Source organism: Alternaria atra (genome assembly GCF_907166805.1).
Source record: "Alternaria atra isolate CS162 genome assembly, contig: 11, whole genome shotgun sequence".
NCBI lineage: Eukaryota > Fungi > Ascomycota > Dothideomycetes > Pleosporales > Pleosporaceae > Alternaria > Alternaria atra.
The window spans coordinates 61,790-131,219 of NW_025091308.1; the positions used below are offsets into that span (position 1 = coordinate 61,790).

The following is a 69,430-nucleotide window of genomic DNA, read 5'->3' on the forward strand; positions in this document are numbered from 1 at the left end:
GGTTAAACAGGCGTAGCTAGACTGTGATCGAAGCTTCTTGCACACAACCCTAGGTTCGTTAGAAGACAACAGAAGTAGTCTCCATCCAGCTTAGAATAGTTTCAAGCCAAGGGGTGTGTTAGATAAAGTAAGCGATAATTGCATTATAGACGGTATCATCACCCATGTATTACCTAGGTATTACTAATATATTAGGTTTATGTTTAAAAAGGAGAGAGAACAAAACTAACGAAAAGAACAATGATCAAGACATAATCCATCATCGCAATCATAAACTTCTCCTAAGCTTATTTTTAGCATTTAATCTGACACTTGCAATAGCTTATGCCTAGTTGTTGTTTGAAGGCCTTTTATGCCTTTGTACAACACTAATCCCGTGCGGCGGATTAACCTACTCGCACGTAACAGAAGAGGCAGTTAAGAAGCTTTTAACGCGCGTCGCGTTAACAGAGTCTTAAAGTAAGGCTCTGTTAATTGGGATCGAATACAAATGCAGGCTACGCTTAGGGAGCTATCGCACAGGTATACTAGAGTTGTATTTGATAGAGAAGAGAACTACAGGTAAGCTAGCGGCTACCGAAGCTGGCTACCTACTAAAGCTGGCCACCCGTCTAGAACTTAGCTACCTACTCGCTCAGATTTCTCTATAACTACGCAACCAAAATAGATCCCTGTGAAGCAGCAATCTAATTAGCTATTAGCGGACAAGTTGTTTCTAGTGTTTTTACTAGTTCACGAGCTACTGCAAAGGCGTACAAGATCCCTTAAAGCACGCTTGCGGCCTAACTACGTGGTACACAGACACGTTAATCTAGCTACGAATACTAGCAGCGATTAACCTTACAACAAGAAGAATTTCTTGTGTCAATAGATCCTTAAAGAGGACGCACGCGCGTTTCCTTCATCCCATGCGCGCGCGAGAAATAGCGAATTAAATCCTAAGGATAAATAGTGACAACAATCCTGTAGGCAAGCGTTAGATATCCTTCTTTCTTAAGCGTAACCTACGCGTCGTATCTATTGTTAGTAGAAAGATAGAGTGGCTCGCGGGCTAAGGGCGCAACGTAGGAACAGATACGCGCGTTTCTTTGAGCTCTTTAAGAGGACTCGCGTACGACCAGGTATAATGCACCTGGCGATATGTAGAATATAGACGAGACTGGCAAGGCTACGGGGTATGCAAACACCAGAGTCCTCGCAGATAGCTGTAAGAGCAAGGCTTATAAGCAGTTGCTAGAGAATCGCGAGGGGCATTAATAATTGAATGCGTTAGCTACAGGCAAGAAACTGCGCTGCGGGTGATATTTAAGGGCAAGAACCTACAGAGTACTTGGTTTCCTGCGATAATACCTAACTAGTTTTACATAACCTCTAAGAACGGCTAGACATTAAATGCGATAGGCCTTGAATGGCTGTAACAGATATTTCTGCCTAAGACGGCTCTATTAGACGATTGTTAGAGGATGCTAATTTAGACGGCTACGGCAGCTACATTGATCTAGAATTCTGTAGACCTGCAAGCAGAATAAAGTTCAGCTTGTCACTCGCTTACTTATCTTATGTATTGCAGCTTACTAGATCTCTTAGTTTTCTTAGTAGTAAAGAGATTCTCTACTCGGGAAACTAGATCTAGGAACTATCGTATCTAGATAACGCAGCGCCTGTTAAAAAAGAACGCTTTATTACAGCCTACTATAACGCTAGAGAGGTTGGTGATTACTAAGAGAGTAGTACGAGCTAGATAGGCTACTGTAGGCATCTGTCCATTGAACATTAAGCGGGTAGTTGCAACTCCTTATAGGTAGCTTAAAGGTCTGTGTGAAGATCGTCCTGAGGATGAATCTAGGTTAGTTCTTGGGGAATGAGGGTGACGATGGACGAGAGGGTTGTGTTTCAGCACGATTGGTAGACTGATATAATAGTGGCGGGGTGTGTGTTAGCAATGTGATTGGTAGATCGATGTAATAAGACGGGGGTTTGAGAATTAAGTAGTAATCCTTAGATTGAACTGAGGTCGAAGCTGAACACAATGAGCTGTAAGAGCTCATTGCCTAGTACTATATACTTAATGAATGTCCTACATGTCCTACATATGTCCTACATGTCCTACGTGTGGTACATTGTAGTACCTGTGGTACATCGTGGGACACACGTGACTTTGTCCTACAGTGGCTTTCTAAGACTGTGGGATCACGCCCTGCGGGGTGGCGTTATCTACTGGCCCTCAAAGTGCTGACCTCTAGGCCGACCTGCCTGGGTGTTTCCTGTTATCCTTTTCTTCATACATAGATTGCAGGTTCCCTTCCTTTAGGTTCGTAACAGTCTGGTTACGCTACTACGTTAGAATTAAGCCTCAACCTGCTAAGAGCTATCATTCACCCCTGTAGACCTCGTGGTCTTTTATAGCTTAGCGAGCTGCACAGGAACGAGAGCGTTAGCCAAGACTCACTAGCTTATTCAAAGCAGGCAGCTATTGTAGTAGCAAATACTTTGTGCAGTACAGCTTAGCAGAGAACAAAAAAGACTATATAGTTAACTTAAGGGCTCTTAAGCCTTAGCAGCCACGAAAGAAAGTTTATGTAAATTCAAATCAACGCTTGGTAGATATAGAAACAATTATATTACGTTGGTGGAAACATATAGACTTCCCCCTTGTTAAATCACGTGAATATCCCAGTTGATTACTAGTAGTAATTGTTACTAAAAAGCAGAGTAAATGTTCACGATTAAATAAGTAGTTAGGTATAGTAGCATGTAGGGCTTCAAGTAGACGTTTTAGAGACTTTTAGAGACCCGTATAGGTAAATATAGTGTAGTAGTGTTTTTAGGAGGTAGCAGAGCGTATTAGTAGGTTGTTTAGGAGGTTGTACAGGTGTAAGATACCTTAGTAGGGGTAGGTAGAGGCGGGGGTAGTAAAGGTTTAGGACGGCGTAAGCTTACAGGGGTTCTTGATAAGATAATCGGTCCTAAAGCAGCGTACTAGGGTAAATCTAGGGCATGTAGGAGTCTCTAGATATGCTAGAGACATAGGAGGAAAGTTAAATCGCTGGGTATATACTGTTTTGCAGTACCTACCCACATTTCTCAGCATCTATCTACATTCTACCTGCTCTTCTCTCCCTATAACAGCGACAAGCAAGGCACTAAAGTTAATCTTAGCAGCAGTAAAGGTGTAGGATCAATTTGAATTATTAGAGACGTAAATTACGCTTATATATAATAGTTAATATGCCCGCCATGTCGCGGCGTTGTACGCTTACTCTAGAAAGCTCGTGAGGAGCAGGAAAGACGTTAGCGTAATAAGAGACGTCGTAAGATCATGGAGAGATCTCCAATATAAGCAGTAAACGTTTAGCGACGCCCTCTACCTTTACAGCCGTATCTGAACCTCTCCCAGCTAGGTGCTAGAGCTTAGCTAGTAGATAAAGACAGCAGAAGCGATACTGTAGCTATTATGAGATCTACGACGACGATAACCGAAGACTCAGCTCTTAGCAGCTTTTCTAGAGGTATCTTTGTTAGAGATCGCTTAAGCCCAGCTATACAGGACGCCCAGAACGCTCCTAGAGTAAATTACATAAGTCGTTAGCGTGTATTTACTGTAGTTGAGGCTCTCAGCCGCTAGGGAGACTTCAGCGCAGCACTCTAAGAAGGTTACTCAGCTACTATTATAAGCTAGGCAGAAGCCTGAATCATGGAGCAGCTACTTACTAGTGTATACAATTACAAGATCTCACCGCATTAATATACTTTCTAGAAGCAACAAAAGCCTTATACTTCCAGGTACAATCTCTTAGCAAAGGAGACAACTATGCGTTTAACTGTTCCTAGAGCTTCTGCACAAGAAGAGAGAGGAGAGAGACCGAGCTAGGATCTCAAAGGCGATATAGGTTGACTTTGACCTGCACGTAGAGCCAGCAGACCGCAGCTTTAGCGTAGGGCGTTAAGGTAATCTCTTTAGTACTGGCCGCAACCTAACTGTTGCCGTTAGCTGCTTTAATTACTAACTACTGCAGCTAAGCTTCTTGCTACAGAAGGGCAGGTTACAGAAGTAATTGGTGATGTAGAGATGGGCATTAGCTGTTCGAATTATCCCTATACTTGCTGGGTTGTTATCTTAAACCCGATGAAAGAGGGCCCTGAAGAGTAGAGAACTATTACCTAGTACCCAAAGGAGTACTTAATATAGAATTAGGAGATTTAAAGAGGTGTTTCTACAGCACAAGACCCAGTTAGAGAACCTTGTGACTCTCCTCCGTTAAGAGAGAGAGCGTCGAAGAAGTAGAAGGAGAGATAATAACAACAACACAGAGATCCTAATATAAAGTAAGTTTAATATTAAGAGAGCTTACGAGACTCTACGGCGCTAAAGCCCAGGCAGACCTTTGCTGCCGCTGCTCTTACCAGCTGAATACGTACCGCTTAGAGGCTCTTATTTCTCTCTCTTCATGTTGCCTAGGCCTTCTTCTAGCAGTAGTACAACTATAAGGAGAAGGAGGATATTAAAGACCGTATCGCTTTAATTAGAAACTAAGCTGTAGAGGAGAAGATCTTAGTTAACGACTCGTGGTTAACTGTAAGGGACTGGAATCGCAGTTCCAGCAACCCTATGTCTCCCTTCAAATAAGGCAGCAATTAGAGGTCTTTGTTAAGGAACTGCTGTAGGAGACGTATATAAACGATGCTAGAGGCTAGATTATAGTGTATTTAAGCTAAGGTGTTAGAGCAGCTTGCCCAGGAAGCTAGTCTCTTTATTTTAGATCAACATAAAGTTTAGGGCTTTTCGCAAAATAAAGGCATAGTTTTACGCATTCTACTTATGCAAATCTTAAGATTTTTTAGTCCTAGATTTGCTTGCGCTGGCACAACATATTCCTTATAAAGAATCCTGACTTTAGAAGCGATTAGATACTATTAAGGGGTCGAAGTAACCTGGCTAAGGCGTTAGTTTGCAAACTCTTATTTGCGTCTTTCTTTTATTTCTGCCTCTAGAATTAGTATATAGCATACGCCAAAACAAGATCCTCATCTTAGAATTATATATTTGTATGTAGTTGTAGATGTATGCTGTCGCAGAGGTAAACTTATAGGAAGCCTAATGCAGGGGTGTTACGGGTTTGGCAGGCAGGGAAGATAGGTGCACGTGATTAGTATATTCACATGATATCGCTAACAGTACAGGGTTAGGCTAAGACAAGGATGTAGCTCAGAGCGTACGACAGGGCGAGTTCCTCACTAGGAATTTTAGAAGGATCGCGCAGCTGTCGCTTAGCAGCTTAGCGCGCTCTAATAGGCTATCTAGGTTAGCGCCAAACACAGGGGCTCCTTGCCGCCTTTCCTTAATCCTTACTGCAGCTCTACTATTATTGCTGTATATATTAAAACTAAGTTAAAGTGTTGTAGATTTAGGGTATAGCGAAAGATAGCGCTGTTAGATATACAGGGCTTAACGTAGTTAGAAGAGGCATAGGCCGTTAGGTGGGTAAATTAGGTGGGCTTAGATAGTTGCGGAGTTTCTCAGGGGTCTTGACGCGGAGTCGCAATGACGAGGTTACAGCTAGCTTAACGCTTAGGCCTACGATAGTTCAGCCTAGCTGCTCTTGGGCAATTCTGTTTTTCTCTACAACTTTACAACTACGCAATTTTTTTTACCTCTAAGAGCAGGAGCTTTCTTTAGCAGGCAATGATTTAATTAGCTCTACCTCTTAAACATAAATATCTGCTGTAGTAAAGGTACAGAATTAAGACTGCAGGGCAGAACTTTTAAACTTTAGGGAGGCAATCATCCGCTTACCCATCCCCTCCTTAGTACCTAAGCAACGCTTATACATGCTATAAAAAGTTAGCATTAACGCAGCAGCGGTATATACCGTACTCTAGAAACCCTTAAAGCTCTTAAACGACTCTATAATGCCGTAGTTCCTCCGTACCCAGTTTCTTAGCACCTGGGGTGACTACTTAATAGGGTTGTAATTAGTAAGTAAGGAGGCAACAGGGCCGTCGAACGCCTGCTGCATCACAGAGAGCGTGTACTGAGGAGACCGGTAGCTTAAAGCGTTGTCCATAATAATAATTGATCGCGGGGAAGAAGCTAGGGGTTGCACAAAGGAGAACTAGTGCTCCATAAACGCTTTTAAAGAGCTGCTTGTTAGCCCTCCCTGCATTTCCCACGGAAGTAATCCACGTCCATTACTAGTATCACCAAAACTCTCCTGTTCGATTGCCAAAGCATAGAGCAATTGCGGCAGTTCCTAAGGGCGCCCAGGCTCTTTCCCTGTCAGCAGTTCGCTTATTTGCTGCACTCTCATCAAGTGCTACAATCTAAATAGGATCCCATCCTCTCGTTGATAGGTAGAAACCTCTCGTAGCAGCTCATTACGGTCCTTAGTGTACTAGCTACTTTCGACTCCATTAGGCCCGGCAGAGGTAATCAAAGACGGTACGTCAAGGATAACAAGGTTGTGTACTCGTCGAATAGGAACTCAACCATCTCGTCCAAATAGGCCGTCGGCTTCTCACGGAGGTACTCTAGCAGGGCCTATCTTATAGCATTAGTACGCTGGTTTGCAGTCGTCGCCCTCCTCACATTCTCCCCGAGCCTTCTCACCATCAATCGAGGCCTCCCTGAAACGGGTTGAATTAGGAGGATAAGGGCTTCCGTATAGGTCAAGACTGAGCTCAATACGCTTCACTGTATTGCGGCCAACACTACAGTTCCTAGCGATCCATTTAAATAGACGTTGATAAGAAAGATCAAGGAGAACAGTCTGCAAAAGGCCTGCTTCAAGCTTTCGACCCATAACAAGAGGTTTACAAGTGAACAAGATGTAATTTACAGCTCAAAATCCCGATCCTTGACCTCTATATACCCCTATACTACTCTAATACTAATCCCAGAACGTCACCTTGACGATCTCTCCCAGATCCGGGGGGGTCCATATGTTTTCGCAGGCACCGATATCCCGTGTGGTTTTGTACTGTAGTAACTCCCGATGGGCTATGCCGACCATTGAACCACGACTCACTGGCTGTGGGCAGAGGCAGAGTAGGATAGTGGCCACCCGACTAACCTGCTCCGCAGCGGCCATGCTCTGCGCTGCTTACTGTACTGCATACAGCACACTACGATGCCGCTCAGCGTAGGGCCGCAAATGGCGTCTGAGGTGCTGTTGTCCGCTCAGCGCAATGCACAAGTAAGTCCTCCCTAGAGCAGGATGATGTCGCACGCGATGACTAATATTACTGCTTTCGCCTTCTAAGTTACATGACGTAGCTACAGTAGTCCACACTCGCGCGCCAGCCTGCCCGCTTTTCCAGCTGCATCCCTTCTAGCTTCCACCGCATTGCTTGCATCTCCTGTTCCTAGTCGCGCAGACGACAGTCATGTCTCGAAAGCGCGGAGTGCTTGAGGTGCTCGATCTCATGTTTCAGCCGCGAGCCACGCTCGATCAGTATGCTGCGCAGATCGTCAGCTTTGCGTGAGATGTCGACAAGACGCTCGCTAGCTTCATTCAGCGTGTCACAAGTGTGAGCGTCGCACAGACCCTCCGCATCTGGCTGGTGTTTCCGCGTATCTATTGAGTGCGTCCGTGCTACAGTGTCGTCCGTCGGGCAGGGCTCCTTGCGCTGTTGGCTCCCTGGTCTCTTGTCTGCTGTCTGCAGCCTGAGTGAGGTATAGCTTGCTGGGTTCTAGGCCGCACAGTTGCTCTCGAGCTGGCAGTAGTGGAGGGCATGAAGAGAGCGTCCATGGTCAAGACCACTATGGACAGCAACGTCGTCAGCACAGAGGCCTCGCCTCCATCCCGCTCTCGATTAGGCCCTCGTCTTCTGTCTTGGTGGTACGAAATCGCTCGCTAGAACCAGCGCTGACAACCACTCAGCGCTAGAAGAAGAGCCGTTTGGGCTGTCTGGACTGCTAAGTATAGGACAGGGTCACGAATGCAGGCCCGTAAGCCAGCAGCTGTTCTTGGCCCTCATACAACCAGGCTCTTCTTCGCTCTCACGTACCGGATTGCAGAAGACTACAACTGCGTGGCAGATATATCAGGCTGATACTACAAGTGTGGCTGAAGGTACTTATATGGCTGGCAGACTCGCTTTCAATACACCGTGCTTTCCATACACCCTCGTTTGTCCTTTCAAATCACAAAGATACCTCGTTATATCCATAGCGTCCCACCATGTTCTCCATTTCCCGGGCTCTCGTCGCGCTTGCAGTACTCGGAGCTGCTCGAGGCCAACCCCACAGCAGCAGCTGCACGTCAACCACTGCTGCCCAGCCCGCTGCCACTGCGGATCCAAACGCGCAGCTCTTTACCGATCTCTTCTCCGCTCCGACGGCCATCAAGCGCTTCCAACGGCTACTCGTTCAGGGCGGCAGTCTCTTGACGGGCGAAGCTTTGCGCAAGCTGATCGTCTTTGACTTCAACGGCGCCCAGCCCGCCAATGGCGCGCTGGGTGGCGCGATCAAGTCGGCCGTCAGTAACACTTGAGATCTCGTTTGCCATGGAAGCTGACTGACCGCTACCCACAGACCATAGAGACATTTCCTTTAGTCACTGATCTCGATATAAGCATGACGCTTGCCTTTCTGGAGCCCTGCGGGATCAACACGCCGCACATCCACCCGAGGGCGACGGAGTTCTTGGTTCTGGTCGAAGGGTCCGACCTCCGATTCGGAAGCTTTCTCGAGAACGGCCTGGTTTCACCGGGGCAGAACCAGGAGGTCGCCGGCACGCTGGACAGGTACCAGGCCACAGCCTTCTCGTCGGGCAGCATCCACTACCAGTTCAACAACGGGTGCCAGAAAGCTGTCTTTGTAGCGGCCTTCAACTCAGCCAACCCAGGTACGAGCTCGGCAGCGCAGGGCTTCTTCAGCCTCAACGCAGAGGTGGTGAACGCCACGCTCGGTCCCGCTGCGTCTGTCGCCGGTGGTAGCCTAGAGGAGCTGCGAGGGCTGATTCCCGAGAGCCTCGCGCAGGACGTGCGCAGCTGCTTGGCCAGGTGCCAGCTGTAGTCTAGCAGGGCTTGTGGCGAGCGATAACAAGTGATATCCGGTTCCGGTGTGCGGCGATGTCCTGCAGTATGCAGCGCATATGGTCAAGGATGCTGGGAGTCTGGTGTTTTCTCTGATCTTCACTGTTTGCAGATCGAAGGGCTTAGCGTTCCGTACAATTCTAATGCAATCCTATACTGCTGAGACACACATCATGTAGTAGCTGCCGGTCTGCTGTCTGTAAGATCTTTACTAATTGAGGAGAGGAAGTCGTGCAACCAGCATTCCTGTCACTGTGCCCGGCTTGACATGCTGCAACTACTTTACGCATAGCATGTAAGAGGTTCGAGATGTGTACTGCATAATTTACATATACCTCAACGGGCCTAAGTTATACGCCTTATGAGCACGCTCGAGAGGCTTACATGCGCTCGCGCAGCCCTCTTGTCTAGCTTGCTGAACTCATCCAGTGAATGACCCATGTGTCTTCCTTGCAAACACCCGTTACAAGTGGTTAGCATACTCTGCAGTGAGTGCTCCAAGTCCCACAGGACAGCGTGAAGTTGGAACTCTGACTGCCAAACGATCTGCCGTTCTAGAACCACATAACACCACACAAAGCTCCTGACGTTTCCCTTGTAGCCTGAAGGAAGCCGAAGGTGCAGGTCGCTACAACACGAGAGGTGTCGCTGCAAGCCTCTCCTGAATCCAAACGAAACCAGATCTAGGCCAATAGCGCAGCTAACGTAGTGCGGATCTATGCATAGCTCGCTACTCAGAATGGGCCGTTTTGAGCTTCGATGAGAGCAGCACACCAGCTAGCGCGTCGATGGTGCTGGTTTGGTCTTCTCATTTATGCTAGAATCAGTTTGGGCGTCTCGATGCTCACCCATCAGCATTTGAGCCCGTTTTAGCCATCCAGCTCACGCTGGGGATGCAAGACACAGAGTACATAAGATAAACCATCTAACACAGGCCAGAGCGTATCCTCGCAGAACAGTCACAGGCGTGATTCAAGTATTCCTAGCAACAACTCTCTTCAGCTGAGGCCTGTCCACCATCAAAACATGCAGACCGAGCCAGGGCAGCAGCCCACTGGGGAAGCGGTCCCGGACTGCGATATCTCTGATCTCGACCTAGAATATGTAAGTAGCCGCTGTATACGCGCCAGTCAGCGGTCCCATCAACTTACAGCAACAAGACACTGGACGTATCAGAGACAGACTCGGAGTCTGGCCTCGAGCATGCGCTCTCCAGGTATCTATCGTATCGCAGCAGGCAGAGCAGCGACTCTGACAGCTCAGAGAATGCCTATGACTCTGATGACTACTCGGATTCGGCTTCTTCTTACAACGAGGGGTCAGACGCATCTGATGCGTCTGATGAGTCTGACAGCAGCAGTGAACTCAGCGGTGCAGAAGAGGCTAGCGACACCTCGGATACCGACGAATATGACGATGGTGTCTTGCTCGATGATTTGCAGCCTCAATGCACGTGCCAATGTGCTGTGCACGCGCCTGGGGTGGGAGGATGGTTCAATGCGTCTGCATTCCCATATTGACGATGAGCCGGAGATGAGAGATTCTGTCGCTCCAAGGCATTGTAAGCATGGCCTTCAAGCGGACGGATGAAGTCAAGGCAGTGACGCTCTCGAGGACAGCAGGCAGGATCTATAGCATACATACCGCAGAACTATGTGAACTCGCAGGGAATACACTTATCTGCATATTCGGCTTCAGGTTTTGCAAGACATTAGAATGTATTTCTGACAGGGGTCCTTGCTGACTCGGTCCGAGAGCTTGCCGGAAAGAGAACAAACCAAGCGAGCAGACCACTCGGGGACGCGTACACACGAAAGCTCGCTGAAAGTCAGCACCGCCTCGCCTGGGTACTGTACACATGCAAGAAGAGTGCTGACATCTAGCAAGCCTTTGCTGGTCTGAGGAGCAAGATGACCAACGTGATGCTGCTTGCTCTTCTAGGCAAAGTCTTCGCTTGCCGTACCAGGGACTCTTGTCGCGTGGGTATCTTCCGCCTTGCAAAACGCGGATGCCAAATACGCAAATCAGTGTAAACACATACATTCTTGTCCACGCTGTGACAACGCGCATATGTCGCAATTGGCTGACCGTCGGCTAGGCTCCGCTGAAACGATGCTGTACGTCGAACGGTCGATATTCCATGGTGCAAAGTCCGCGACAGCTGACCATCTATGACGCACGACGTAATTCGTTGAAGTTTAGTTCGCTGCCAAGTAAACACGCTGACTTTGTAACTAACGTCCGCCCTTGCGTAGCGAGACACCCTGCCGCCGCTTGCTCCACCATCGTCCTCAACTCTCTCTTTTTGGGCTTTCTTCACAACACATGCCTACTATTGAATTGGAATTTTTTGCCCGCTTCACACCTGCTTATGGTGCTTGCTAGGCGGTTGTTTTCATCACTACCTTGAATTTAGTAAAGCAGACAAGTGCTACTTCAGCAATGTCACTGCTTGATCTACCAAATGAGTTGCTCCAAGATATATCGGAATACCTAGAATCCGAGAGAGATATCAACGCCGTTGCACAAGCCAACCGCCACCTTTACCATCTCCTAGATAGCTACCTCTACCGCTACAATGTACAACAATCTGGAAGCTCAGCGCTGTTGTGGGCTGCCCAACATGGCCAAGAGGCGACGGCGCAAAAGTCGTTGAGGGAAAAAGCCAATATAGAGGCCACAAATGATAATGACGAGGCACCACTGTTGCTGGCGGCAAAGAATGAGCATAAGAAGGTAGTAAAGTTGCTGGTTGACAAGGGCGCCGACGTTAACGTGCAGGGTGGACTCTACGGCAACGCACTCCAGGCGGCTTCGTACAGAGGCGACGAGGCGGTGGTGAGGCTGCTGATCGACAAGGGCGCCGACGTCAACGCGCAGGGTGGAGTCTTTGGCAGCGCAATCTACGCGGCTTCAGGTGGAGGCTGCGAGCAGATAGTCAAGATGCTGCTCGACAAGGGCGCCGACATTAACGTGCAGGGTGGACTGTACGGCTACGCACTCTACGCGGCTTCAGGTGGAGGCTGCGAGCAGATAGTCAAGATGCTGCTCGACAAGGGCGCTGACGTCAACGCGCAGGGTGGACACTTCGGCAACGCACTTCAGGTGGCTTCGTCTGGAGGCGACGAGGCGGTGGTGAGGCTGCTGCTCGACAAGGGTGCCGACGTCAACGCGCAGGGTGGATACTACGGCAACGCACCCAGGCAGCAGTTTCGTACAGAGGCGACGAGGCGGTGGTGAGGCTGCTGCTCGACAAGAGCGCCGACGTCAACGCGCAGGGTGGACACTTCGGCAACGCACTCCAGGCGGCAGTATCGTACAGAGGCGACGAGGCGGTGGTGCAGCTGCTGCTCGACAAGGGCGCTGACGTTAACGCGCAGGGTGGACACTTCGGCAACGCACTTCAGGCGGCTTTGTCTGGAGGCGACGAGGCGGTGGTGAGGCTGCTGCTCGACAAGGGCGCCGACATCAACGCGCAGGGTGGAGTCTATGGCAACGTACTCCAGGCGGCTTCGTCTGGAGGCGACGAGGCGGTGGTGAGGCTGCTGCTCGACAAGGGCTCCGATGTTAACGCGCAGGGTGGACACTTCGGCAACGCACTTCAGGCGGCTTCGTCTGGAGGCCACGAGGCGGTGGTCAAGATGCTGCTCGACAAGGGCGCTGACGTCAACGCGCAGGCTGGACACTTCGGCAACGCACTTCAGGCGGCTTCGTCTGGAGGCGACGAGGCGGTGGTGAGGCTGCTGCTCGACAAGGGCTCCGATGTTAACGCGCAGGGTGGAGAATACGGCAACGCACTCCAGGCGGCTTCGTCTGAAGGCCACGAAGCGGTGGTCAAGATGCTGCTCGACAAGGGCGCTGACGTCAACGCGCAGGGTGGACACTACGGCAACGCACTCCAGGCGGCTTCGTCTGGAGGCGACGAGGCGGTGGTGAGGCTGCTGCTCGACAAGGGCGCCGACGTCAACGCACAGGGTGGACACTTCGGCAACGCACTTCAGGCGGCTTCGTACAGAGGCGACGAGGCGGTGGTGAGGCTGCTGCTCGACAAAGGCGCTGACGTCAACGCGCAAGGTGGACACTACGGCAACGCACTCCAGGCAGCAGTATCGTACAGAGGCCACGAGGCGGTGGTGAGGCTGCTGCTCGACAAGGGCGCCGACGTCAACGCGCGAGGTGGAATCTATGGCAACGCACTTTACGCGGCTTCGTCTGGAGGCGACAAGGCGGTGGTGAAGCTGTTAGTGGCATGGGGTGCCGAGTCATCATGAGGGAAATAGATGCACGGCTGGCTGATTGGTGTCATTGAAAGAAGATAGCTACATTCTGAAGCCTATGTCTTGGGCGGTAATAGTAGTCTATTAAACACAACACTGACGGCGATGCTTATGACACTGTAATGAAAGCAACGTGCGGCAAATTTGCCACCACAAGCTAGGTAGATGGCCAACCCGCATCTGCCACACCCTTGCCATGGACATCCGGATTGAATGGCATTGCGAAGAGACAGAATATCCTCCGCCCTAATGATTGCAGTGCTTATGCGGGAAGCCGTTCGTTGTATAACTGTACAACAGCTGTATCCCTAAGATTTGCTGACCCTTTCCACCTTTATGTGTGCGTCAACTGACGGCGATCTCCCAGTAACACCCACTCCCCTTGCTAAAAGCCTAGACTCGGATCTTAGTATTCTGGATCATGCCAGTTAGCCTCTGTCCCTGGCCATGCCCGCTGGGTGAGACCTGCCCGCCCTGTTCTTAGACGCCTCTTGACTCATTGTACTCTCTTCAACGAGCAAAGGCGATATGGGGCTACAGTTTGGTATATGTGTTGCTTGCGATATGCTCGAGAGCACGAGGACGTGGGAGGTCGGACGAGGGATTAACGGCGGGTCTTCGGAGCTGTAGAGCGGTGCGATCGTTATCTCTATAGCATGCAAGCTTTTGCGTTAGCTATGGTCGTGCATTACACTGCATCTTGAAGTTGCACGATGGCCGTATCGAAGCTGATTGCGGTTCCGATGCTGGGTGTGCTAAACGCCGGGGCTTTCAAATCTTGCCAGCCCTGCTTCCAATCTAAGCCGGACTTAGAGCCCTTGGCAAAGATGTTGCACAGCCACACAGCCACAGATCTAGCGTCAGCAGCGATAGGTTACAGCTAGGCTGCTTTAAGCTAGATATGCGGGGCTTCCTTATCTGGCACTTCTAGCAGGCGGACTTGGAATTAGCACAGAAGCACGACAACCTCTCGAGCTCAAGCGCAGTGCTCGGAGTAGGATGATAATACGACAAGCTATATGTTAACGGACTTTCGACGAGATGCAGGAGCTTTTGATGCACCCGCTGCCAGCCAAAGCAAGGCGGTCGCTTAACGCTTGTACTTAATTGTCGTATTGCACGGTAAGCAGAATCTATCTCTAGAAGACACTAGGAGAGAATAGACTGTGTAGCTCAAGGCTACTATTCCGAGAATATCTGTTCTTCTAACTTGTTGTTGCGTTTGTTGTGTTGGGGAGTGTCTGTAGCGTCCCGCCACGCAGGGACGGACGTTATGCAACAAATGCAAGAAGCAATATTCACTAGCCAGTACTCATTGGCTCGACTTTGAGTCATGCAAGGGACTTCGGTGGCAAACAGACTCAAGCGCCGAGTCTCAGGCAGCCCAGTCCCCGTCGTTTGGAGGCGAAGAAAAGAGGAGGCTTCACTCATGGTCGTTTCTCGTATGATGTCAGAAATAGATTGAGAGGGAACGATTCTACATAGAATTACAAAACATGTCTAGAAACGCGCATGGTGGTCACTTGCTAGCTGGCGACCTTCATCTCTGCCCTGTGGCGCCTCGGACTTCTTCGCAGCCCGACGCGCTGCTTCTCCGAGCTTCCCTTGGCCGGGCTTGCTCTGTTAGTCGGAACCTTGCGCACCGCAGACTGCAATTGCTGGATGTGTGCTACGCAACCGGCTACTCCGCACGCCCCGGCGTCTGTAGAAGCATTCGTGCCACTGACTGTAGAACGCCGATTCTCTGTGACATGTGCCGTGATCTCCTTGACGTTGCTCTTGGAGGCCTCCATCAGCTCGCTGACGAGGTCGTTGGACTCGGAGCCTCCGGCAAAGTCTAGACTTTGCGCGTGAGAATGGCCATGACCCAGCGTGTTGTCTGTGTGGGCATGACGGGTCTGAACCGTTTGGTTGTCGTCTCCGCGCAAGTAAGCTCCAGCATCAACAGAGAGCGAGTGTCGGATCTTTTGTACAGCTCCACGTAACGTCGCTAGATCCTTCTGATGCGTCCATAGACTGTAGTCGATATCGTAAAGCCTGGACTGAACAGTGTCGAGCCTATTCGTGGCTTCGTGAACGCGCACTCCAGCCTGTGTGTTGTCTTCGGACCAATCCATCTGGTTGTGTGAGCCGATGGCACAGCTGGAACGACAACTGGCTGACCCCAATTTGCGTGATTTGCGCTGGCGTTGTTGACTCCGACTGGGTTGCACACTAGGACTAGCCGTCTGGAGTATGTGCAGCTAGTAGTTCCGGAAGGCAAAGGGTAGCGAGAAGGGTGAAGAGGCGATTGTTTTTCCTCGGAGGTTTTCATTTGTATCGCTCGGTGGTAGTACCATAAGAGAGGGCGTACTCTCCTCAAAGGCTCATTCGGTCTCTCCCTCGAGAAATCCTTAGGGCGGGGCCGATTTGTACTGCTGTGGAGCCTGGATAGGCTCAAGGCTATTTATGGCCGATTTCAATGGGCTGCGTAGCTTGACTCAACAACACGCCGTATCAGTCAGACAGGCGTGGGATCAGCTTGAATGCTCACACCATGCTACGCCGTGATTGGGCTTGTTTACGTAAGCTAGAAGTCTGGAGCTTGTGGTACAGTGACTTCCAGGTCGGACCTAATATGGATGCTGACACAGTGCTCTCTGTCCGTGTCTGCTGAAGCTGGATGAGTCAGGTAGGAAACGACTCGGAGTCCTGCATTCTGCATCAGCAATATAATCCTTTACAGGCGCAGGCAGACCTTCGGCAAGCAGTGCACGTATCCGGATCACCTCTGGTTTCTTAAAGGACGCTGACTATCGGCAATTGCTCAAATCGCAGCTTTAGTGCTGTTACTAAGACACTGATTTGAAAGTAACAAACGTGAGTGACTAACAAAGTCGGACACTTTTGCGCCGAGCAGGATACCTAACAAAGTTGTTGGCAGTGAGCTCCCAAGTCCTTCAGGTGCACCGTCTGCCCCAATGCTTTCCCGTCCGGCGAAGATGAAGCGTTTTACCCAATTCTTCAGCGACGACGACGACGACGACAGAGGCCCTGAGCCACTACCGCTAGCTAGCAACCAAGAAAGTGATCGGCTTCCACAGCCTGACGACATCACAGCACTCCCAGAGCTGGTTACAAGCCGCACGGTACAGGCAGACCAAGAGACTGTTCGCACTCCGTCGCTTCACGGAAGTTCGGCCGTCGAGGCACAGATGCGACTCGACATTCCAATCAGGACTGGATCGCTGCGGCACAGGTACAAATTAGTGCACAAGCGCGATCTTGGTGGAACGGTCGAGGTCGTCCTTGAGCTGCCGACTGGGAAGGATGTCTACCTGGTCAGAGAACTGTCAGTGGCAAAAGACGAGGTCTCATCGTTCCGAAAGCGTCGGCTGTTTCACGAGAATCTTTGCAGGACGCACGAAGTCTTCGAAGATAGCGGAGTGTTCTACTGTGTGATGGAGCCTGCGGTCGTTACTCTTCGGCATGTTTATCGCTGCCCGGAATACCCGAACGAAGACCTACTGGTTGCTATCACGAAGCAGGTGAGATTGATCCACACGCAACTCTCGTCAGCCGCTGATGTGACTAGATGCTTGCTGGAGTCTCTTACTTGAGCTCAGAGAACCTTTTCCACAGTCTCTTAAACATCGACAACGTCGTCATTAACTCTGATGGTGTGGTCAAGATCAGTAAGCGAGACACCAACACAGGGACATGGGTGCCGCGCTGACGCTAACAGCAAAACTTGAATACTGTGAATTCGATAGAAGCTGCTCACCAAAGAATACGAAGGCTTTCGGACATATCACCATGATGCTCATGTACAAGTCCGCTAATGGCAAAAGAGAAATCACTGTGCAACCGTCGCACAAGTGGTCGGACACAGCAGTGGATTTCCTTGCTTCAACGAGAACGTGGACACCAGACAAGCTTCTGAAGGTAGGATTTCCAGGACTGTGATACTGATACAGGCTGACATGCTCGTAGCACGACTTCTTGCAGCAGAAGTGGAACGTTGAGGAGCTGAAGCTATTCGTGTCGTACGTTCCGACGCGCACGTACATGGGTTCATGCCAAGCTCTAGATATACCTGCTGTAATAGACGAAGAAGCATGAAGAGGGTGCCTGTCCAGCTGTTGTTGAGTCGCAGCCCAGCTCATGTGTTGAGGCCATAGCACACGGCACGATTCGTATGCAGTTCACGATGACTACGACGCTGCCCTGCGACGCCAGATTACCGATTCCAAAGCACCGTTTTCTTCGCTAAAGTTCAGATCACATCCTGGTTTTGGAGTTGTGGGTGTCACTGCTGTCTTGCCTCTCTTGAATGCAGAAAAGTCCATTTTAGCCTATAGACAAGACGATCTCACAGCTCCTCATGCTTCGTGACATACACGCGATTAGCGCCCCCCAAGCTTGTTGCAAATTCATAGCATTCATCATGCCCAATTCCTCTTCCTGTGTTCGTCGAAGGGAAGCATTTGCACTGTGCTTCCAACCCTTGAAGCACTACCATGACTGCCTCATTAGTGTTGCATTTGACGCCCTCGAGCTCCTTGTATTCCCCACCCTCGAAGTTTGTCCAGATAGTGACTTTTGTGGAACTTGAGCTTTCAGTCCGCGCATCTTCCCGCGTGCTCCTGCCAGAGGTGGCCGATATGCTTGGAGATCCAACGACCATCTGGTTCTCGCCGCTGCTCTCGAGTTCGACGCCGCTCGCGCGCTCACCGCCTTGACCGTTGACAGTGTCCAGATCATAAATAGTGCGAGGTCGCTTTCTCGACCAGTCTGAGTCGTCGTGGTCGTCGTCGACATGGACGAGCTGCAAGGCCGATGAAGTTTCGGGGGGCGGAAGTCCTGCAGGAAGACTAGACGAAGCAGAGCGCTTTCTCACCAGACTCTTCTTCATTGCACCCATGCTTGCGGTGCCTGGTGTTGGTACCAGATCGTCTATCACCCCTCGATGTGTGGAAGGACCGTCCTCTTGTGAAGTCTCTGTCAAACCTGCATCAGGGTTAGGGGAGGCGTCAAGATCGTCTCCTCTTGCGCTGCTACCGCTTATCGCTGCAGCGTCTGGCATATCGATGTCATCGTTCTGCTCTCCGGTCCTGCTATCTTCAGTGCCCTCGTTTGGTTCAGGCACAACGGGTGCTCCTCTCTCAATCCCGCAGGACGGGAAGAAAGCATAATGAACTGATCTTCGAACGAAGAGCGAAGTCACTGAGTCCGCGCGGCCATCGATGGGCTGAGAGAGAGTCTTGAGGAACATGTGTTGTTTGTCTCGATCGTATGCGTTCTCATAGCACCGGCCTTGGCGTCTATTGACAGGCTCGCCAGACCCATTGGCGAGCATCTGCGGCTCGTGTCGCAGGGCTGATGGGTTGTGATTCTTTGTACGATATAGCGTTGCCGCATCCGTCAAGAGCCGTTGTACACGTGCATCTTCGCAGTGCCATCCTTGCTTGTCCAGAAGCACCTGCCGGGCTTTCTCTTCGAAAGGGTCCATCTGTCTTAGTCGCTGAATCTCTGACGATTCGAACCCTAGAGTGTGGGCAAGTTGGGCGAAGCTGTGCCAAACAATAGGGTCTGGAGACCTCTCGGGAGGTGTTCTCCTCGTCCGCTCTTTGCGTGGACGGTCGTTGACTAGGCTCCATGATTCTCTTGCGGCGAACAGATAGAGTTGCTGAAAGCCAATCTCAAACTGAGCATCCGCATCTCCGGCTATCTCTTGTGTCGAGTCGTCCGTAATCTGTATGGTAACTTTGCCATGGCTTCGCGTTATTAGAAATGCCGATTCTGCGAGATTGCGCAAAGTCCTCCGGCCCGTTCTTCTACTTTTTGCGGGACTCAGCAATCTGCGGACCGCCATAGCAGGGCCACTTATGTATTTGAAGTCTTGCTGGAGGCTTCCTAGAGTAGGGATCAGGTGCTTGACCTCGCGCAGCCTTGCCCAGATCTCTAGCCGGGTGGCATCGTCAACCGTGGGAAAAATACTTCTTTCGTGCACTAGCCATTCCAGGTACTTCAAGTCATTGAGCGATGCGCCAGGACATCTGGACCGCACACGCGCCACGGTTTCCCTGTCAAGCGCGACCCATAAGCGTCTTTGCCTGCCGCAGATGCGGTCGAACGTAGCGAGTATACGAGAAATGTAGTGCAAGAATTCCTGTTTCATGGAATCAGACATGTTGGCTACAGCCGCAGTATCCCCTACTCACCTCGTCGCTCCGCGTCGCGATGATCTTGTGCCAGACAGTAATGTTGAGGTCTTCCAAGAGCGCAGGAAGCCGTATTAACTTGCGCAGCGCAGCATTGTACTCCTTGTGCGCGAAGATCCGGCCTAGAATGTCCTTTTTGCTGTGCGTCAGGCATGACCACCAGTGCTGCCTGGAGTAGTTGTCTGCAGTCTCGTACTCAACTAGCTTGCGGAATATCAACCCGTCGGAGAACTCTTGATTGCTCGAGTAGCCTTCGACAAACGACCTTCTGGCCTGCGTGCTCAGACCTGCGGGTGTTTTGTGTCAGAGAATTCGCGTGTCGAAGCAACGGGTAGTAGATGGCGTACCTTCTGAGTACAGCGTGACTGTCCACCACCTGTCCTGGCCTTGTAGACAGCCCGAAAGCTTAGCAGCCTCGAGGCGGTGCTTGCCATGGAGGCATATAAGGCGGAAGCCTTTGGGAAACGTCAAGAGGGGCGGCTTGTCCTGGGAGCTGTTCAGAAGTTGGATAGTCGACAGACCGGAAAGGCTGACAGCTTTCGAGAGATCGTCGCTCCCGATAACTGCAGGTATCTGATGATCGTGCTGTAGTCGCTTCACTCCTTCATCACGGTATTTACCCATCAATTTTTCTACAGACTCTCGATTGAGATCACGGGGACTGTGCTCCTCCGGGAAGTAGAGGAACTCAAGTGGCACCTTTGCTCTTCCACGGAAATGGCTCGATTTCTGCCTCTCAATGTCCTCTTCGATTTCGCTGACCCGCGCTTGCTTCATACTTTGGCTGTAAGACATTGCGAAGTCGTTCACTCGCAGGCCATGAAACGTATGCCACCGCTGGATTTGAAGACATATCATCTGCTATCTAAGTCACGTACCAAGGTCTCTTGTCTTACATGTGCGAGGGTGTGAAGAACACATGACTGGCATTCTCGATTGCATGCAATGGCTTACACAACACGCACACCTTATATTACGGCTATTTATAGATGACTGAAACCTCTAGCAAGCCCTGGCCGACTTTACGCAGACTCCACAGTGGATGAGCCATAAATAACTGTGAGGCGGCTGCAAGGTCGTGTCCTGCTAGTGCGGATGCCGTGCGGATAGAGGCGCTGTATCTTGCGACATGGCAAACGTGATCTTTCCACACATGTCAGTATCGAGGGCGACGCAGTTGACATGGTGTGAGTAGGCAGGACTGTGAGTCTCTACTAGCGTTGCTGGAAGGTGTCTCACAAAATATTAATGAACCGCACATGTATGCATCCAGCATTTGATGCACGGGAGCTTGATCTCGTTCCAGTGCTTAAACCACATTTCCACAACTGCTTCAAATGTGTCGACCTTGAATCTCTCGAGATCCCGAATCTGCGAGGAGCGCTTGATTTCACACAACCCCTTCGTTTCGTTTTCTTGTCGCGCGAGCTCTGATAACAGCATCGCCTGCAGCTCGAGCACTCCGCTCATCTCCCTGATGCCACTGTCTACGTAGTCAATCTGAGCCGCTGCTCTGGTGGTCTGTAATGGAGGCGCCATGAGGAAGACCTGGAGTGGAGTAAGTTCCGCCGCCTTGACAGCTGCTGAGCGTGGTAGAGTCTGGCACGATCAGCTTTGCGAAAGTGTTGGCGCGACCTTCGAAACGGCGTGAGCTGGAATCGTTTGTTCAGCGACACGGCGTGTCGGAAGGATGCGAAAAGGCGCGCAAGCGATGAGCGCTTGACCACGCTTTCTTCCGCGCTCCTAAGAGCTTACTGTACTGTGTCAAAACGCCCCACAGTGCAAGTCCGGGCCGTAGTGTTGCTATTGTGAGATTCCCGAGTCGTCCGTCACTGCGTCACGTGGGCTCGTGGCTTTCTTAGCGAATCATCCACCCAACAAAACAGCTCTGACCTACCCCCAAGGATTGTCGAGACCTTGTAGCGCCGCGAAAGAGTGCGCAGTATGCGTGCTGGGCCACTCTGATACGGTACAGTGCCTTCTATGGCAATGTATGTACGATAATGTACGTGGCTGCCCGTTCGGGACGTGTCCTGATTTGGATCGACGCTGGGGCTACAACGAGTCTTCCGGCGCCCTGCTCATCAGAGCTGCGAGTCCACAGGCGCTCTGTGGAGAGTAGTCTGGCCGCCTTTAGCACGCCCACAGTACTGTAGATTGCCACACGGTAGTTCCTCCGGCCACCGTTGCGCATATCTCGTAGGCTGCCTGGCCCAGTAAGTCAAGCATGTCGACCACCTCGCTGGCTACAAGAGCATTAGTACTGACGATCTTACAGTACCCTCCGTTGCGAAGGAATAATGCGCTGTTGGAAGAGACCCCGTCAGTGCCCTGCCACACTCGCCCATATCAGGGTTGTCTGACCCCAAATTTATCACTCACCCACGGTTATTCCAGGAGGTTGTAAACTTGGATTACACACTATCCACCATTACTGTACTGTAACCAAGCACAGCACATCTCGACACTGCCCACCCGGCGCCAGAACTGGACCCTGTTGATTCGGACCAGCTGACATGACAAACCGCATTAGTACGGAGGCTCGACTTGGGCTTCATCTTCTGGAAACATGACTTGCCCACTCTTCACACCATCGTTGCCATCATGGACTTACTTTGAGGCAAGAGTGGACTATATGGGTCGTTGGTCACTCAGTCTACGGAGGTGCAAGGACAGGAACCGACAACCACCCGTGCCTCTCTTCTACATACAGCTATGATATGTACACCGCCAAAATATCCGGTCGGCCACCGAGTCAACATCAACACCTGCACCCTATGCGGTAGGCGTCGCTCCAGTCGTTACCGCTCGAGTCTTGACCCAGAACCGCTGGTGTGCTCCAAATGTGTTAGAGCAAGTGCGTCGCCAAACGTAATCATCGAGCTTCTGGTCCATGGATATGGGAACCCGCATAGAAAACCAGAAGCCTCCCAAGCAATTGACGTATCACCTACGGAAACATCGCCGGGACCAGCCGAGCTACCTGCCGGCGAGCGAGGTCGCTCTTATTCTCGACATCGTGACCACCGTCGTCTTCCACCGATAGGGGAAGAACCGCCTATTGTTGATCGCACCACCAAGCCACGGTTGCACAGAAAGGCCTAATGTGTCCACAGACTCTCGGCCGCGCGGTCTACATCTGACGGCTGTGGACCATGAGGACGGCTTGCGAGGACTTCGTCCAAGGCTTGCGGGTGATGGAAACAGTCTGCATGTTCACTATCTTCTGCTGAAGAAACGCGAGGTAGCACGGTAGGATAGATATGTGTAGGTGCCACGTGTGGATCGCAGCTAGTGTAGTTAGACCAGAAGAAAACAATCATGTCACCGAGTACAGACAACGCTTATAGGGACCCTTTGAATAATTATATCGTTTCTATGATCGGCTAGAGTACCATTGAAACCAAACCCACGCTGTGTTGAGCTATACCCGTTTTGGGATGGAAGAAGCGGAGTAAGTTATATAGTGTGTTAGCACAGGCAAGACGGGCCCGAGAAACACTGGTCGGTTCCTGCACGTAGGCAGGGCTTTTTTATCTGTACTTGCAGGCATTGAGGGCGATGATCTTGGCTTATTCAAGCAAGATTGCTCCCTCATACAATGGTACTATCGGAAGAACACCATTCGATCCGCACATCGAAGGCCCATACACATCGCTATCGTCAGTATTGCTAATGGTCTATCGCAGAACCTGTTCGCAGTCGCCTGCGACGACTGTAATTGCTAAAGCGCTGAACTTCTCTCCTCCTACGCCGCGCAATCGATGGCCAGACTGCGGCGGACATATGACGGCACAAACAACGGCATGTACAGCGGCGGGCACATAGTGGCGGGGGCACGAGCAAGTATAGAAGCAACTCCTCTTAGTTGCTTCTCGGCTTGAACCCCATCGGTCCTAGAAGCGCGCTGTTGCTGCCGCAAGCCACAGGAAGACTAGAATAGCACATTGCGACTCGAAGAAAATGCTATGAGCCACGGAGCGAACTACTATATGCTTCTGGATCTTCTGGCTGTTGTCTCGTCGCGGCGATCCGGGAGCGCAGGCGACACACGAAGCAGATACATCGGTCGTCCGTGGGACGCAATGCTGAAAGGTATCACAACAAGGCACAGTCACTTATGTTTGCATGTAATAACGACGAATCGCTATTTCAGACTGTGGTTCGCTGCAAGGCTTGCGCTATACCACCTCGGCTTACCTATGCCTCTTACACTATGAACACCTTCTTTGAAATCTCAAGTTATCAGGAAGATAATGTACAGGACAAGAGGCATATCCACGTGTTGGCAACTCCAACATACTCCCTCTTCGGTCTCATCCGCGCAGTCATCCACGCTCGGGCAGGAATGGACACGGTCCAGGAACTCATCATCTACGTGTTTACGTGCCTTATACGTAGCGATAAACGTATTGTTGGCCCGCGCTACACCCCCTCTATTGGGGAGATGGTGACATAACACGGGAGCAATGAGGCGTGCGCTACATGACAAAGGAGGCGAGCGAGTTTCAGATGCAAGGAAAACGACAGACGAAGACAGAATTCAGTATCATACTGCTACCAGGGTTGTATACGATGACAACATCAACTAGTTGCATGCATCACACTGCATGAATCCAATTTGCACAATGCCATTGGTACGCGCCCTCAAGCGTCCCCTTCGCCTCTGATCGTGCTAGTTCTTTTCGGGGTTCTTCGTGTTTCCTCCGTAGAGAGTAGCCTCATCATCTTCTTGACCTCCGCTACCGCTTGAGCCAGGGGTGTATGCAGAAGCCTCCCCATAAACATCTTGCCGGTCTGCAACCTTTTCGGGTTTTGTAACCTTTTTCGGCCTTGCTAAGACAGGTCCATATCAGCATAAGAATAAGTAGTATCACGACGTTGTCACTTACCCAGAACTTCCTTGCCCCAAACTGTATAATGATCATGTGGCTGCGGCCGCGATGATGACAGCCCCATAGTTGTGGGATAGTAAAAGCTTTTGGTAGCGGATAATGACTGCAAGTACTCAGATTCGAGGGTAACTTGGGATGAGCTTCTAGCGACATAGAACTTGTATGGTATGGTCAAGGTTTATATACCTCTCGGTCGTGCCGCACACCGACGATCCATCTATTCTGCATCTAGAAGGCAGATGGTGACATAACCGCAGTTGAGATCGAGCTGGTTGGATGGCGTACGAGCAGAGTAACCGACAACTTGAGGCACGCTGAGGGTACTTGCATGCTCTAGTCTTGCTTCCAACTTTGCTGACGGGATGGTACGCCACCTGAACCCGAAGGAGCCACCAACAGCACGGACACAAAACGCGGTACCGCCGTGGCGTCGGCTACCACGGATATCACATCCTCATCCGAGGCTATCACACGTACATCCAATCTGATTCGCTAATACGTATCTACAAAAACGTCATATTATGCTATCGTACTCTCTCACTGCACGTGAGAAGGCTATCCCGATATTACACATTCATGTCCTACATAATATCTCCCTTCATGGAGTGTTAAACCGTTTTCGCCAGCATCCATTGTGCGTTCTACGAACACCAAGTAATTGTGCTGACCCGTGTTCTATCCTCCGCTTTCTGTTTGGCAGCACGTTCGAGCTCTTTCCGAAGGCTTGCCTTCCAGCCTGGCAGCTCATGGCGATTGGATTCCTCAAGCCACGGACATGCTCGTTGCATTCCGTGCTTCTCTGCTCCGTGCTTTCGATGGAAAGTGGTATCACAGAGCTACGATGCCTTGAAATAAAGGCACTAACGCCCGCATGTTCATAGGATCTTGTTGACCGTGGATGGCCCTGTGGCTTAAGAAACACTACGCATCGATAGTTTTCATGCGAAAGGATACTCCAAACACAGCGGTAGTGATAGGACGAGTCAAGGTAACATGGATGGCATTGAGAAATGATTTACAACCCCAAGATCAAGTTAACATATGCCTGAAGTCGTGTAGAGCAATCTCCAAGTGCTCGCTCTTCGCCGTCTTCTAGCCCTACCATGCCATACTCATTGAGCATCTCCGTAGCTGAGAGATACGAAATGGGAAAGGGTGTCTCAGAGCTGTCGCGCTCGCTATCTATAGATAGGGCATTCTCGTAAGGAACAACCCCGATGACAAATTTCAACTGTTTCGAAGTGCGCTCCCGCTGAACAAGTTTGCGAAAATTCGCCCTCGGCAAGACCTTGAGCGTGTCAGACTGGGTAAGAACAAGCACACCCATCCAAACACCTTTGACATCTGCATGCAAACGCTCAACATGCAGGATTGCGTGGATATCATCATATGATTCCGCATCTGTAGCTCCCAATGGATTCGGAGGCGGTGTGGATACGCCATATTGATGCACAGGAGTCGATTGATATGCCTCCATCGATGCCTTGTTGGGAGCAGTATACGCGAATGCAGCGGGACGAAGTTCGAGATCCGGGTCTGCCAGCGCCAAAGCCTCTTCATGCTTTGAGTGTGTCGCTCCGCAGTATGAGATCGAATCGAATGACGTGCACTCTCCACTGGTATGCGTGAGCTTAGTTTCTGTCGATGACAACGAAGAGCTCGACTGCGAAGTGAGAGAATTTCGACCGCTTGACGTCAAGGTCGTGCCGTGTGCGAATGCTGAGTGATTCGGGGCTGTGATGTCACCGGGCGTGGGTTTTCGATCTACAGTCGACTTATCGTGTGGAGCTGGGATAGTGGATGACGTATCCACAGAGTTGTGCTTTTGTAGATGGAACATGCATTTGTCTATCGTGACAAAGGACTCGCTGCACAATGTGCAATTGTACTGTTTGTTTGCTAAGCTACATCAGCTTCTAGTACCACTGGTATCGCGAGAACGAGCTGCATATAAGAGTGACTTACGGCGGCATCGAATGATGAAACTGTCCTGGTTACGATATTGGCGAACATCTCTCGCCAAAACGTCGTCATCGAATGCCGACAGGTGCGTGTTTGGAGGACAAGGCTCCGTGCTCTTCCACATCCATCCGAAGCATGATAGTAGCCAACCGCCATCGCAAGAGGCCGCATCTTCTTCCTCAGGTTCAGAACTTCGCTGAGCTCCAGCATTTAGCCGTTTAGTATTGAGCTTTTCGAAGCAACTCGAAAGAACATGATTGACGTATTCCTGGTCCTACAGCGGTCAGACTTGGAGACAGTGAGGGTGAGCCGCTTACCGGAGACGCAGATGTAGAAGCTTGAGTCATGTTCGAATGGATCAGGCTGTTCGTGCAGCGAGGCAACCGGTGAGAACGGAAGGGCGGTAAGGCAACGGATGGAGGACCTCTCAGCCTTGCAGAAAGGCTGCATGATATATGAGCATCTCAGTCGTCCAACCGACTCCAGGCCATCCTTTGGGCAATGCTTCAGACACTGAGAGGTCTCTGCTGTCCGGGGGTGGCTCCAGTCAGGGCGCTTGCCGACGAACGGCATGGACGAGAGCGTGGGTGTGAGGCAATCCGCGCGGCACATCCCCAATAATCTGGCTGAGCGTTGAACGCCCGCAGTGTGAGCCAAAGAGACCCTATCTGTGCACATCTCATTCTCATCTCATTCTCATCTCATTCTCATCTCACGACAGACTTGGTCATAGCGGGCCTCATCACAGTTTGCGGGGCCTGTGCTGGAAGGGCCTAGGCTTATCGAAAACTACGCTTATCAACGCCACCTAGGACGGTGCCGCGGGTTGATTATGGTAATCAAGCAACTAGCACATGCGGGGAGATTGCTCAGTGAGGCAGTCGATGCAGCAGAAGGAGGGCCAGGCGGCCCGCGCCTCAAGGAACGACGTTGCGAACACTAGTGTCGTGGGGGGAAGAGATCCTGTACATTGGACAAGGTCAAGGTCAAGTGCAAGGTCTAGCTGATGCATGGCGTTCGAGTCTAGGAGCCGATCCGTAATGAAGCGAGTGGCAAGCGCGGAGGTGATGTGCTTAAGCGAGGCGAAACCCCGACAGGCACAATCGCCGAATGACAGACTCACGCTTACGCAAAGACGGTTAGAGTTGTCCCCGCATGATGGAAGACTCCCAAAGTAGTTTGGATTTGAATGTGCGCGACGCACATTCAAATCCAAACTACTTTCGGAATCCCCCTCGTCCTTGGGTCTGCGAACACCACCGTCCCCCTTCCGAGAGGAATGGCATTTCCTGAGTGTTAGGAGGGCTTGATCCAAGCATTGAGTCAGTGCAAGCCATCCGATGTCATCGAAAACAAAGCGAGCCGGTCCTTTCCAGTCGGGGCTGGTGTATGACTGAACAATATTTAGGCCTTGCTTGAATGTTTCTGTAGCTTCTTACGAAGAGGCACTGTACACGAGTGGTGTAGGATTCTTCCAGAAAACGGTAAGGCTCGCGATGCACTTAATGTTATCGAACATCTTCGGGTGCCGATCCGCGCCGCCGATGCAGCCACACAACAGCCACACCAGCCACACCAGCCACATCAGCCGCACGATGCTCTCAGACTACCACACGAAGAGTACTTTGGAAGATGCGTTGCAGAGAAATGAGAACCGAGGCTGACGGGATTAATACATGGCCTCAAGAGGAAGTAAGCACAAAAACAACTAAATGTGGCATTTTCTAACACGTCGCAGTATGAAAACGCTAAATGAGGAGGATTTGCAACTGCCCTAGATACATTCGCAAAAGTTCACTCGAGACTTCCATTGACCAGATACCCTATCACTCAATCTAATTTGTAAGGTCCTTCTGGCAACCATATTTCACTACTCAGGCCAATAAGCTTGCAAAATCCGGCGAACGCTGCCAGGAGACCCTGCGTGACTGGACTTCCGTTCTTCCGTGCGTCAAAGCCCTCTCTAAGTGTGTCACTAACGCTGGCGATCTCCCTGGGAATCCAACCAAACAATTCTTCCTCAAACTTTCCGAGTCGTGTTTTCAAGACGAAATGCCCGTCCTTGCTCTTGCCAAGGACACGCAAAGTTCCCTAACATCTATTAGTAACGAAAGCACAACTATCGGTAAGATCATACTCCATGAATTGTTTTGAAAACATGTACAAGGATGGCGTGGAGGTAGAGGCGGCATCTGGATTGGATCGATTGTGCCATGCGTCAGGGCCTGTGGCGCAAAGCGTGCTTCCGCAAAAGTACACGCAGCTCGATAAGTAGCGATGAGTATCATCGCCGATCACTCTTGCGGCGCACCTTCCATGTCGCTTCACACGGTGCTAAGCATGCGCGAAGCGGGCAGACTGCAATGGCTCGGCTCCCTGTCCCTATTCGCCCATGAGGTGGGCTTGCTAGCCTCCGTGCTTCCCAACGCGCTATGGATTCACAAGGATATCTCACCGATGGCCAGCTGCTTGCTTCGAGTTCCTGCTGTCTGTTACTCTCAGAGGCGTTATGGCCCCCGCCTACCAACAAATTGATGGGCATCAAAGGTCTCGAGAGTTGGACCGTAGTTCGGGTGTTTCGATAAGCTTCATAAGAGTATCACGGACTAGAGTCGAGAAGCCCAGTATATGTTGCAATCTGAACGACAAAGACGCTCACAGACAGTCACCTTGGGAATTCCGCCCAGTGGTCTTCGCATTAAGCCGTATGCATCTGCTAGGGCCTTAATTAAGTAGCTTGCTTGGTCAAAGCCAGTACTCCGGCAAGAGTGGGGTCGCACAGAAGTGAATGCGGCCATGATCAGGTGCTCGGAGAGCACGGCCTTCGGAGTTGGCGTATATGCAGATTGCGCACAGGGTAGGATGCTTGAGCTGTCAGGCCAAGATGAGAAGGGCAGAACAGGGCAACCTTTGGAAGGAGGCAACGAGGGCGATTGCTTTGATCGCCGTGCCAACATGACCTATAAAACGATGCCTTCTCTTCCCCTTTGTTTTACCTCGATCCTACCACTGTCTACATTGTGATTAGCGATGGATATCTCTTACTCATTCCCATCCCTAGTAACAGCCTTTGTCATTTACAAATTTGTCGATCATATCATCGGGAGGTGGTGAGTCTGTTGCACGCTTGATGGTTTTAATCCAGCTAATCGTCCGACTCAGCTTAGAGTACATGTATCCACCCACGCCACCGTCGTCGCCCGTCGAATGGTCGGGAGGTGCTCACAGCCCCCCTTCGTCGTCGGTCTCGTCGAACATCCCTATGTTTCCGCCCGCTCCGCCCCCCCCTCCCGCTCCCGCCCCTTTCGTACCGCCCTTAACTCGATCGCTACGCGCAGAAGATCTCCAGCCCGACCACCTAAAGCTAGACAAAGAGGGACGTGTATTGATCACGCGGGGCCTGTACGCGTTCTTCACAACGGACGATAAGCTTGAGACTCCTGTCGAACAGCAGGATGGACTTTGTCACGTCAAACTCGTGGAGTTTGCAGGCATGGTTAGCCTGCTGGCCCATCGCCAAGACGCCACGGACTTCCACGCGTTAGCAAAGACCCTGTTGGTTCGGCTTCAAGAGCTGGCTCGACCTGAAAAGACCATGACTGCGTCGCGGTACCGACAGGAACAGATCGTCAAGCTATTTGGACGACACGTAGTGTATCACGACACTGGGAAGATTCTCAAACGTTCCGGAGTTCTGCAAGGGATAGTAGGCCCAACTGATTACTATTATATCAAGATGAGAATCTGTGGGTCGGACACGTGGGAGATGCCAGCAAGTCTACAATCGTTGGCTGATGCGACCATTATGGTGTATGAGGACAAGGCGGGTGAGGACAAGGCGGGTGAGGACAAGGCGGGTGAGTGGGTCAATTGCAATGAACATGACGACAAGCCTATCAACGCTGGCCAAGGAGACGATCGTGGTTCATAAGGACAAGGCCGAACTAGCCTCTACCGCTTGATGTTTCTCATATGTTTATTAGTTTTGTACCCTTTTCTATCGTTAGTAATTTGGTCGTCGGGAGCTAGCGGGTCTTACTTCGACAGTCTCACGTTATCGCAGTTTGATGGGTAAAATTCGCAAACACAAATTCAACAGCTCTGTATTCTGTCATTACTGTACCAGACCCATCTAGACCGAGCTTGTATGGAGGTAGTCTAATAAACTCTCTGTGATCGGATCCTTGTAGTCCCACGCGTGCGGCTTGTCTTCATGGGGTATCAGGTCGATTTTCTGCCACCCCTTCTCCGAAAACAGGGCGCAGAGCTCTTCAGACGATGTATACGGTACCTGGATGTCCGCAGTGCCATGGTCGATGCGCACCTTTGCCCGAGGGTCTGGGCACTCCTGTGTCTCTTTGATCATATCGAACATCATGTTGGACCCCCAGATCATCCCCCAACACTTTGCTACAGACAATGCGTATGCACCATACATCCCCCCAGGTGGGTGATCTCCGGCCCTATGGAGCTGGAATGGCATACGACACTTGATGTCGTAGATCTTCTTGCTATCATCAATAGCTTGCTGCTCTGGGATCTCAACACCCATGAAGCGCCCCTGCTCGCGACGGTATTCTTTCACGAGTGGACATCTGAGAATAACCGCTCGAATGCGAAAGTTTGGAGGCCTCGAATTCCAGTTACCGAACTCTAGAAACAGGCCCAGCGCCATCCAACCTCCGAAGCTGATGCCAAAGATGTAAACATGATCCCAAGCAATGGCGAAGTGCGGGTTGATCGATTCGAGGGCGGCCTCCAAGTCCTTGAACAGAAAGGCGCAAAGGCTCCTTATGTTACCGTATATAGTGTCTCCAGAGGCCTCAGGCAAAAGGCAATAGGTAGGCTCGATGCTGATCGTATTGGGTGATGACAAAATCCACTCTAGATCTGCACGACATTCCCAGGGGCCATACCTCGGGTGTCCAGTCACCTGCAGCTTTTAGCTACTATGTATAGAGGATGATGGCGTATCGGGCTTACTCCTCCCCCTCCATGGAAGCGAATGGCAATCCTGATAGATGTAGGACTGCATGTCCTGACCAGATTCTTGGGGATGGCCATGTGTAACTTCAGTGGAGCGTTGACGTCTCGTTCCAGCTCGTGTTCGATGACCTGACGCATTGCTGGTGTGCAGCTATCTGTGTCAGGCTCAACGGTCGCGTAGGTCTCTTGATACAATTCGAATTCCCGTAGCCATTCTGGCGTAGCCGCCCTGTCTCGGAAGACGTTTTGCGCGGCAGACTTTGTCCATTTGGGGTTCAATACTTTATGGAGGGCCTTATAGTCACCGCAGAATTTCATGGCATCCGCCGTTTCTTTGCAAGGTCTTGAGGTCTGCACCGCCATCTCTGCGGTACAGAAGGAGGTCGTGGTGGAGCAAGGTATGCTATCTGCGCAAAGAGAAGCAGCCCCGCAACGGCCACGGAGGAGTACATTGACTCAGCATATGTGGGGTTTCGACGCTGGGCTGTTGATAGAACCAGCCCGGGTTTGGTCGAGGTAACTGGAGTGACAGACCGCATACTGGAGCCTGAGTCCAGACCTTGCGGAGTAACCGTTGTAGCGCGGATAGGGTGTGTGATAGCACTCTGCAGCCTGGCCACCCCCAGCGTCTACGGCTATACTGATCAAAAGGTCTTTCATCTCGCAAGGCTGCTCGCATTTATTGTTCAATGCAACTACAGGTCTCTTCCCAATGCATCACTAAGTCGGGGAAACAGCGCTGTCACATTGCGATAGGCATCAATGCCCGTCTATGGAGTAGCACCATGATGTTGTCGGCGATTCCGGCTCCCTCCAGCTCTCCGCTGATCACTGAAAAACCAGGATGTCTCGGCCGTCGAACAGAGCGATCTACGACTCCGAAACGTCATACGATTCGGGATAGTACGAATGCAGCCGATCTAGCTCAAGAGACTGCAGAGCAGACATGATCGCCGAGATCCTCGCCTTGAGCCACAGCGATGCCATGAAACTGGGCAGACTGTTTGCCTGACTATTTCGATGGCGCGTTCGGCGGGTGCCGAGCTAGGTAGAGGGGGTTTGGCCTCTGAGCCCGATTGGTAGAGGACCCTCGACATGCCGACCGTGCAGGGGACCGCAGCCACAATCACACAGCGTGCAGAAATATGTGCTGAGCTGTATTCCATGCGCAATTCTCGGCGATGAGCATTCAGCAGTCGGACTGACGAATCTACGAACCATCATGCGCAGGCCGTCTACGAATGACGTTGCTCGCTATTCTCTGGCCCCCTCAAGGTATCCAGCTCTCCGGCTCGAGAGAATCTCGCCGCCTTCGCATATCTACCCTAGCTATAGTCTGCAGCATCGAATCATTCGTATGTCAAGGGACCCAGCATGATATGTAGTACCAAAAAATTTCGTTGAATAGAATGATCAGTGGGGGTTGAGCAAATGACGTACTGACTCCTGGGATAGGCTGCTGGGTGCATCTTGGTGGTCATCAATGTATCGCTAAATGGGGTGTGGCCTGGGCGTTCCTGCGTCAGCTCGTACCTAGGATCGTACTCCGTTCTCATCTTTGGATTGCATCCTATTCGGCTGTCGTGCTCTGTTCCTCCATCGTCCCCTGCAGTAAGCCCTCTGTCTCAGAAGTTCTTGGTTACACGCGAGAGCGGTCTTTCCTGTCTCCACCACAGTCATGCTCGGTGCTAACCCTCGTTTCTTCGGCTTGATCTGCAACAAACCATGCTTACCTCGCAGGCTGGTCAGCGTGGTGGTGTACCGGAAAGCCTCCAACGCCCCCCATATCAAAGTCAGATAGATCGAGCAAGTCTACAACACTCCCGCAGCACCGGATTCTCAATCTGTACCACGCCTCCTTTTGCTGTCTGGATAGTTTCATTTTGGAAAGCTCAGGACCCGGCCTGCACTTGCCTTCCATCCTCGCCTGTCCAATCGCTGCATATACCGCCGTTGTACTCCGTTCCCCATCCCGTGGCCACAGCGTCTTTATCCACTATGGCTACCGCGGTTGCATCTCACAACATTGGACTTTGGCAAGACCGACGAGAACCATCAATGCACCTTCCTAACATGCACCTCAACAACGTCATGCCTCCCTACTACACTCCACCGAATTTCGCGAACGCTCCCGTCTCGCGCGAGTACCAGCCCACCTCAAACCACATGGACGTCAACGTGTCTCTCTACTCAACGAACACGCTCACCAGATCCGTCCCGTACCAAGCAGGAGCATTTGTGTGCGCCGCTCCTACTACGGTACCAGTGAGCCTACACGACATGCAGCAAACTCCCTACTGCTTACCGCAAATGCCATGTCTCGTGTCATACACCCAATCTCCTGATATGCAGCCGGCTCACGCTCCGTCCAATATGTTCAGCCCAAACATCAAGTCTGAGGATACACCATCGCCGCAGTCAGACCAGATGTACGCCATTCCGTTATACGTAACTGAATCGAAGCTATTCACCTCAGAGCCTACTGAAGGCAGTGGTAGCAACTTTGCCACCGATGTGGACACTCTCATGAGGGCCATCCAGGCGAAACAGACACACCCGCCTCAAGGGAATGAACAGAAGGCATGTCATTTACCTTCACGATTTCAAGATCAACGTTGCTAACATTGAAGCAGGACGACGCAACAAAGAACGCTCAGAAGCCCAGGAAGCGTTACCAGTGCACTGTACCCAACTGCAACAAGAGCTTCTACCAAAAGACGCATCTTGAGATTCATATCCGCGCCCATACTGGTGACAAGCCATTCCCTTGCAAAGCACCAGGATGTGGCCAGTCGTTCTCGCAGCTCGGTAACCTCAAGACTCACGAGAGGCGCCACACAGGAGAGCGACCATACAGCTGCGACATTTGCGGCAAGACATTCGCCCAACGTGGCAACGTTCGAGCACACAAGACTGTCCACCAAGGGATCAAGCCCTTCAGCTGCGAGCTAGACGCCTGTGGCAAGAAGTTCACTGAACTAGGCAACCTCAAGGTCAGTTTTGCGAATCATGGCTCTCTATCCATCACTAACTCGTCGTAGTCCCACCAAAACAAGTTCCATGCCGCTACGCTCAGGTATCTTACCACGAAGTTCGCGACCGTGACCCCAGGCGATTGTGTCTCCCAAGAGGACAAGAAGCTGTGGGAGTACTTTGCCTCCCTATACAAGAATTCCAACAAGGGTATCAAAGGTCGAGGCAAAGACAGACGCATCTCCGCCATGTCATCATCTGCTTCTTCATTCCCTTCTTCCTATGCCGCCATGCCAATGGCTTCCGTGTCTCGAGGCTATGCCAGCTCTTTCCACCAGCACAGCAGCAATCGCAGCAGTCGCTGCTTATCGATGTCTTCTGACACTATCCCAATACAAGTGAACAGCGCATGCGATTTCAGTGCACCAACGCACAACGGATACCATCAGCCTCAAGGCAATGGCTACGACGGCATGGTCTTCCCTGAGCGAAAGATGTACTGAGCACGGATTAAGGTACATGAGCAGCACTATATAAGACTTCGGTTCAATCAGTGGGAGTTCTTGGACATCGGCGCTGGAATCAAGTGGGCATCAAGGCACGAGTGACGAGCACCCAAGCTAGCGCAGCGAAAGGTGCAGCCTCTTTATTCTCTGTCATATTTCTTGTTCACACTAGCGTTATGGCATAGTTGCGCTGCATCGATACTGTCTTCTCACGCATTCTCGTCTACGTCCCATTACGGTTAGCGTTCAGTGTCCCATGGAGACTTATCAATGTACCCTTGTTTGACATTCATTCGCTCGTCTTTATTCAGTGACACCCTAGAGAGCGTCGAGCCAGTCAATGTTCTGTGAGTGGTTCAGTAGCTTCTTTTCTATTATGTAGAAATATGGATAGGGCGGAACACGTGCTAAACTGGCTCATCCAGTGCACGGGCGCTTCGAACATTGCGAACGATGACCGATGAGGTACCTGGCGCCCATCCACCACTCTCAGCTTCATCTCCTTGCTCTTGCAAAATCCTAAACACCGCTGTCTGGCCGCCAAATCTTGCCACGCGTCTTTTACGTTTTTCGCATTGCTAAGCAGGATGCTGTCGTGGCCCGAACTACGCACATTCGTTGAGGAATGGTGTACGTGCCACCCGTTAGTGTAGTGTACTCTTCGGTTCACGCTTCTATAGTTCGCTTCCAAGATGACATCGCGATGCATTGAGACCGATGTAAGAATTGACAGTGTCAGAGTGAAACGTCGAGACATATAGAAAGGGCAAGCATATTCTCTAGCTAGCATGTAATAGTCAAGCATCCCCTAGCATTCCAACTGCCCATCAGCCCGGATGAAGACTCCGTCATCTAAACTGTCAGCACATAGCCACCTTAGGTGAACGCTGTACTTACTAAGGTCGATCTCGGTGTTTGCAGGCCCGTCCTCTCGCGTTTGGCAGTTGCAGGTAAGCCTCAGATCTTGGAGCTCACACCCAGAACAAGTCAAGAAAGCGGAACCGTTGCTATCGCGGTGAGTAGCCGAATGGGCGGAGGGGAACGTGCTATCTATGACACGTACGAAAATCCCAGTACGCCATCATCATTGTGGAGACACGTGTTCAAATCGATGCTTGGTATGTTGAAACTGGCTCCTACGGAGCAGATAATGGTGAAGGAGCTGCCATCGAGTGCAGGGCCAACGCAGAGGTCACTCAGCTGTAAGGCGACTTCGCCCGTTTGGCGGCGGGATTGGGAACTGGAAGTGCCTGATGCGAGTTCGGAGATCGAGCCTAGAAGAACGAGAGAGTACGACAAGCTTGAGCACCGCATGGTAGCAACACGTAGCTGTTGCAGTGTGGGAGTGATTGTGTGCAAGCTATCTCAAAGTCTTCTCCGCTTCCGAAGCGTGCTACTTATCTGCACGACTGCACGCTAGCGTAAGAACAGAAAATCTGTCGTGTTTTCGCATTTAGAAACAAGCAGCAGGCTACTAAGCTAGGTATCCATCCAGCGCTGAAGTCCCTAAACGGACACGTGAGGCTAAATTTGGCAAGACTAAACGTCCAAGTGCTGCTTGGGTAAGCTACTGGGATGTTGGAGGTCTGACTCAGCTAACACATCGATGCAGACTCCAGTTGCAAAAGGCAGAGCTGAAATAGTAGCTGCCACTGGGGTACAGACGTGACTAGTCAACCCGCTGTCGCTTTTAACTGTGAGCGTCCTTCTGTTACGCTCGTCAACCCACGCTTCCTCCTTCACGAACGCAAAAATGCACGCTCCTATCATTCTTTTCGGAGCTTCTTATCTTCTTTCCCGCAGGCCAAACTTCGTGGGCGCAGTTCCACGCACGCTTTCTCGTCGCCAACTACTTGGTGATCCTGACCATCCCTTTCTTTTCGATCCCTCACCAGATAACGCCCAATCGGCCGACGCACCAAGGTCCATCAGCGAGTGCAGGGACATCAACCTTCAAGGTAGCACGCTCTCCGTAACATGCCTGAAAGAGTCTACCCAAACTGCTACAACGCTCGCCGTCGATCTCGATACATGCATTGCCAATGTGAACGGCCTTCTGACCTACAACGCTGCGTACGGTACCGTATACAGTCAGCATTTCGTTGAACTAAGCTAACGTCATACGTAGTGGCCGTGCGTCGCAAAGCTGTTCGCACTGTTCAGTCTCTGACAGCTTAGTTCTATCCTGTATCTGCGATAGGCCTATCTCAAATTTGGCTACACCAGAGACGTCACTGACTCTCGAACTCATGTCAAATCTGACCGTGGGTAGGGCTAGTACTGGCGTCTATTACACGCTGAATGGGTTCATGGGCTGTATGGATGGATCTAGCACGATGTGAAGATTGCATATGATCGTGGCGAGGCTATCCACGTTGCTGATGTCTGTACTCTACGTTAGACGAGCTTTTAGTTATATGATGACGCCAAAGCTCAACTTTTTCTTCTGACTTGGAAAGCGTGCTGGGAGAGGAGCTGGTTGGTGCATTTGGTTCTTTCGAGGCGTATGCAGATGGAGTGGCTCTGAGGCGCGTGGCTCAGGAATGGATGAATATTGTTCATCACGTCAAAGTAATCCCCTGCTAACTGAGTATACACTCCACTCCTTTTGATTGGGCACAGATCGCCAACGCCATGGTGAAGCACAAGCCGACAGTATCGTTAGGTCACTTGGGAGATCAACGCTGTTCTCTCATCTCGGCCATGACCGGACATCGGGATCTCGAGACGTGGAAGGATATTGCGCCTTCTTCTTCGATATATGCACACGAGTGCCGCGGCAGTCGAACCGCGGTTTGTAGCATCCACGAGGTCGGCAACATAGGCGTAGGAGCTGCTGGAGGCGAGCTGCCTGAGAGGTCATGACAGCGACTACTGTTTGACAGCTCCGGCTATCCTAGCTCCCTTTGGACGGTAAAAGAGATGAAGCAAACGGCGCGAATCACTATGTTTTCTGTACATTCAGTTATGATGATGTATTTCAATGTTAGATTTACCGCTACCACACGCTATACAGAGTGGTGAGCTCAGTCGCTATCGCCGTGCTTTGCATGTCTCACTTAGCATGTTCCGACCCAGTTGCTTCTTTGATCACAAACCTCAGACCCTCCTCTTCAGCCGTGGCCTTGCCGCCCAGATTGAAGGCAATCTCACCGTGTGCCAAAGGCCCCACGGGCAGCCACTGCACTTCCCTCACCGTCGGCTGCTTCTCGTGCACTCCGCAGTAATGCAGTGAAGGTCCCTTGCCGGAACGTTCCGAACTTAGCGCTAGACGTCTAACCAACTGCAGACGACGGTCTGCATCGACATCAACGATCCAAGATATGTGGTGTGGCTCGAAGGCGATCTCCACAGGCTCTTCGAGCCACAGGAGCCGGATGCTGTGGCGGTTAGGCGCGCCTGCGTACTCATCGCAGCGCTTCAGCAGCAGATGGAGAAGCATGAGGCTTTCGTCATACTCGTTGCCCTCGCGCGGCACCAGCGAAGAGTATATGTCTTCGACGCCTAGGGAAAGCCGCAAGGCGTTTTGGAGCAACGGCCGCGGTGGTGGCCATACGCCGCCCGGCCCCCGTAACGAGATGGCAAGGACGACTTCCGACAGCGGTTCTACAGGGGACGCATCTTTGTTCAACTCGAGCTCGTTCCCCAGTACATAGATCTGGAGGCCCTGGCGGGCGGCCAAGCGGACTAATTGGTGAGACAGCATTCCAGAAAGCAGGGCTTCCATCATGATGACCTGTAGTTATGCGGGTGTGTAAAGATCGGTAGTGTATCTGAGCAGGCCAAAGTACTGCTGGATTGTACGTATCGGCGTTGACACAGGCAGAGCACTTCTACTCGCGGAGCAGCGCGGCGAGCGTGTGATGGATCGAATTCAGGTTGCACTTGCATGCAGCACCTTCTTTGGTGTTCCGATGTGCGGACGAGCAGCTTCGTTCTCTTCTTGACGGTCAGTTGCGCACAGATCTCCCCGAGACTCGCAGCTCTCTTCTTTGAGGTGCGTATATGGAGACGTATCAGGCACAGGCCGTAAGAAGAGACTTTTGAATCCTACAAGGGACTCAGACGAGGAATGCAAAAGGTAGGAGAGCCGGATGCGTCCAGTACAGTACGCAGCCTGCGGCGGACGATCTGAGAGAGAGAGCCGAAATTGCAGATGCGTTGATGAGAAGAAGCATGTCGCTGTGCCAGGTACAGTCAGACAGCGGGCCACTGGTGTTCGAAGCCGCGAGGCCGAGACTGTGGACTGCATCACCACTGGGCATAATCCACACGGTGTGGACACATGCGGAGTACCGATAAGGCTGCCAGTGCTACTGTACACAACGACCCGCGAATAGCGTTCCTTGGTCCGTGTACAGCATTTCAGCTATCTTAGGCCACATTCTATGATTGTACTGTACTGTATTCGTACAGTACTTGCGGCGCACGGTGCTGGTGTTCCTGCTAGCGTGGTTCGACGGAGAGGCGGTGCGCAAGCGCGGCCTAAAGATAGCCTCCACGGCCATTCTAAGCAACGCAGACATCGCGGCTACGTCTTCGCCGCATGAATACAGAGCGTACGGCTGCGTGGAGGTGGTGCTTTAGACGAGGTACCCGCGACGCTGCCAAGGCTGGGACGCTTCGTGATGACATGTCCAAAAGAGGCTCCTCTAAGCCGCTGCCGTTTTGACCGTTTGGCTTTCTATCCTTGGTCGCATAGTGGAATGGCAGTGGCTGCACACTCAGGTATAATACTCGCCGTTAACCTCAGACGGACCACTACCACCAACAACACCACCACCACGATCAACCAAGCCCCAGCCATCACCATCAAGCACCCGTAGCACCTGCGGCAAGCATGAAGTCCGCGCTTCAATCAGCCCTTATCACTACCCTTCTCCTAGCGAGCGCACACAGCAAGCCCATTGTCCCACAAATTACTGTTTCCTTGGCGAATGATCAGACTGGCACGAGTGCCCAAGCAACGGTACTGGCCAACGGCAGTGTCTTCACGATACCAGAACTGTTTGCCCACACCAACATCGACAACGCCAACAGGGTCGTGGCTTCCAGTGCGCAGCTCACCAGCTTTGTCGAAGGCGTCTTCTGTGTCTTCCGGGAGAACGATCGTACCATTGCCATCAACAACAAGCAGACTTTCATTTTTTTTGACAGCGATCACCCGCGGGCTCTGGTAGACCTCAATGATGTTACCTTTCAGTGTGAGATCTAGACGGACAACAGCGAGGAACACCAGGTAGTAGGCAACAGATGATTGTATGATAGCAAGACTATGGCAAAGAACCTAGTGACGTCGTCCATCATGTGATTACTCTACGTGTTATTGCTCACGTGCCGTTTCCTCATAGTTGCAAAGCCCGCAGAGGTTACGAGCGGCCTATGTGGCGACAACAAAGCATAGTGATGGGCTCGTGAGCGCTACCGAGATCTCCACAGGCGACCTTCCCATCCCATCTCCGTCTAATTTACTAACGCCATTGTAATTAGTTAGCCTTGAGTGTGAGAGCACACGCAATGCCACGCCACGCAAGTCCCACAGGAAATGTTTTTCAACGAACAGACAACTGCATTTTTTTGTTTTTCTCAGTCCTGTCTTCATGCTAACGTAGACCCACCCACTGTGTTCGCGCAAATTGTAAGCTAGAAGGGTTTGTGTCTGCGGTGGTTGGATATGGATACGGTGAGATCTGCAGGTTATTTTTATACTGGATGCCAAATCCCCGACTAGAGTATTGCTGCGCAAGGTCTTCCATGCTGCTGTTTGAAATCGGGTCTGTCGGTAGCTGGGATTGTGCTTGCTGGCCCCAATAGCCATGTGACATAGTCGAGCTCGTACTCACTGCGGCAGGAATATGACAACCTGAAACTTCTGACGCGCTACCGTATGCTGGAATTGCTGTAGAAAGCAGGTTAGGCCAGGAGGGGTTCTCGGACACGGTAGGTGGAGTCGAGAAACCGTCCGCTGATAGATACTGAGCCTCCATAGGATAAATATAAGGGTATAGATCAGGTGGGCCATGTGCTGGGATTCTATTCGTCAGCGTTTGCAAAACTAAGATGGCGCAATGCCTACAGCTACTGGAGACAGACGCATAGTGAAGATTACCTCCGTGTTTACCGTAATACCCAGAACTTAGAGGCCGCCCGTTCGATACAAGTCCAGAAAACGGCGTGTGGAAATCGACCACGGCACCGCTATACGGAGGTAAGGTAGCCACTGGTGTAGCTGGTTGTAGTGCCCTACCCTCATTCGACGAGGTCGTTGGAGCCGGCGGCATATCGGGTTTATGCTCAATTGGGCAGAAACTACATTCTCTCTTCAGCCGAATGCAGCTGAAGCAACGTCTTGCAGGATCATCGGGATCTAAGATACATCGTATCTTTCTGCGTCTGCAATGTCCTATGCCCACCAGTTAGTGATCAAGAGACACACCACTATAAGGTCCCGCTTGTTAACTTACCACATGCCATCCGAGCTCTAAAATATCCCAACTTATTCTGCGGCTGCTTACTTGTTCGCGATAGTTCGTCAGGTTTCCCGAGTGTTGGATGGCGCGTAGATTGAGTAGCGAGTTCTTGACCAGTGGAAGAATCATGAATGGGCTCGAGTCGATCTATGGGGCTTGGTGCGAAAGCTGTGTCGGCAGCATGGGGATGACCAGACCCAGAGTTATGGCTCGGGGTATGGAAGGACATGGCGTCTTGAACAGGCTGCGAAAGCAACGATTGCTTTAATCTAGATGCCGCTTTCTTCGCGTGGCGTTCTGTACCTACCGCCATGGGAGACGCACTGTTGTCGCAAGACCCAAGTATGGAAACGCGGCAACGCGAAGTGCGCTGAAGGACCTAGGCATATAAGCATTGAGTGTTCAACGTTCAGCAAGACCCCATAAGGTTCCGTTATAGACAGGAAACTAGACAGTGTACATACCTGGGATGTCAAACTGGGCGACTTCTCAAACGCTAGAGCCGGCACTACAAGATCTTGCTCGCGGGAGCAGTCGACGGAACACTTGCTGATCTACTGTACCGTGGGAGTTTCGATCTGATCAATGCTTCGAAGACGCGCTGACAGCAGGAGCCAACAGGCGATGGTAGTCAAGGCTCAGGTAAACAGCCAAGTAGCAGAGCGATGGCGAAGCAGTTGCGGACCGACAGTGTCAGCTAGTGACAGCTAAGCGTTACCACAGCAGTTCGTTAGCGGGAGTACAGTACAATCCTCAAAACAACAAGCGCCAAAAGCAAAAGCCTGCATACCTATGGAAGGGAGTAGGGCTGAATATAAAGAATTCGCAAGACGCCATTTGGTTGAATGAGTGGGTGATTAAAAGTGGAGGAGCATGTCCGCGCTACTACGCAACAGGATTGTGGCGCTAGAGCGCCTCTCTGCACCTAGGAATCTCACAGGGTTCATCAATCCTTCTTTCTCACAAGCACAGGATCATCTTGTAGAGACCAGGCGACCAGTTTGCAGTTGGTTGGCCCGTTTGGACCAAGTGACATGCAGAATACATAGGTGCGCAAGCAACCAAGTCCGAACATCATGACTTGATAGCTCGGACCGTCCGCACAGTCTCTGTTTGGGACTATCTACCTGCCATGTCTCGACATTACAATGCGACGGCAGCCGTACCACGCCCGATGATCTTGCTGCAAGGTTATACCCCTCTCTCAGGGGGTAATCGTCTCTTATAGGTATGCCGCAATAAGAGCCAAGGTGCCCCACCACCTGTCGGCTTGCGCGCTTGGATCTACTGTGTCATGAAAAGATGCGACAGAGTAGGGGTCATCGTGAGGCGACATGTGAAGAGTAACGTCGACCCGTTTCTGCCTCATCCTTCATCTCATCCTTCATTGCAGCTTCCGTCGAGACAACCACCATCGGCATGACCGAGGCCACTTGCTACAAGGGCAGCCACCGGTAGCAGTAAGAGCTGTGCACGCAGCCAAGGCAAATCGGTGCGACCATTGCTTGCCCCTATGGTGTGCGTCATAGTTCAAGGATTCCAGGAGCGCCGAAGACGTACCCGGATCACCAACTTCATGCTAGACAGAGCACTCTGCAATGCGCATTCAGTTTGAACATGGGCACAACATGGGCGTACATGCAGACCATGTCATGTCATGTCATGTGTGCCGGCATCAACACACAACGCATATATTTGTGGCGGCGCACTAGAACTAGTAGAGTCATGATGGCATTGCCAACTGGCCCTGTCAGCCTTGTCAACTGTGGTGCTAGGCGCTGTCAGAAAACGCTTTTTGCTGATGTACGAGCATTAGAAAAAGGAAAGCTTCAGTCGCAAGATCATGCGTCGCACTTCGTCGTCTACTACCAGTCTCCCAGTCAACCATAGCATAGCATTCTTGAGACGTGATGTTTAGCGACGTCCATGAGATGAGTCTCCACACAGGCAGGCTGTTACCCAGAGTCTGCTACCACAGAGGTTTCTTGTGTGCGCTAGATCAAAACTGCAGTAGCACACGCTGCAGCTGTGAATACTCAACGAAGTATCCTCCTGCTTGCAGCCTAGCGCTTATCCGAATGCTCAGCGACGGTAAAAGAGCGATCCATGCGTTCTGATCGTGGATAGTCGCTTCGTGTTCTCGACATCGCCTTCTCGTTGGAAGCCACTGGACGTAATTTGGAGCAAACCTGCCGCTTGAGGGATCGCTACACGATCACGTCTCTGTCCTACGGAAGCCTGCGCTCTTATCACCTGTTTCTCATTCAGGTTTTACGTGAGGTGTTGCAATCAGCGGCGACAGATCTCTGAACGAAAACTGATAGCTGGAAGCCCAGAGTCCCACTCGGCCTCCAAACAATCAGCATGGGCGCTTTTGAATCGCACGGGATCATCTCTCGGCTTACCTCCTTTTCTCGCATCGTGTACCTAAAAAAAAAAGCCGATAGACGGAGGAGTGGTATTACTCCAATGTTTCCGCAAGCGCCCATCCGTCATGGAAACTCGCGCCCGCACCTGACAGGAAATCATCGTTCTTCTGTTCTGAGTGTCGTCACGAACAATGATTGCACCAGACCGTCTACGCGCTTGGCGCAAAAAGTACACCCATGAGCTGGAGAAAGAGCTGCGCAGAGATGAACAGGAGGGCATCCACGCATTCTTGGAGAGTCAAAGGGCCGCTAAAAGGGTTGCGGGTGAGAAGAACAAACGTGATTAGGGCGTATGGCTTCGCAGAGCGTGGACCGATACAGATCAGTTGAAGAGTGAGCGAGACGCAGTTGGAGGCAGGAACCATCAGTCGCAACGAGACCTCTCTGGGCTCCAGCCTCCTCCGCCAGAAATGCAGAGAGGTGTGCGGTGAGAGCGAAGAAGGCGACTCCGACGTAGCTGTGCAGCTATTAGAGCAGGACTGTCGGCATCTCGGTTGCACGTATCATCGCCAATAGAAGAACACAATCGAGCTTGGTTGTCTATAGCCATAGCCATAGCTGCGCACACTTGCATGCTTGTGCTGATTGCACGAACGAAGGGACAAATTCTCACTAGCTAAATCCAGACCAAAGTCGCCCAGCATATTGTCCCAACCGCCAGGGCGTACGGTTTCTGCCTCCAGTCTCCTTCCCGCACAGATTGTCAGCTTCTGAAGATCTTTCGACCGCACACCACACAGCTGATGTACGAAGCCTGCGATGTTTCGCTCTCGAGACGGTGTATTGTTGTCTAAACGCTTGGCTGTATCGTTGAAGCGTAGTACCGATGCAAACACGACGGCGAAGGACGACGCTCTCCGCCTCTTGATGCCGCCCGTCCGCCCGCAGGTGGTAGCGAAAAGTGATAACTTGGCACAGGCGTGCATTGACCATGCAGACCTAGGATCGATGTCGAAGGGGCAGCACGGCTCACAAAGTTAATCTGGTCATCTGCCTCCCTTCCCTGCCGCTTTGAGCTCTTGCGCGGAATCGCAGGTCTCCAGCTTGGAGTTTGGCTCTGCCGCCGGATGGTCTGAGACGAACAGTCACTTCCGCTGTGGAGTTCGATAGGACCGCCAGCATCAATGGGACTTAGCGAAGGCGCCTCATCCGACACTTGGTTGGCAGCCGGACGAGTATTGCTCGGCTGTGTTACGCCCAATACGGCAGCGGGCGGACCTGCCGTACCCTCGACACACACTGGCGAGCTGTCGTGCCTGCGGAACAGAGCCCAGAAAATGACGGTTGTAACAGCCATGCTCCCCGTGAGCGAGGCGTAGAATGTCACGAGGTACGGGTTTCGTGCAACCGGCGTTAACGCCATCGCACACGCAGATCCCACGCTACCAACGAGCAGGCCGATTGCTTGCACAACAACCTTCATGGCCTTGGGCGAGTGGTCATAGGCATACTCCAGCGCGGTCACGTAGGCAAAGATCTCACCAGCAGAGATCAGCAAGTATAGAGGCGCCTGGATCCAGACGTTGATCTCGTTGCGGCCGCAGCTTCCCGGCTGATCGTAGCAAGGCGGAGACCGGTAGATGAATAGCTGTACCAAAGTGGCGTACAGCATCGACAACGTGACGAAGGCGAACCCGATGGCGATGCGGCTCACCGCTGTTGGATAGATGCGACGGCGATGGAGAAATGGATATAGGACTTCTTGGATGAGAGGCCCAAGCACTATGCAGCCAACCTGGTTCATCGCAGGCAGGAGGTCGTTCGGCGTGCCGTTGGTCTGCATCTGGCCGGCTTGGGAGATCAAGTTGTTCTGCATCTGGTCGAAGCATATGTAGAACATGATGAATGCGAGACTGAGCGATGGGTCAGCGAAGAGTTCGAGGCCCGCACGTATCGATGGCTTCTTACAGAATCCGGCAAGCCTGAAGACCCCGGGTAAGCTCGTCGACAAGCTGCGTACTCCAAGGTACCGTCCTGTGACGGTGTTCGAGTTGGTAGGAGGGATCTGCGCGTCCCATCTTGAAGCCACTTCGACAGGCGCAGACGACGATCTTGAACGCTTCGGGAAGAGCATTCTGCTCGCGAGGAACCCTGGCTGTAGCACGTCAGCGAGCGATATCAGGATATAGGTACGTAGAAAAACCGCACTGTAGTATTGCCTGCCGCCAACGAGCATGACGAGCGCGATCACCATGAACCCCAGCGTCAGCCCGTAGGCAGCCGTGAAATTGACGTGCGTCTCTATGTAGACGGTCGCGAACCATGACAGCGAGCCGACGTTGCCAACCCTGATGGATCGTAAGCCATGCGATAGCCTCGCTTGGAGCCCCCACCCTCTGCCCCCTCGTTTTCTCCAAGACTCACCAGTAGTACAGATTGTAGATGTATTGCAGAGTGATCTGGTAGTCTGTGACGACTACTTCTCCCGTCTTGAGCGTCATGACCCTGGGCTCTGTCTCAGTTTGCTGGTCGGCAATGAACGGGACCGCAATCGCTCGGAAACCTCCCCCTCCGAGACCGATGAGAAACATGGCGATTGCAAGGCCCGGAACACCCCACCCCCTCTCGATGACGCTAGTCACGGAGCTCACGGTCAAGATGGCGCATCCGAGGCAGTACAGCACCACGCTGGCAACTAGCGTGACGTAGCGCCCCAGGTAGCTATCCGCGACAATGGCGACGAGGATCGGCGCAGCATAATAGAATATGTAAAAGGCGCAGTAGACCCGCGTTGCCATTGCCTGACCGAGGCCCAGAGCCCCGGCTGGCTGTCCTGCATCACGGTGCAGCGGATGTTCCATGTAGTTCTCTGCGCACCATCTGGTCAGCGGTACTCATGTTGCTGAAAGCCTCCAGAAGCAACATACGCCATGGTGCAGTTAGACCCCAGAACGCAGCTCTTTCCCAGAATCCTATACCTGCCACGATCCACAGCCGCCAAGGCACATCCTCTCGTACACGCCGCAGTCCGCCGTACTTGTTCAAAGACTCGCTGTCCCCTTGGTTAGACAACGTTGATCTCATGGCAGGCGAGTAGAAACCATACTTGCTGCCTTCTGTCGTCAGCGACCGTGTCATATCGACTGCTCAATTTGACTACAAACACCGAAACACGAGGGTCGTAAGCTAGGAGAGAAGGCAGCCCGCGACCAAGACCAGAGCCTCCTTTAGTAAGTTTGGCAGCCAGGGCATGAGACGGTCTTGTCGCTTGCTCATACTGTACATCAAGCAACAGTACAGTACACTCGGAAGAAATGCTCCACCACATCCGGCTGGTGGGTGCTGAGCCGATGCACGTCCTACCCACTCCCAGCGAGCGAACCCCTACTGCTGTGAGCACCGACAGTACTGTACTGTACTGCACATTGCTGGCAGTGTGCACACATAGGCAGAGCCTCCTACACAACCATGGATAGGCGTCAAACCACTCGTGGACAGCTGAGTCGTTGGTCAGCAGCTCGTCAACCCTGCCAAGTCATGCGCATAACTTTCCCGAGTGGCTTGGGGCACTATCAGCAGACCACTCGTCCAAGTGGACCAGCACGAGTGTCTCAGATTGTTCGTGGGCGCTAGTCTCGCCATCAGCACCGAAATACACAGGTACAGACCATATGCCGCTGCGGCTCATGCAGACCAGTCTTCGAAACACATACATGCGAGGAAGGCACCATCCCACCTGCAGCATCCTATTCAGGCAACGCACCCCTGCGTAGCTGGGTCCAAACAGTGGCATCGCGTTGTGAGATGCACTGTCAGCCTCGGGTCGAGCATTGCTTACAATACACGGAGTGGTCAGCTTCAAAGGACATTCGAGAAATCGCGCGCTGCGGTATTCCCCGCCTGGTCGTAATGCATGAGCGATTCATCACTCGTCCTCCTGCTTGTCGCAATCGCCACGGCATCGTGGACATCGCCTCTACAACGATTACAGTAGCGTCATGCTCGTCTTCGACGTAGACAGTTTCCAATCTATGGGCTAAGTGCTGAATCAATAGGTTGCAGAGAAGACTCTTGAGCTGCAGGCGCCACAATACAGTAGTGATATGCTAACCTCCGACGTTGTAGCCCCACTTGCTCTATCGGAAAAGACACCTCTCGGGACGGCGAACCTAGTCTATTCATCGCTCTTGCTAGGGTACATAGCTTTCGGACGTTGCGTACGAATCAGACAAACGCACAGCCACGGCATTATGTATCGTCGTACTGTAATGAGGCTTGGATGCCTGTTCACAGATATCGGGTTAGCGTCGAAACCGCTATCCCTTCAGCTTTCGCCTTGCCGTCAGCCTTGAACCTGAGGCGCCAGGCACTGCTGCCCTTCATAAGCGACCGCTCGTTCGCAGTCACAGCGATATAGTCTCCAGCTCTGCACAACTCCATCACGCAATCTCTTCACACGACCACGAACACACAACAGGGGCCTAAGGTCAGTTTTTGATATGCTTCCGTCTAGTTCCGACTCCGGCCGAACGAGTGTCACAGAAACGGTCGAAGACAAGAAACACCAACTTCCACCCTGGCCATCACCAGAACCAACACCGCACAAAGATTTCATAGAATGTACTCCCCCCAGAGCTACCTATATACCGCAAGTTCACCGTCTTTACCGCTGGCAGCATAGAGATGGGCGGCGCAGTCAACTGGCAGCCGCTGATGGCAACCCTCCTTCATCACTTGCCGATCACTGTATGCAACCCCCGGAAAGGCGAATGGGATAAAAACATTACACAACAGGCCAAAGACGAATTCTTCAAACAACAAGTCGACTGGGAGCGAGATGCACTAGAGCAAGCAGACGTCATATGTTTCTTCTTCGACACCGAGACCAAGAGCCCGGTGTCTTTGCTCGAGCTAGGTCGCTGGGCTGCATCCGATAAGGTTGTCGTTTGCTGCGGAGACGAATACTGGAAATCAGGAAACGTCCACCTCGCATGTGAGCACGATGGCATCACATATGTCAAGGAATTCGAAAAACTGGTACCCGAAGTCGTGAAAATGCTCGAGAAGAAGGGCATGAAACGTGACCACAACGGCGACTTGATCGGAGAGAACGTACACGTACCCAAAGAGAAGCCAAAGAAGACGACGCAGCTGGAGGCAGAGAAGGCCGACTTGCAGAAACAAGTTGATGATCTGCTAGCCAAGCTGGCGGCACAGCCCAAGATGTGATCAACATACGATCCAGGTGGGCTCTGGTGCTCGTGAAGGGAGGGTGCATCACGGCACGTGTGTCTAGTACTGAGAGTTACCCATATAGACCTTGGATAGCAAATTCTGACATGTATCACGACCTCTCGTGTCCCTTTTGATCTTGCATGATGATACCTAGTCATTCAACAGGCAAGTTCGAACAATATCAACGGCTGTGTATGTACGTCTCCATGCGGATCCTGGCAGTTTGCGCCGCTGCAGTTCAGGGGTCAGATTTCGCCAGCACTAGTGGCTGTGGCTGCTGCACGACCTTTAGCGAGGCCCCAGGGATCCGACTCCATGCTTCGACCAAGTGGCAATTGGAGAATTGGAAGCTAGGACGTTGACACTGCTTCACATGTAGACTACTGAGCCTATGCAAGCGTAGCATAGGTGGAACTGTGCGTAAGCACGATTCGGCACCAAGTACTGCCGCCATTTGCATGGAGGGAAGCCCAGTGATCTTGTTGGACTGGACTGGACTGGATTCAGGGTTCGGATCCAGTCCAGTCCAGTGCAAGGGCTCTGGGACTCCTGGAGCGCCAGTGCAAATCCAGTTCTCACAATTGCTTAGTAAGTAACCTTTTTCAATGGAAAAGGCCAGTCTAGTGGCCGAATACACATTTATTCTACACTATATACTGCGTCATGGACATCCACAATGTCCATACTGGTTCCATCAATATCGTCCTCGTCCAGAAGGTCGTCTTGGTCCACGATCGAAGTTCCGCGCTGTCCATTTCGGTATCAGCATCACCCCCACCCTGCTGCCCAGTTTCCTGAGGGTCAGGCTCACCTTCTAGTCTCCCGATGCCTTCGTCGTCGAAAGTATTCCGTGTAGGTGGTCCATACCACGATCGAAGGCACTCACTAGCTTCGATAATATCCATCTTGAGCCTCGAGCGCCGGTCGGTAAGCAGCATCTTTGCGCTGCTGAATAGCCTCTCACACTCATCGGACATTGGTGGAACAGCTAGTACGTCGAGCCATACGTATAGATCAGGTTGCGAGTAGTAGCTTGATCATTCCAGTACTGGATAACGTCAAACTGAGTCATGTTCATCGAGCCGGATGACGTCTTTCTCAAAGAAACTGATCGAGGAGATCGATAGCGGGTATTTCAGGTGCTGATGCCTCATGGCGGAGCTTAAGCCGCTTATGGCTTTTAATAGCTGCAAGCCTTCTCTTTCTTAGCCGGAACAGCTGGCGTTAGGGCTGGGGTGAGCGCCTCTTGGTAGGTATCACCTCCCGATACTCTTCTAACCAGAACTCCTTAACAAGCTCTTTCACGGTTAAAATGCATGGCCGCCTAACTTCGTCCGTCGGTCTCGATGTACCACTGATGTTTAAGAGTTGGATTTAGAGAAATGGCGGTATAGTATGCTGGCGTATTATCGCTTTTTGAAGTATTCCTCGGCCTTACTCCAGGAAACTTCAGCTGCAGCGGCAAACGCGAAGTCATCTGCTTCAGTTGCAAGAGCTCTACGGCCATGTTTCTTCAGAACCGCCTCTTTGTGGAGCTCTTCAAATTTAATCTTAGCCTGCTGAATCTCATCTAGCAAGCCAGTCAAGCGTCTGAGAAAGTGATCCGCTAGTGTTGACGCCCTGCCTTCCGTAGATAGGGTTCCATCCTTAGAACGTCTCAAGCTGGTCGTGAGTGCGCAAGTTCCTCCACTTTGTTGCTTAGAAAGGCGGTCTTGAATGAGGGTTATCTGGCCCTGGCCAGCCTCGTACTGGTCACAGAAGATCTGAATTCGCTCCTTCACGTTTAGAGCTCTACCGATCGAGGTAAAGTATGAATTCCAGCGCGTCTGTTGGCTCTGAATAATCTAGAGCGTAGTGGCTCTAATTTCCGCCTAACGGAGTGCCAGCTCCCTCTAAGCTGTAAAAACTCTGATAGCTCCCCTCCACATATAATTGATCTAAAGAACTGACGGCGCTGAGGGCTTGCTCGTATATATCGAATAATATTATGAAGCTTTCCGATAGCGCCGCGCTTCCGCCAGAGCTCCTTAATTCTCTTCATATCACCCTCCCTATACGCCGCGTCCAGATCTTTACAGACTTTTTCAGCGTCCTTTCCGATGAGAAAAGCCTACGCACATAGGTTCACGATATGCCCAAAGCAGCGGAGGCGCCGGCGCCTTCGCTGCTTCTCTGACAAATTTGGGTAGAGGGCTTGAAGGACGGAATTGATACAGGTGTCATTAGTGGACGCGTTGTCTGCCATAAAGTAGCCGATCTGGCCAGTAATCTTGTAATCTTTCATCACCTGCAAAAGGACATCGGCGATATTTTCTCCTGAGTGTTCCCCTTCTATCTCACGTAGCGCTAACACGGCAGTTCGACGTGTTCCGGTATTATCGATAAAATGTGCCACTACTCCAAGCACAGCGAGGTGATTCGGCGACGTCAAAGATCGAACGATAACGAAATGGGAACTCCGAGCGTCATGCATGTCGTGTCTAATCTCTCCTTCCTCTCCTTGAATGCACTAATCACCCATTGACGAATGGTAGATGCGGCTTTGGAAGTAGGTTCGCTAAAGGAAATAGATAAAGAAGTCCCGAAGTAGCCATTTCAATCTGGAAGAAAGCGATATGGCAGCAGACCAGCCAGCGGATTAGGAGTTCTTTAAACCGATCTAAGCGGCGGGCGAAGACGATTGACTTCATGTCCTGGTAGTCGGATATCGACGGCTGGCTCAATATCCTGGTCTCCTCGGAAGGTTACTTTTCGCCGGTAACCTTATCGATCTTATGTGTCGAAAGGTCGAGGTGGTCGAGGCGCTGCTGCAGAATTGCCATTGACACTGCTGGAAGCTCTTGCTGACGGCGCTGTTTACCAGAGGTAGCAATACCATACACGTCTCCCATCTTTTTGGCCTGTAGATCTTCACTGCTTATCAGATCACCGACGTTCCTTCTTTGTTGCTTTAGGGCCCTTCAGCACCGCACATGGATATACTGCTCCCCTGGAGCGTAAACTCATCTGGCTGGATTAGAGCTTCTGGAACCAGGGTTAATAGATTCAGGGGCAAGAATAATATTATCAGACTCGAGTCTTGGAGGAAGAGCGAGCGAAGAACTGAGTAATTGTTGATGCGGCCATTTTAGGATGTCTGCCGCCGCTGAGTGAGTTCATACCATTTTTAACATCTTAAGTTGCTTAGGTCCCTTTGGCCTGCCAGATTCATTATTGAATGCTATTAGGAAGTCATTGGACTAAGATGAACTCCTTCTGAGAACACTTCTGGGGTAAAGCGTACCCTGAAGCAAAGAACGCCGAGATGTGACTCACTCTTCCTTAGTAGGTTAAGTTGCTTTCAATTAGGCATGAGTCATTGGCTGTCAGGAGCCTCCAGACCTCTCGATCAGTCCGGTCCAATTCTCAAACTCGGATCCAGTCCAGCCAAATCCAGTCCATCCAAATCCAGTCCATCCAAATCCCAGTCCATCAAATCCAGTCGGGTGCTAGTCAGTCAATTAGATCACTGCCTGGAAGCCATCAGAGGATCTACCGCCTAGTTGCTTCCGCATCAGCTTAGATCTTGGTAGGCGGGTCTGCCGCCGCTCGGGCCTCAAAGGAAGAGCAGATGCATGAGAGCAGTGGAGGAACGATTCACAGAGGAGCCATGAGCACAGCAAAGGCAGGGGTGTCAGGAAGAAAGAAGTACTTTAAAAAAAGCCCCTTCACGTCGTAGCGCCTTTGCGAGGAATGGATATATTGTCTTCGTCGTAACGCCCTGTATGTTTCTCTTGCACCAATCCCGATCGGTACTCTATATCTACGCCTGAAGGCCAGCCCACCACCGTCACTCTACCGAGCGTGTTTCTGCAGGGCTTAGGATCACGGGCTCAGACAGAGGACTCGAACTCGTCCACCGGCCTTTTCAGGCGAGGTTTGTGATTGATAACCATTACTGCAGTTGCTTGCTGCGCCGTCCCGAGTCCCACTCTCCATACGTGTCACCCGTCTGGCGTTGCGGGCCTTGCATCCGCTGATTACCGTGGGAGCACTTCGTCGGAAGATAACGAGGACGTTGACGATGCACATTGTGCTGGTGTGCGTGTCTGCAAGCAGTTGAGGGCCTTGGTCTGGTGGAGTCTGTCGGGTCGGTGTGGCTCAGGGAATGGGAGCTATCCCGAGGATGGATGCTATGGATGCTATGGGGTGCTATGGGTGCTATGGACTCTCCAGCTCTACTTAATCTCAGGGCCAGAAGCGGTGCGAACGCCTACTTTCGTCTTCAAACAAAAATAAGTCTAGAAGCTTGCCCGACTAAACTTACCAGCTCCACTAGGCAATGACAATGGACACCAATGTACTCAAGCGCTCGTTTAGCGCCGGGCTGTATTTGGTCCACTACACACCAAAAGACAGCCAATGCTAATTGCGGATCATTCTACATTGACAAGCAGGTCAAACCACTCGGCAACATGCCACATGGGGCTCTCAGGGATCACTCTGCCCGTCATCACACTAAATCTTACTCAGCATCGCCGTGCTACAGGCTATACCACCACATGTGTACTATGAATCCTTGACCGACAGCGACCACCGTAGAGCACTAAAGTGCACTGTGGGACAGTGCTGTATGCGACCGTAGCGACACTGCGCGTTACCAGCTTATCAGCCGACCGCCCTTCGCCTCCTACAGCTTGAAGCAGACTGTTGGGACAAGTCGAGACTCCACTCCACCATTACATCCGCGCGGCCTGCTGTCGTTGCCCGTACAGGAGAGGACCCGACATTTGAGACCTCTGCTTCATTCGCCGTTCCATCTCCATGGCATCTCAGCAGCAGGCGCAGAAACTGGCCCGCGCCAAGGCTAGAAGAACCGCGAACAACAACTACCAGAGACTGATCAAGACACTATATGAAGCTGAGGAAGCTCAACGAGATATACAATGCCGATATCTACTTCGTGGCACGGCGCAATGGCCGTATTGTCGAATGCGCATCCGCGGACGCGACAGGCCGCAGGCCATTGGTCACCTCCAGACCGAGCAGCCCTTGTGAGTACCTCCTTGCTTTGCGATGACCACAACGATTGAGCTGGCAGGACCGCTGCTACCCACCTCCTGCGACGACGCTGCTCGTTCATCCGGACCGAGCTGGTCGTAGACGAAGAACGCCTCCTGATGTCGGACGAGCTAGCTGTGACTTGTTGATCTGCAGCACCCGACGCTGGGCCAGCGACAAATTCAGATTGCGTCTTGAGCAGAAAGAACCGACCGTCTAGCTCCCGCCCAAGCGAGGATCGCACCTGCTTGGCTGCTCACGCTCAATCGTTGAGCATATCTACGCTGGGTCAACCGTCTTTCGTTGTGCTGGACCAGTATAGATGTCACGCGTTGGTAGTCGTTAGACAATATATTCTCACGGGCTGTATCTCAGTCGTAGTGGTATTCTCGCCGTCACAGCCAGGTGCACCTTACCCTTCCGACTACTCCAGTGACATTGTGCAGTACGTTTTCGCCGCTCGTCTTTGCGAACGACCCTGTAAATTCATCCGCCAGCTGTAAACGATACACGGCAGTTGCAATGACGAGATCAAAACAGTAGCTTTCTAGCGCAACTATCCATCGGACTGCTGAATGAAGGAGCCTGGATGGATTTCTTCTTAGTGTACACTACAGGTCCGGCAGTAGCTGGGCTGCGCGCATCTGGCCGCGACAGCTCGCGAGGGGACCAGTGCCGCTTGTTGGAGTGAGACGGTCTCGACACAGGTGCCTCGTGACAAGACCATCATGATGAGAGATGGCCCAGGGTGACAGGCTGAACTCGTATCAAAACTGCGATGCGGACGCTGCGTGCCCTAGATAGCATAGCGCAGTGTCGAAGTACAGACAGCTAGCCGGAAGCCGTGCCTGTGAAGACGGACTACTTGCTTGACACTCCTCGCTGATGACTGATTCTGCAACTAGCTTGATTAGTATTGCAGCACTCCTTTACAAGGGTGTGATTGAGTGCAGCATCTTGCATGAAAATGGAAGTCAGGCCGTAAGACAGTGCTTGGTCTCCAGGTCAGTGGGATTTTGATGTCTCATCGTCACAGCATGCCCAGTGGTTGCTAACATCATGCTTACTGTGATCTCAGGTTGCCATTTCCGCAGCCAGCGGTGACGGGTGCTCTCTCTTCACCGCCTAGACCGGTCACAGAGCACCATGTATAAAGGCTGTCTCAACGCTTTGGGACTGCATCTGCCAGAAAGTCCCAGTACAGCCATGAGTTACCGCGACAACAACGTAGTCCTGCCGACCCGCGATTTCCACCACATCCGCAGCCTGCTAGACGTGCAACAGCTGATGCCATCTCCGCTTGCTCAGTAGTGGAAGAGCGGAAGCGGACAGGTATACTCGCAATCGTGAGATTCTCACCCCAGCAACTACCTCGTAAGATGAGACATAAGCCCTGTTCGCAGTCGCCTGCAATTAACACAGCGCAGTTCTTCAGGGCGGGCTTTTAGCGTCGCCGACGCGTCTCACCAGCTTGCTGAAACCGTGGAGCTGGAAGGTTGAAGTCGGCGGTAAATAAGAAGCAGGATGAGAGCAATGCAGAGCGAAGGTGTGTAGAGATGTTACTGAAATGGCTCGACCAGTAGTCAGGTGTTGTCTTACAACGACAATCGATCGAACCTTTAGGTAAATCAAGGCCATTCTTCATGCACATCCGCGAGATGAGCCGATCTATGTGACTATGTGACTGTCATTACGACACAAAACGGCGATCATTTAACCCACTCGGCGGGACCAAGCAAGACTGCGTGCTGTGTGCTGCTTGTATCTGCCCTACCTCCCACCTCACTCCTACATTTCACATGCACTAGTGTTGAGCTAGACTTCAAAGTTTCACCATCGTCCGTGCACATCACCACTGCCCCACCAGCATCGTCACCCTACAGGCCAGCGCTGAGGCTGCGTGAGTGTCAGCTACCTGCGGTCTTGATGAGTGGTAGCAAGCTGAGTCTTAGTTTCACCGCTGCTCACTGAGTAGATCAGCTCTATGGCCGGGTATACGTTGCCTAGCGTCAGCGTGGGATAAAATTAGTTATCAGAAAGACAGTGCTCTTGCTCGATAGCATATTAAGATATCAGCTCCTGAACGAGGTCTTTCCTGCAAAACTGGCCACATAGAACATCGCCTGGCGTACGCCAGCGACATCGCGCAGCACGCAGGCGCGCTACAGGCGATAGCAAGATATCTATGCCACGACTGAGCCCCGCTTCTGTAAGCGCCGTGGGCGCCTGGAAGCTGAGGCAGAGCGACGGACAGGTCCCCTGGTGATGCAAGGAGGGCTACAACTCCAGAGTCGTGAAACTCTAGGCAAAGGCTTAGATCCGTCTCTTGTGGATCATATTTGTACACGGACAAAGGTAAAAGCCCACTGCTCTTATATTCCAGTACACTTATAGACATGTGCTATTGCCTAATCTATTCGTAAAGCTCACACGGTCCCATCCTCCTCTGCAGCACCACAGGTCCCTATCAAGGCAACAGGAAGCACTTCGATGCTCCACCAGCGGCTTCTTCAGGCGTAGTGAGACACGGCCATGCGGCCCCTGCTTCATCCCCGCTCTTTGTCGGTCAAATCGGACATTCCCGTCCTATCGAATCGTAGGAGATCTGGGGCGTTGACCGCATGTTCGATGCCGCTGGCGGACCAGCTCCTGCCAGAGTATTTTTATCGAGTGAAGGGCGTGAATGTCTATACAATGCACGCCCTTTCTTTGCATGAATGTCTTGACACTATGAGATATGGATTATGGAGCTGCTCCGCTCATTGGTTGCTGCTGTTGAAGTCGGGTAGGTTTTCCGGTCGAAGGAAAGATTCAGCGAGGAATCTGAACGGCAAGGCAGACAGCTTTCGTCGGCATAGATGTTGTAGCGCCACAGCGTACCAGCGACAGGGCCTCTTCCGCGGGGCGTAAAGTTTAATACGAACAGGTTGGGACACTATGCAACATCGCCACTCTTGGGGAGACTCGTGAGGTTACCCAGGTTCCAAAAGCGTGATTATTGAAATTCAATCATTCTGCAACCACGATAAACCTTAATATTCTTCATCAAATATCAGTGGGATCCCTTTGCTACCACCTCCCTCGCCTTCATTTCTGGACGCTTTCGCCCGCGGTTCACGTCAAAGGAAAAAAGCTGCGACTAGGCCCACGTTCCTATGCCTCAGCCATTTCCGTTGGAAAGCATCTTTAAGGCCCCTAGACATATAACATTGAGAGATTGTATCGTCCTCTAGGCTGTTCAGTCTTTTCGCACCCTCCATATTGCCACGAGATTATATTCTTTTGATTGTACCCTGCACTTTCGGGTTTGAGAGATTCGATGATTCGGCTCTTAACCATAGACAAGCAAAAGCGAGAGGACACAGTAACTGTGTTACTGTGCAGAAACCTGTCCGCAGTCAGATCGCATTTCGCAACAGCGATGATTAAGACCTACCAAAGTTGGCTGGGGGAGGCTTGTACTCATCTTGCTATCGATGAGCAATCAATAGAAATGGCGTACGCTCCGCCCATTGGAATGACCCGGCGATTGCGTTGGTGATTATGAAAACGATCAACAAATGCTTGCATCGCATTCCGTCTTGTCCCGATTTCGGATGTTGTATCTTCTATTAGCCGTACAGATGACACTATCGAGGATAGGGTAAAGTTGCACAAAAATCGAGCAGCCCTGAGTCGTAGGCAGAGTCACCACTGCTACTTCTAGTACAGCTAGTCAAATCGGATGATGGGAGCCATATGTCCTACCTCTTAGGCCGTATGTTAGCCAGAGCCGTCAAAAACATAGTCCGCATATGTAAACCACATAGCCCAAGATGCAAGGTAAGGCACGTAGGATTCGAACAGGCTGGTTATCCCATGAATTGAGTCCGAAGAGTTTACTTGGATTTTTCTTACATTTGTGCCGGTGGAAAGATGGAGGGATTTGCATCGTACAGCCATGTCGACCAAGTACAACTTATCTTTAGAGAAGCGCAAACACAATTGCAGTATACCAGCTATAGACAGGCATGCTTGAAGGAAGCTGAGAAAGCAGACGGCTTGTGATACCGGACACCGTGATATATGAGCACCACGCTCAGTAGGAGTTCAACCGAAAGCAAACGAGTAAAACCGGGCGGGGAGAAAAGCCATATCGAAGAAAGAGGATCTGCGCAGCATCTACACGGGAAGGCACCCTCTGTATACTACATCAGGAATTCCACATGCCTCGTGCCGAGCACGTTGGCTCTGAGTGTTCGACGCCCAGCACCGACAGATGTAGCGCATGAATGAGGCACGACGATGCTTCGGCGCTCCCTTGTTACCGCTGTTCATTGGAGAGGGGGCGGGAAAGGCTGTACGGTCTGATGCGGTGTTCCCACCTCTAATGTGCACCTGACACGTCCCCACCCTCTAGGATACGGCTCCTCCCCTTGGAGCCATACACGATACCGCCGCGTGAATCCTTATACAGAAGCTGCGCACGTCTCCCACAAGCCATGATAGGGTTGGAAACCACTGTCGTGCCACGATGCACGGGTATGGAGCAAACCAGGGATGTAAGTGGGTTCCCTATTGCCAAGCTGGAGTGCCGACTGGCATTGCGATCGGCTACACATGATAGTGCAGCTGAGCTCGTCCTTGTTTGCTTCAGAAGAGAAAGTCCATGCGTGACCGCTTGCGTGACGCCTTAATATTGGAAAGGTCCGTAGAATTTAATGCTGGCAAGGACACAGCAGCCAGCAGCATTGAACATCAAAGCTGGATCAGCCTCACAGAGCGGTGTAAAACTGACAAAGAGAACAACGCCGTAAGCAGCAGACTCGGCACTGCGCAGATGGTTGAGATGAAAAGGGCGGACGTCGCACATCCCTGAGTAGCGATATTTGTCACAGGACACGTATGGGCGTACATGGGAGGCGGCATATCCATCATCCCCCTGGAACTTAGGATATTGGAGGCGCAGCTAATCCTAGACAGGGTAAACTTGCAAAAGAGTTGCATCTCTAAGGTGAAGAGACGCACTGTGCCCACGCGAACAAGTTCGCACTTTGTGCCAGCCAGCTTCATTCACCAATTTCGTAAGGCTAGCTTTAATCTATCATAACTGAATGGTAATTGCTCCTTGAGAATACCAGCGTCCGACATGAATGCAGCTGCTTTTAGCCACGTGCTATCGATTGTTCCGTCACCGTCGTCAATCAACGCTTTGTTGCCTTTAGCTGGCTGTTATCTGACTGTTTTTCGTCATGGTCATTGCATTTGTGCTTTGGTGTACGGTATGATTGTAATCGATTCGCACAAGCCAGGCGAGACTTTCCCATACAGAGGTCGTGAAAAGGTTTGGTACTCACCGTAACACACACGCGAGGAGGCACCGAGGCATACAGGCAGCCAGCGCCCTGTCTTGCGCGAGCTTGCGGAGACACGGTTAGCAGCCCCCTGGACCTTCTTCCTAGTAGACCTACTCGTTCTGCAAGCGACCGGAACTCTGCGCGAGCTGGACAAGTCGTTCTTCAACAGCCATGATCGACATCTAAGTCCTGCTTCGCGTCGGTACTTCCGGCCGCAAGCCCACAGTCTCGCAAACGGTTGTGACGCAACCCGATCGGCCGGAGGCGTGCCGGACGGGCTCAGCTTGCGTGGTATGTTCGGAAGCGTATTGCGTGTAAGCAGCGCTATGGGGTTGGTACTGTAGGGATACAGGATGTCCCTAGAACTCCGGTACTCTCCTTGAGGACGTGCTTATTGTGCTTGCATGCAGAGAAGGGAGCAGCTGAGGATAAGTAATGGACAAGGCCCTCTGGCTGTGTCTTTCCTGACATGCTGTGCCCCGCGGCATGCTAATCTTAACCTACGCAACGTAGACCACAGCGCACTATTCGGGCCCATTGCAGGGCTCAGACAGCAGGATGCCCTGCTGCGCATCTATGTTAGCAGTTCAGAGCCAGATAGATCTGCCCTGTCTTAAAAGACCGTCGGCGAGCATCTGCCCCAAGACGCATACCTAACGCCTGAGCTCGCACCATGTCGTCCCTGCCAGCCAGCCCCACAGATCAAGGGAAGAGACGGAGCAGGTGGGCTGGAAGCTGTTCAATCCCACTGTGCCTCGCTGACGTGTGCAGGTCGAGTGACAACTATTCTGGTCGCGATTGGCGGACAGTTCGAGGTATCATTGGCGAATTACAAAGACTCCTTGGGGACGCAAAGTTTGAGGAAGCGTACCGCTCTGAGCAGCAGGCTTCTGGCGGGAGCGCGGGGTACAAGCTACAGCTCGAACGACAGCTTAGCGCGAACCAACACTTACTACCTAAAAGAGCTGATCCCCAACTACGAGAGCGTCTTGCAGCTCCAAAAGCAAACCCTCGAGGAGACAGGCTGAGAACCTGGAGCTCAAGGCCAAGACCAAGTTGCAGGGGGAGAATCACGCACGGGTACTGGAGCTGCTGAGGCACGGGGATCCAAACTAGACGGGCTCCGGGCGGGCGAGATCCAGGTCTTATTTGAGGCCAGGCTTGAGTCATGACCAGTCGCCTCCCTTTATACGAGCAGCTGGGTCTTGCAGGCTTGTCGAGGATGCACCCACGAGGAGGGTCATGAGGTGCAGATTGGAAGCCTACATGAAATGAAACTAGGTGCATGAGAGTCCAATTCCATCCTGTTCACGCCTCTTGTTTGTGCAATCTCTAGAACACAAATCATAGCAGCTGAGCATAACATGGTACGTCGTAATTCGTGGTCTACTGGCCTCCCAAAGTGACTCGGTGTCCGCTGTGGTGGGGCTGAGCTTGGAGCCAAAGGTGCAGCCGCTGTTGCCGAGCACGGCACTCGGTCAGCAAGGTCAGCAGGTCAACGGTCCCTGGTTGGTGTGTTCCTAGGCGCTTTGGCACAGCGGTTGCCGCAACGTGACTCAAACCGAGCTGCATTCGACAGGCCTGCAAGCCGAGTACTTTGACGTGATGGCATGGGTTGAGGGTTGAGGTTGGTCGATTGCATATGGTCAGCGTGGCGTTGATGCTTCCGGGTGCCCGTGTCCGTGCGCTCAATGACCCAGTTCGCGCAATGAACACTCCACGCCACAACGCAAATTACTATACGGAATCATCACAACTCCACCAATATAGGGCCGATCCGGAAGCGATTGAAATCAGTCGTGCGCGCCTGGCGCGGCATCTTTCGTACGCACAAGTCAGCGAGACTGCAAGCCGTTGGTATCATCCTTGCGACAGGCGGGATGATGCCAGAGTCTGGCAGCAACATGACGTTGTCAATGCCCGCCATGTAAATATCCAGCAGGGTAAGTGATGCTGCCGTATCAAGAGTCTTCTACTAACGTCGTAGGCCGCACACTGGCACCCCAAAACCTATGGCTGGCAATAGAAGCAGAGGTTAGCGGGCTGCTGTCTCGACTGTAATGGCCGGGATTACGTAGTTACTGGAAACAAAATTCGAGGGCAAACATCCCATCTGGGGCGACAACGAGTGCCTGCAGGATAAACTGTACTCACCCTACCACGCGTGAGCGAAAGCCGAGGACAGATGCCGAAGACTTAGACGCGAACATGGGAAAAAAGAAACTCCATAGGCAATGAGCATTGCAACGATAGTGTGAATCTAGGAGGACAACGGTGACTGTAATTTACATCATCCTGAAGTATCTCATTCGAATTGTGCTGCCATCTTCTTATCTAGGCCTTATTTTCCCGTAGAGAGGAACCTCAGACCACCTTGATACACTTGGTAACCTTGAAGACATTGTTGATGGTGAGGCCTTTGTCATGGACTCCCTCTTCGCCGCGCTCTGCATTGCTGCCGTCGTCTGTGTTGTTGGCCGTGCATTGTTGCGACGTTACGAAACAAATCTATTTGCACATCACCTTTCTCTTTTGTGCCGTTCTTTGGGGGTATCCTGGATTCCGTCGTTGAATGAGTGGGGAACATGTGGGCTTTGTCCGGGTGTGAGCTGGCCTGCGTACCCGGAGCACACCAAAGATTTTCGAAGGTGTCAATGATAACTACTCTCTGCTTCTCACTGGTCTTGTTCAGGTCCTCGTCTGCAGCTGTCTCGTCGTCCACCGGGTCGTCCCATCGCCGCATGTTGGCATGACCCACGACTTCATCACAAGGGTCCTTGCTGCAAATCCCACTTGTCCTCGAGATCTTTACCCATCGGCTCAGGATCGTTGTTCAGCCATACTGTGACTCCGTCCTTTCGGTCGCGAACGATGTTGCACATCTCGCGAGCTATGCGTCGCACACCGGGTACACTTCAACGTGGTGCCAGCCACGATAACAGCACGTCTGGTCTCATGCGCATGTCATAAGCTGCGCAGAACCGATCGACTCATCGTCAGGGTTGTGTTCGTTGTAAAGGACCATGCGAGGACGCAACCGACCAATGCCGTGGCTTCGCTTGTCTGCAAACCCGACGGATCTCATCGTTCTCTACAGCTTAGACTGGGGAGGTGGGCTAGGCCCATTGAATTGCTCGGCATCGAAATCCGTCACCGCATGGCATTTGGAGCACACCATGTAATCTAAACTACCGTGCACCTGGACAGTCTTGGGCCATGGTCCTTTCTTGACAGAGGGACTTGGGTACTGAGAGGGGTGAGTGAAGTGTCAATGCCGTCGACGTTCTGGGTGTAAAGTCTCATTAGAAGCGCCCTTCCTGAGCCAGGGTCGCGAAGAGAAGGTGGAAGGCGGTAGGCTGCACAGATTGGCGATGCTGTGACAGTGTGCGCACCATGTCGTGGAATGCCGATGTGGACTCGTCATCCTGGTAGACAGACGCATCGAAGAGGTCTTTGCCAGAGGACTTGAGCTTGTGTTCCTTCTTGAGCGTGTTGAACAGGCCCGTAGCAGATCGGAAATCGGGAATGCCAGCCGAAACCGGATGCCTGCACCTGCACATTAACCACAATCTTGCGCTTCTTTTGCAGAACGCTCAGTAAGCTGCAGCTGGTAGCTCACATTTTCTTTCACACTAGGCCCTAGGAGACCGGGTACTCTGCCGTACGCTCCTTGGGCTCCACCGTCTTCCTCCTCTTTGCTGGGCGCGGGTTGTCGTCGTTGCTAAAAGGTGGAGGGCATATTTTCTGGCGCGGGTGAGCTCTTGGCCGGTGAACGTCGCACTGATGGTACGCGCTTCGTTTGTCCACGGTGGGTGTAAGAACAAGTCTCTGGCATAGTGTGGGATGGATGTGAGTTGGAAGTGAGTTGGAAGAACGATGGGTACCTGGGGGCATTCGCCGATGTTTATACGTTTTCAGGCCGCCGACACACTAATTCTGATCTGACGTCTGGTTCATGCGGTAGACTTGCAGAGCTGAAACGACATCCAGTGGGACTCTATCGCAGTCGATGTACGAGCCTTGTCTGCAGCATCTAAGGATACGCTGTCACAGAATAGGCACACATAACCGTAAGGACCTACAACGAAGCTGTTACTCTACAGACAAGATCTTTCTACATGTTTGGCACCTCAAGTGTTGAGGGCGAGTATCAAAACAGGGCTATCCAACGTTGCAGAAGCCAAAGACCGCAATGAATCTAGATCCTCTATCACGGTATCTGCTTAGATCTTTCTATGGAATTCTATCGGAACCTGAGCGATACCGCGCCCATTTCTAGTGATAGTGGATGCTAGATATACAGGTGAGTTCAATTGAGTAGTCCATTCTACCGCATGATGGCCCGAATCTGTCTAACGTGAAGGCGCTCTAAGATTGGTTTCCACTAGAACTCAAATAGACTGGTCTCGTCTGTGTTGCCACCCATCGGGACATGTATCTTACTGGCTTGTTCGGACACCACCGCCATGGCCGTATAGCCACGCGGAGGACAGGGAGAGAAGGGCGTAACTTCAAACACCTGTCACATGCAAGGAGGGTGCGGCTGAGCTGGCAAGCTCGATTGAAACAGGTGCCGGATAGACTTGTCAGAGTCTTCTGCTACCACAGGCAGTCAACATCCGTCTGGGCGTCCGCGCTTGCAGCGCGTATGCTGCCGACCATGCAGACAGCGAAGCATGATCAGGGTGGCAACGAGGCATGCGAAGCCTCATGCTGTCCTCAACGAGCTATGCCTACTGATGGCTTGGTCGTTTACGCGCTCCGAACAAGCTGGTCGTGCGACCCTCAGCCCAATTATCCGTCCTGTGAGAGCCTTCCTTTGGGGTTCATCGGCCCATCATGCTGTAACGCACCCCACGATCCAAGGACGAACAAGCTGGAGGCTTTGGGAGAGAATCCCTGCGCAACAAGATGCATTGATGGAGCAACCTCCAGCTGACATGAGACCACGATCTGCCACAGCTATTCTTCTCGCCAACCTCAGCTGCCCCAGCGGCTTCAACACACCAAAGGCAGACTCAGGCCCGTCGACCTATCGGAGCACTGGGACGAGCTCTGGCATATTGCTCGATCGGTGGAGATGTTCATGCTGTCGCACACTTGACGGGGTAGACGGTAGCGGCATCCTGGTACGCGAACAGCTACGAGTCTAGAGCGTGGACAATGATGCTGCGCTCTTTATGCGTGGCCGATGAGAATAGTCGATTGGCGGAGGCGACGGCAAGGCCTGTAGGTGGTGATGTCAGAGGTGGTGTGAGGAGATGAAACTTCCGGCGCTGCGAAGCAAACAGGAGAGCATAAAAGCCATGGTGAATTATCAACAGAATTGTCAGCTGCCATACTCTTCTTTACCTTCTCTCTCGCCTAGGGCTCATTCAGCCAGTCACAAAGATGCCGGAAACGATTTTCTTCTTCTTCACATATAGGCAGAACACAAGACATTTGGTGGTAAGTTAATCTGCTCGTTCATTTCAACTCTTCGAAGAAGATCTAATGTATGTGGTAGAGTTTTTCGGGCCGGGTCTCGACATCTCTGTTGGAACATGCGAGGAGATGTACTCAAATCATCACCCACGCCACCGAGCTCAGTCGGGCGCCAGACGACGAAGACTGTGACGCTAGATGCAGAGACATGTGGCACGGGGTTTCCCAGGCGATGGAGACTCTTCGGGCGTGCCGGCCGACCCAGAGAGTATGCTTCCAGATACGACACAGACGACGAAGGTGAAGACGAGGCAACCCCTCAAGTCGAGCTCCAGCCATACCAGACGAAGACGACTGTGCTGCTGGACATGCTAAATCGTCCCGGATGCAATGCCTGGACAAAGTTTGCTTGCTCGAGCCGCTACGCGCCAAAGCACTTCGGATAGCTCTGCTGCGGCGATTACAGAGACGACAGAGTGCGAGCGGCGGGTTCGAAAATCCCATAGTGCTCGACGACGACGGCGGTGACAGAGGCACAGAAGCAGGACGCCGAACGTTTTGTCGCTCGACCAGTCCTGTGTCAGACCACAGCAATAGTTGTAGGGTTGATAGCTCTCCAAACACCACAGATAGACGGGTGGGAAAGAAGCGCAAGCGGGCCTCTAATGGAAGGGACGAGGACATGCTACGTGGGGGCAGGTCAATGCTGAGGATAGAGCTTGAATAGACTAAGGAGGCGGCTCATTTGGTTTGTGGCACTTGATGGTTTCTTCAGTCATTCGGCTTCGGTCAACTTCTGATGCATGCCACGCCTCAGACTGTGCAGGTGTCAAATGATTCCATCACGGTTACGGGCTGAGACCTTGTTATTGCACCACCAATGAATCTTTCTACACATTCTATCCTTGAGAGCCTTGCTGCAACTGATTTTGTTCGGAGTGGGTGTCTCTTAGCATTTGTATTACGAGAGTAGCTTTCGACTTCTCTCAAACCATAGCACCACTTACAAACAATCCAGATCTTCACTCTGACACTCTGAGCACCTGAACTGCGACGTCGCCTGCTACGCCGCGAACCGACTCTGCGTCTTCGAGAGCAGGGCGGAGCCAGAGCGCTGCCCCTTTCATAAAGCACGCACCAAGCGAGATCTACCTAGAGGCCCTTGAAGGCACGGTTTGAGTTGCAGGGACTGAGTGTATGCACAAAACGGCTCCTCGAGCGACATGCGCTCGTCAGAGCTCAGGACAGACACCCATATCGTACTACACACATAGCGCTAGGGCGAACACCCGCATGAGCATGGCTCACATGCGTTATCTGCCCTGAGCAGTACAGTACCGACCTCTGCAGTCCGCGCGCTGATGACTCGACACGGTGAAGAGAGGTGCACCCATCATTCCACACTACCCTCGGCCCGTCCACTTGGTGTCATCACAAGTGGTCTGGGTGAGCTGCAATCAATACTCCTGCATAGACGTGCTCGAGTCGACCGCGCGACAGAGCGCTTGTGTCGAGCACGCACCTTGGCTCAATCATTCTATGGTCGCTCAGGTGATGGGCTGTGAGAGGCGATACTGTAAGGCTGTTGCATCGTACAGTAGAGGCACGGGGTGCACAAACGTGCAGTCGATTTAAGGTTTCTCGTGCGACAACTCCCTGTCTGGGCATGCGCAGGGTGGGTCCACGGCGCCGTGCAGCGCCCGCTGCTGGCAGCAACATCATTGAGGACGATCCACTGGCAGGGTCCAGCTTATGTTTGCGGCTAACTTGTTGATTGCATTGCTGTTTTATTCTTGACAGTGAGCGCTTAACTACATACGGAAGGTGGGGGCTGAGCAAAACAGTGTTTTGCATCCGCGTGACAGGGTAGGCTTATGCGAAGTGGCGTGCGCCTGGAGGTAAGTCATAGGCATGGTATTTCCGTGAGCGTATACTGCGCATGGTGACCTTACCCAGCACAGGAGGCCACAATCAAGCGCGTTTTCTCATGATACTGTATTTACATGGACGAGGCCACGTACTCGCGACTGGGTCGAGCTCGTCTGAGCAGCGACAATCAGAGGGTGCAAGCCCAACGCATGAGCAGCTGCATCTGGTCACGATGACCTTGCATTAGCTCTAGACGCGCAATTTGCTGCACAGTCTTCGAGGCTGACTCGTGGCTTTGCTGGAGATGGCTGCGCTTCTGCATCGCCCGCATAAGTGGAGACGGCGAACACCATAAAGGACAAAGAATCTAGCCTACATAGCTCCCCAAGTCCACAGCATCAGTCTGTCCTCGCGGCACATAAGCAGTCTACGCCAGTCCACGCCTGTCCTAGAACCCAGACCACAAATCGCTTGCGTTCGCGGAACCAGGCACACAAGCTCGCCAACCACCACACATAGTACGAGTTCGACACCGAGATGGAATCCATGCCCAGCCAGCAGCGGACCAAGAAGGATAAGGCAGGCGGCGCGGAGCCTACGCTTTCTCCAGCACGCGAGCAACCGCAGCTACCCATCAACAAGTCTGACAGATCCAGTTCCAGCCATCAGGACGAACTTGATTCCTTACCTCCTCTACCGCCAAGTCCGCATTCCCGGAGGTCACATACAAAGCCGAAATCCACCAATCCAAAGGCTAGGTCGAACGGGTGCCCACAGCGTGGAGCAAGCCACTGTCACGCTTGCTTCTTCCTCGACGTTACCACGACAGGCCCTCTAACCATGATGGAGCTCTGGCTCTGGGCGCAAAGAAGTTAAGAAGGTCGTCGTTGCGGTGGCTCAGGTTCCGGCGTGCTGCCAACGTCAAGCTCATTTTAATCTTAACCACCCCGTTCGAGGGAAGAGTTTGGAGATGCCAGAATCTGCCATCGATAAAGGCTCGAGGAGAAAGGAATGAGGTTTGATAAGAACGGCGGTCTCGTTGGATTTGACTGGCGGGTATCTGTAATATTATTGCCAGTCGTTTGATATTGATGTAAAAGTGGCAGCCGCCTGAGGAAAATGAATCCTTATCTTTACTTCTGCATCCCGTGCTTGGGAGGCGTGGCGGACGATGGTCTCTATGCTATACGATGCACGAGACATGGCGGAAACGCGATCGGATACCTGCATAAAGTATCAAGACGACTTTGGGCAACAGCTGGGGGCTTGGCTGCACACTCTGAACGCACGAAAACTGTGCATGGAAAGACCGACCATTGACTTGCTGCACGCCCATGCTCCTCGCCCAGACTGGTGAGCGCATGCCAAACCTGGTGCTGCGCAGCACTGAGGAATGCACCGCGCAGCTGGGCGGTCACTCGTCGACGCAGCATCTCACGGTCCCTGATTGTCTAGCAGAGACTGGGCGGATTACACTCACATGCGCTTGCAGTTTCTGCAGCTGCTTGCACGCCGCTTAGATGTTATCCGGCACTGTCTCGCTTATCGCACGCTTTACCTTATCGATCGCTTCTGTAAGATGAGTTCATGTTTGTTGACAAGAGTCCGTAAGCTATTTACGTATTGCTAGGATAGTAACTCGTATGGTACAGATATCATTAATTAAAAACTATTGTAATGTAGAGGGAGGAAGTACATTTTGAGATCCACCCCGTGAACTTGAACCATCTCCTTCACCAACACCAATCCACTTCGAGCACGCCAGTGAGGCTCCCTCGTACGCCCCCAATCCACAGCAATTATGGATAGTCGGTGATTCAGCTCTGTCCCGAAATTACCCTGAATTCTTGAGTAGTATGCCCATTGATGAAGCACTGGGTGCGTTATAACCTATCTTGTGGCTGCCGCCTCGTCGACTAGCGAGAGAGTTGCTACGTAGCAACTGCATCGCCTGGTCAAACCTGATCTCCCCAATCCCACTCTAGCAGCATCGTCACCTTTACCCATTGAGGCTCGTGTATGCTATAGCAAAACAAGCCGTGCTTTAGATCCTTATTGTCAGGACTGACACAAGCAGCAGGTCAGTATTGGGATTGTAAAGAGGTCTCAGGTTATGTAGCGTAAGGATGGTACGTAACAGGCACAAAAGTTATTGTGCCAGACGAATCGCTACTGTTGTAGCGATTCTTACGACTAACCTGCTCCTCTGTGCCTTGGCAAGCTAGGCTAGCTTCAGGCGCTCTGGTCCTGACAGTCAAGACGCGGGTCGTCTGGTACGAGACCCGCCATCAACACACTGTGATCCGGATAGCTCTGGAGCGGCGCATTGGCAAATCGCCCAACCCTATCCAGCTCGCTCCACTGCTGGTGGTAGCCCAGATTGTGTCCTCCAGCCCTACTCCGCTCTCCTGCACACATCTCACAAACACACCTTCTACCGGGGTTTGTGAGCCGGCACCCACACGTCTGGCCACTGCCAATTTTTTCCAAAGTTACTCTAATTGCAGACGACATTGGCGAGAGGATCTTGCGAGCTCATTCTAATGATTTTTGTGGGATCGACATTATGAACAATCGGCTTGTCGTTGATACGCTAGGTCATAGCTCTGTTCGCTATACACCTTCAGACACCAGTGGCCATGAGTTTGGCCCAGCCTGCCCTGCCTTAGCAGTGCCATCATACCGTCCCCACTGTTAATAATGTACCCAAACACCATATCCATGTAGTTCTTGTGGTATGCTCATGAATGGTCGTGCCATGGATCTCGAGCTTCGACAATGCAGTTGTCAGTATTCTTGAATTTTACGAGGCTTCCTGGGCCCCAAATCGATTCCCCGATCGTAGTTGT

The 69,430-nt window shown here is 51.9% G+C and overlaps 13 protein-coding genes across 13 annotated transcripts; 7 read left to right on the forward strand and 6 right to left on the reverse strand.

The window, feature by feature from the left end:
* Positions 1 to 8,180: 8,180 nt before the first annotated feature.
* On the forward strand, positions 8,181 to 9,016 carry ALTATR162_LOCUS12 (uncharacterized protein; the record flags this gene model as incomplete). The annotated part of the gene is made up of 2 exons (XM_043307605.1): positions 8,181 to 8,477; positions 8,534 to 9,016. 2 exons carry the CDS (start codon positions 8,181 to 8,183, stop codon positions 9,014 to 9,016), a joined length of 780 nt encoding a protein of 259 aa, XP_043163540.1.
* A 1,046-nt stretch (positions 9,017 to 10,062) lies between these two features.
* ALTATR162_LOCUS13 (uncharacterized protein) lies at positions 10,063 to 13,307 on the forward strand (the record flags this gene model as incomplete). The annotated part of the gene is made up of 4 exons (XM_043307606.1): positions 10,063 to 10,140; positions 10,197 to 10,457; positions 11,896 to 12,193; positions 12,244 to 13,307. 4 exons carry the CDS (start codon positions 10,063 to 10,065, stop codon positions 13,305 to 13,307), a joined length of 1,701 nt encoding a protein of 566 aa, XP_043163541.1.
* A 1,532-nt stretch (positions 13,308 to 14,839) lies between these two features.
* ALTATR162_LOCUS14 (uncharacterized protein) lies at positions 14,840 to 15,430 on the reverse strand (the record flags this gene model as incomplete). The annotated part of the gene is made up of 1 exon (XM_043307607.1): positions 14,840 to 15,430. One exon carries the CDS (start codon positions 15,428 to 15,430, stop codon positions 14,840 to 14,842), a length of 591 nt encoding a protein of 196 aa, XP_043163542.1.
* Positions 15,431 to 16,273: 843 nt separating this feature from the next.
* Positions 16,274 to 17,414, forward strand: ALTATR162_LOCUS15 (uncharacterized protein; the record flags this gene model as incomplete). Its single annotated transcript, XM_043307608.1, has 4 exons — positions 16,274 to 16,840; positions 16,888 to 16,987; positions 17,038 to 17,237; positions 17,286 to 17,414. 4 exons carry the CDS (start codon positions 16,274 to 16,276, stop codon positions 17,412 to 17,414), a joined length of 996 nt encoding a protein of 331 aa, XP_043163543.1.
* A 250-nt stretch (positions 17,415 to 17,664) lies between these two features.
* ALTATR162_LOCUS16 (uncharacterized protein) lies at positions 17,665 to 21,055 on the reverse strand (the record flags this gene model as incomplete). Its single annotated transcript, XM_043307609.1, has 4 exons — positions 17,665 to 19,464; positions 19,517 to 19,803; positions 19,864 to 20,300; positions 20,802 to 21,055. The coding sequence occupies 4 exons, from the start codon at positions 21,053 to 21,055 to the stop codon at positions 17,665 to 17,667; spliced, it is 2,778 nt and encodes a 925-aa protein (XP_043163544.1).
* An 8,490-nt stretch (positions 21,056 to 29,545) lies between these two features.
* Positions 29,546 to 30,304, forward strand: ALTATR162_LOCUS17 (uncharacterized protein; the record flags this gene model as incomplete). The annotated part of the gene is made up of 1 exon (XM_043307610.1): positions 29,546 to 30,304. One exon carries the CDS (start codon positions 29,546 to 29,548, stop codon positions 30,302 to 30,304), a length of 759 nt encoding a protein of 252 aa, XP_043163545.1.
* A 201-nt stretch (positions 30,305 to 30,505) lies between these two features.
* Positions 30,506 to 31,722, reverse strand: ALTATR162_LOCUS18 (uncharacterized protein; the record flags this gene model as incomplete). Its single annotated transcript, XM_043307611.1, has 2 exons — positions 30,506 to 31,306; positions 31,357 to 31,722. 2 exons carry the CDS (start codon positions 31,720 to 31,722, stop codon positions 30,506 to 30,508), a joined length of 1,167 nt encoding a protein of 388 aa, XP_043163546.1.
* A 1,635-nt stretch (positions 31,723 to 33,357) lies between these two features.
* ALTATR162_LOCUS19 (uncharacterized protein) lies at positions 33,358 to 34,835 on the forward strand (the record flags this gene model as incomplete). The annotated part of the gene is made up of 3 exons (XM_043307612.1): positions 33,358 to 33,873; positions 33,993 to 34,352; positions 34,401 to 34,835. The coding sequence occupies 3 exons, from the start codon at positions 33,358 to 33,360 to the stop codon at positions 34,833 to 34,835; spliced, it is 1,311 nt and encodes a 436-aa protein (XP_043163547.1).
* A 3,058-nt stretch (positions 34,836 to 37,893) lies between these two features.
* On the reverse strand, positions 37,894 to 38,568 carry ALTATR162_LOCUS20 (uncharacterized protein; the record flags this gene model as incomplete). Its single annotated transcript, XM_043307613.1, has 1 exon — positions 37,894 to 38,568. One exon carries the CDS (start codon positions 38,566 to 38,568, stop codon positions 37,894 to 37,896), a length of 675 nt encoding a protein of 224 aa, XP_043163548.1.
* A 1,110-nt stretch (positions 38,569 to 39,678) lies between these two features.
* On the forward strand, positions 39,679 to 40,053 carry ALTATR162_LOCUS21 (uncharacterized protein; the record flags this gene model as incomplete). The annotated part of the gene is made up of 1 exon (XM_043307614.1): positions 39,679 to 40,053. The coding sequence occupies one exon, from the start codon at positions 39,679 to 39,681 to the stop codon at positions 40,051 to 40,053; it is 375 nt and encodes a 124-aa protein (XP_043163549.1).
* Positions 40,054 to 44,527: 4,474 nt separating this feature from the next.
* ALTATR162_LOCUS22 (uncharacterized protein) lies at positions 44,528 to 46,815 on the reverse strand (the record flags this gene model as incomplete). Its single annotated transcript, XM_043307615.1, has 5 exons — positions 44,528 to 45,590; positions 45,646 to 45,832; positions 45,886 to 46,025; positions 46,102 to 46,546; positions 46,605 to 46,815. The coding sequence occupies 5 exons, from the start codon at positions 46,813 to 46,815 to the stop codon at positions 44,528 to 44,530; spliced, it is 2,046 nt and encodes a 681-aa protein (XP_043163550.1).
* A 1,545-nt stretch (positions 46,816 to 48,360) lies between these two features.
* ALTATR162_LOCUS23 (uncharacterized protein) lies at positions 48,361 to 48,906 on the forward strand (the record flags this gene model as incomplete). The annotated part of the gene is made up of 1 exon (XM_043307616.1): positions 48,361 to 48,906. The coding sequence occupies one exon, from the start codon at positions 48,361 to 48,363 to the stop codon at positions 48,904 to 48,906; it is 546 nt and encodes a 181-aa protein (XP_043163551.1).
* Positions 48,907 to 61,652: 12,746 nt separating this feature from the next.
* Positions 61,653 to 62,031, reverse strand: ALTATR162_LOCUS24 (uncharacterized protein; the record flags this gene model as incomplete). Its single annotated transcript, XM_043307617.1, has 2 exons — positions 61,653 to 61,743; positions 61,793 to 62,031. The coding sequence occupies 2 exons, from the start codon at positions 62,029 to 62,031 to the stop codon at positions 61,653 to 61,655; spliced, it is 330 nt and encodes a 109-aa protein (XP_043163552.1).
* Positions 62,032 to 69,430: the final 7,399 nt, after the last annotated feature.